The following is a 72,089-nucleotide window of genomic DNA, read 5'->3' as shown; positions in this document are numbered from 1 at the left end:
GCTCCTTCTCCTTTTACTTTTACCGTAATTTTCCATGCAACCAAACCCCTCCCCCCCCCCCAATATTTAGTTTAAAGCCCGACCAACAGCCCTAGTTATGTGATTCACCAGGACTCGAGTCCCAGCGTGATTCAGGTTGAGCACGTCACATCAGAACAACTCCCTTCTTCCCCAGTACTAGTGCCAGTCTCCCTTTAAGTCAAACCTGTTTCTCCCAAACTAATTTTTCACCCGTGTATTTACTTCTTTCAATTTGTCCCAATTTGTATGGGCTCAGGAAGTTATCCAGAGAATATTTGTAGGTTTTTTAAAAACATTTTAGCCCCTAGCTGCTCATATTCCCTCAGTAGAACCTATTTCTACTTATATCATTCATACCTGCGTAGATCACAATACTGGATATTTCCCTTCCCACTCCAAGTTTCGTTGCAGCCCCAGATGAGATATCCTGAACCTGGGCAATAGACAATAGACAATAGGTGCAGGAGTAGGCCATTCTGCCCTTCGAGTCTGCACCACCATTCAATATGATCATGGCTGATCATCCTTAATCAGTATCCTGTTCCTGCCTTATCTCCGTAACCCTTGATTCCACTCTCTTTGAGAGCTCTATCCAATTCTTTCTTAAATGAATCCAGAGACTGGGCCTCCACTGCCCTCTGGGACAGAGCATTCCACACAGCCACCACTCTCTGGGTGAAGAAGTTCCTCCTCATCTCTGTCCTAAATGGTCTACCCCGTGTTTTTAAGCTGTGTCCTCTGGTTCGGCACTCACCCATCAGCGGAAACATGTTTCCTGCCTCCAGAGTGTCTAATCCTTTAATAATCTTATATGTCTCAATCAGATCCCTCTCAGTCTTCTAAACTCAAGGGTATACAAGCCCAGTTGCTCCAGTCTTTCAGCGTAAGATAGTCCCGCCATTCCAGGAATTGACCTCATGGACCTACGTTGCACTCCCTCAATAGCCGAGTACAGAGAGGAGGAGAAACTTCTTCACCCAGAGTGTGGTGGCTGTGTGGAATGCTCTGCCCCAGAGGGCAGTGGAGGCCCAGTCTCTGGATTCATTTAAGAAAGAGTTGGATAGAGCTCTCAAAGACAGGCAAGCAACACAGCCTTCGTGACTCTCGGTCCTGAGCACAGAGAGCAATGTCTATTCCCCTGACTATATTATTCCTGATAACAACTACATTTGTCTTTTCTTTCCGCTGTTGCATGGCTCCCTGTACCATGGTGCTACGGTCAGTTTGCTCATGGTCCCTACAGCCCACACTCTCATCCGGACAGGGAGCAAGGATCTTGAACCCATCAGACAAACTCAAGGGCTGAGGCTCCTTCAGCATTACCTCCTCGATCCCTCCACTCACTGGTAGTCACACTCTCCTATGCCTGACCACTGACTGAATCTGAGGTAGTTAATCTCAAATGGTGTGACTGCCTCCTGAAACAGAGTACAGGTTACTCTGATATGGCACAATGTTTGAAGCCGGAGTTACTGAAGCAACCAACACTCGCTACAGATGAGGTCACCAGGAACACTATGATGTCCATTAGCTTCCACATCAGGCAGTTACAATACATCACTGGCCTTGGCATGTCTATTTTAATTACTTTGTCCTTGAATTGACTTTTTAAAAATCCTCACTGGTCTTTTAGTTTACAGCCTGAAAATATTTCTCCTATTTATCTTCAATCTGAAAGTAGCCAATCATAGACAGTCAGATTAGCAGCTACATCGACCAATGAACCTAAGGTTTACCTGCGATATCACTCTTTTGTGCCAGGTCCCTGGTCCTGGGCTTCAACTTATCCCGTTAAAAAACCTTACAAACAGAAGAAAAGCACGCAAAAATCAACTCTTCCCCACTGCACTGAATTCCCAAGCTGCTCCAAAGTCCCCAAAATATATACTCACTTGGGCCATGTCTCACTCCAATCTCTCCTTCCTGACTCTGCGAAGATTACTGATTCGCAACGATTCTCACTGATTCACAAATGTTCCACAGAGTCCCCAGCCACCAATCCAGCTCCAAAACCCAGTCTTCAAGGAGCTGCAACTGCAGTCACCTCCTATACACACATTGGGCCTGGTCACTGGAACTGTTCCTGGTATTTCTCATCTGGAGCAGGAGGGGCACGCCACAGCTTTCAGCTCTTCTACCATGACTTCCCCCTTTAAATAAAATCCCTTGGAAAATGCTTAGCATGAAATAATTAATATCAATTTCTCTAGGGCCCTTCTTCCTGTTCCTTAATACTACAGAATACATTATTTTCTATGTCTAATTCACCCTTAGAAATTATAAACCACAAAAGACCTTACAATCGATAAGTGATAAAAGTTGTAAATATTTTACCTACTACCTACCAATCAGGTCTCTCCTTTGGAGCCTAGACTCCTGCCGTAGGGTAAGACCACTCTGGTTTTTCTGTGGTATCTTTGTTTCTTCCCAACAAACAGGATACCCTTCCCAGACTCATTTTCAAAATCACCATAATTTCATCAGGCTGTAGGGCTGCTCTTCCATTGGAAAGAGACAACTGTTAGAGGTTTAACCTGAGAGTCACCATGAGAAAGGAGAGGTTGTGAAGGTGATTCCTTCATAGTAATCTCCTCCGATGCTGCCTGACCTGCTGTGCTTTTCCAGCACCACTCTAATCTTGACTCTAATCTCCAGCATCTGCAGTCCTCCCTTTCGGCCACTCATTTCAAACCAGCCAACTGAGCTAACTAGCCCCCATAATAAGAAATATAACAGCTTTATCCAAATGGGGATAGACAGAGAATGCATGGAACTGCAGGATAATTAACTTAGCATCTGTCACAGGGAAAATGTTAGAAGTTATTGTCAAAGATGGCAAAGGAGAGCACAAAGAAAATGTCATGGTGCTCTGTCAGAGGCAACATGCTTTGGTGAAAGCAAAGTCATCTTTAACCAATTTATTGGAGAAGAAATAACCAGTACGTATCCTGCAGTTATTTCACAAAGTAAAAGGTCAAAGCATGGGGGGGCAATTATTGGTAACTGATAGAAGATTGGCTGGTTATTAAGAAACAGGGAGGAGATAGAAATGATTCATTTTCTGGTTGGCAATAATGAGTGGTGTGCCACAGGGATGCAGTGATAGGTTCTCAATTTTTTACAACTGATAAAGAGACTTGGATGAAGGGAGCAATAGCAGTTTGCAGATGCCACGAAGATCAGTGGGAAACTAAGTAGCAAAGCAGAATGAAGCATAAAGAAAGATTACAGATGCACAAAGGGACATGGAGAGTTTAATTCATCAGGCAAATGAAGCATAATGTGGGAAAATGAGCAACTGTCCATTATGGCAGGAGGAACAAAACAGAGGTATATGACATAAATGATGAGAGATTGCAGAGCTCTGAGGGGCAGGAGGATTTGGGTGCCCTACTAAGTAATTTGAAAAACATTAATCTGTGAGTACAGCAAATAACTGGAAAGTTCAAAAGGTGTTGTTATTACAAGGGGAACTAAATACAGAAGTGGGAAGTTAATGCTTCAGCTATAAAGGGCATATTACCAAGACCACATCTGGAATAGCACACAATATTGGTATCCATATTGAAGGAAGAATGTAAATGCATCAGAAGCAGTTCAGAGAATATTTCAACTATAACTGGAATGGGCAGATTGTCTTAGGAGGAAAGGTTGAGCAGGGGACTGGAGTTTAGAACACTAAGAGATGACTTGATTTAAACATATTAGATCCGGAGTGGTCTTGACAGGACTGAAGGTTCCTTCTGTGGGAGAATCTGGAAAGGGGGGGGGAGCGATTTAGGATGGAGACAAGTCTTTGGAACTTGGCAGAGGTGGTTAGATTCTTGTTAAAATAGGTACAGATAAGGTGCCAATGTGGAATAATCTACTTGGCCATGACCTTAATGAATGGTGAAGCATGCTCGACGGATAGACTGGCCTACTCCTGCTCTTGATTTGCACTATTGGATAAAATCACATGAAAATCTGATCCAGCTTAATATTGTACCTGATGACTTGTGGAATAATGTTGCAATTGTGCAGATGTGACACATTATACAGGGAATTGTGCTTTGAACCTGCACTGAAGAGTGAGTCACAGATGTGTTGAGTAACAAGGCAACAGAATAATACTCATCTTTGAGAACAGCAAAATGAAATAATATTTTAAATCATCAAGGCATTGACACACTCTCCTTGAAGAAACTGACCTTAAGACAATTAGGAGGGAATAAAACACATCGGTATCTATCAGAAGCAGTTAAGTTGCAAGAGAGGTATTGAATCTACTTTGTGAAACTATCCACAAGGTGGATGCAGGTGAATAGAAAGCTGGAGAATCTTTAAATTCTACATGAGCTTTTGAATTGTGAGAAGTGATCTGCAGATGGGGAAAAAGTACAAAGCCAAAATTATCATATTTTACCAGAAAGGTTTGGAAATTTATTCTTGGAGGCAGCTCAAGTGTTTGTGCTCCTGATTCTTATCATGCTCATAGATGGAGTGTAATCAAGAAATTAGGAAATCTAGCTCAGAGCTTAGAAATAGCTGGGTTACATGGAGATCAGTTGTGAGAAGTCAGTAAAGTGATTCCCCTCTTAAGGTTGGGAGATTGATAGAAATGACCTTATAATTTATGGTTCTATGAAAATCTCAAGAATTGAATATTATAGGAAGATCTCTCTCTCACATTCATGATATTATTTTGAACAGCAGCACTGTTCTTCCGAATGAACTGCTCAATATTTACATAGAACAGTACAGTGCAGTACAGGCTCTTCAGCCCTCGATGTCGTGCCAACCTTTTATCCGACTCTAAGATCAAACTAGCCTACATATCCTTCATTTTACTATCACCCATGTGCCTATCCAAGAGTCGCTTATGTGTCCCCAATGTACCTGACTCTACTACCACTGCTGGCAGTGCATTCCACGCACCCACCACTCTCTGTATAAAGAGCCTACCTCTGACATCTCCCCTAAACCTTCCTCCAATCACATTAAAATTATGCCCCATCATGATACCCATTTCTGCCCTGGGAAAAAGTCTCTGATTATCCACTCTATCTATGCCTTGCATCATCTTGTATACTTCTATCAAGTCACCTCCCATCATTCTTCGCTCCAATGAGAAAAGCCCTAGCTCCCTCAACTTTTCTTCAGAAGACCTGCCCTCCAGAGCAGGCAGCATTCTGGCAAATCTCCTCTGCATCCTCTCCAAAGCCTCCACTTCCTTCATATAGTGAGGCGGCCAGAACTGAACACAATATTCTAAATGTAGTCGAACCAGGGCTTTATAGAGCTGCAGCATGGCCTCATGGCTCTTAAACTCAACCCCCCTGCTAATGAAAGCCAACATACCATACGCCTTCTTAACAACCCTATCAACTTGGGTGGCAACTTTGAGATCCATATGGACGTGGAGCCCAATATCCCTCTGTTCTTCCACACTGCCAAGAATCCTGCCTTTAACCTTGTAATTTGCATTCAAATTCAACCTTCCAAAATGAATGACAAAAACATGCCTGAACAGATTATCTGGTAACAGTATCATTTCCATTTGTGAGATATTGCTGTACACAGTTTTGCAACTGTATTTAATTCATACGGTTTGCCTGTGGGAGGTGGGTGCCTCTGGCTATCCAATGTAAAGAGGTATGTTTAAAGAATAAGAGTCACAGATACCTTTATACATTCACTGAAGTGGTCTCAAGTCATAAAATTCTAAATGATTATACAACTACAAATGTAAACACATACTGTTATGAGTAGTCTGCCATACAAAGTATTCATCTAGCCAAATGTAACCTCTATTCTGAAGACACTACAAGGTAAAACAAAGCCAGTGCAGAATGCAATAGTCCTTCCACATTTATCCTTCATGTTGTCACTTTCTCCCAGCTCTCCCCTGTTGATAACACCATTTCCTCTTCATGGTGCCTAAACAGGCTCCAAAAAGGTAAACTCCACTTATTGAAACTTGAAGGTTGCAAGTTCTCACAATCTGGCTGTGAAATGGAAATGAGCTAAATCCAGACCTCTAGCTTATCTTGCAACGTTCACACACCAGTGTGTTACCTTCATTCTATTCACAAACTCACAATGCATCTCCCTATCAAGTGAGGGTAAGCAGAGTCACATTTCATTCAAGTACAAAGAGTTACATTCACTTGCAGTTCAGCAGAATGCTTGATTAATCTATGAATATGCTTCAATTCTGATAATAACAAAATTAATCATGAAATATTAACCTCCCAACTCATCTTAACCAGAGAACCTTGAGAACATAGAGCTCATTACATCAAGGATATGAAAAGCTGCTTTGAGTTGTAAATTCACAGGTTCAATCATATTATCATAAAATAGAGATAACACAGCCCATCAAGTTTACACCAACAAAACCTATTCTAAATCTACACGAGTCCTATGTTCCAGCATTTGGCCCATAGCCTTCAATGTTATGACATTTCAAACACTCGTCCAAGCACTTGTTAAAGGCTGTAAGATTTCTCACCTTAACTGTCCGACCAGGCAGCGCATTCCAGGTTCCCACCTCCCCTGGGTGAAAACTCTCTCCTCAGAAACCCTCTAAATTTCCGACCTTTCATCTTAAAATTTTGCACCCTTGTTATTGACTAAAAGAAAACAAAAACAGCAGATGCTGGAAATCAAAATTTTCTGGCAAAACTCAGCAGGTCTGGCAGCATCTGTGGAGAAACTCAGCACAGATCTCCACAGATGATGCCAGACCTGCTGCGTTTGACCAGCAATTTCTGATATTGTTCTTGACCGTTCAACTTAGGGAGACAGCTGCTTTCTACCCAACCTGTCCATGCCCCTCAATCTTCTACCCTTCAAATCAGTCCTCTTCCAGCCTTCTCTGCTCTAAAGAAAACAACCTGAACTTATCCAGCCTCTCTTCAAAGCAAAGCTGCTGCATTGTTGTGGTTCTGTTTGCCGAGCTGGAAGTTTTTGTTGCAAACGAGAGAAGAAGAAAAGGATAGCCAACTCCCATTCCTAGACGTGATGGTACAGAGAACACCGAACGGAGAATTCACTACAAGGGTATACAGGAAAGCCACACACACAGACCAAGTCCTAAACTATGAAAGTAACCACCACAACACACACAAGCGAAGCTGCATCAGGACACTATTCAAAAGGGCCACAACACACTGCAGTACACCAGAACTGCAAAAAGAAGAAGAGAAACACCTATACAAGGTATTCGCCAAAAACGGATACCCGCGCAACTTCATCAACAGATGCCTAAGAGAAAGACCACGGAACGAGGACATACCACAACCAAAAGGACTAGCCACACTACCATACATCAGGAGCATCTCAGAACTGACAGCCAGACTACTGCGACCCCTAGGACTCATAACGGCACACAAACCAACAGCCACGCTCAAACAACTCACCACAACGAAGGACCCGATACCCAACATGAGCAAAACTAATGTAGTGTACAAAATACCATGCAAGGACTGCACAAAACACTATATAGGACAAACAGGAAGACAGCTAACAATCCGCATACATGAACATCAACTAGCCACGAAACGACACGACCAGCTATCCTTAGTAGCCACACACGCAGACAATAAGCAACATGAATTCGACTGGGACAACACTACTATCATAGGGCAAGCCAGACAGAGAAAAGCTTGTGAATTCTTAGAGGCATGGCATTCATCCACAAACTCCATCAACAAACACATCGACCTGGACCCAATATACCAACCACTACAGCGGAGAGCTGAAACTGACAACCGGAAGCGGCAGGGACAGACCACTATAAACACCGGAGGAAACATCAAAGAAGCGCTTCGCAGGAGGCTCCCAAGCACTGATGATGTCGCCTAGCCAGGGGACGAAACGTTTGCGACAAAAACTTCCAGCTCGGCGAACAGAACCACAACAACAAGCACCCGAGCTACAAATCTTCGCACAAACTTTTAAGCTGCTGCATCCCAGGCAACATCCTGGTGAATTTCTTCTGCACCTCATCCAGTGCAATCACATCGTATCAATATTGCAGTGACTAAACACACACCCAGTACGCCAGCTATACCCTAATCAACATTATGTATAGCTCCAACATTACTCCATGCTGTTATAATCTATGCCTTGACTGATAAAGGTAAATTTCCTAACTGTATTCCTAACTACCATATTAACTGTCCTGCTGCCTTCAGGGATCTGTGGACAGCACCCCAAGATCCCTCTGATCCTCAGAGCTTCCTAGTGTCCTGCCATTCTTCTCCTGTTACTTCCACAGTTATTAGAATTCAATCCCATCTGCTATTGTTCTCTCCACCTGACTAATCCATCAACAACCCTGCCACTGTTTGTCTCATCCACAAACTCATTAATCATCGACCCGATACAATGAGGGACCTAGCACTGATCCTTGTGGTATGCCGCTGGACACCAGCCTCCAGTCACATAAATAGCTTTCTACCACCTACTCAATTTTGGATCCAACAAGCCAAAGTACTCTGAAACCCATGTGCTTTTACCTTCTTTATCGATCTACCATGTAGAACATTGTCAAAGACTTTGCTGATACCCAAATAAATAACAAACTTCACTGCCCTCACCTACATATCTGGGCATCTCCTTGAAAAAATTCATCAAAGTTGTTAGGAAACTTTCCTTCATTGGTCAGAGCATTAAGTATAGAAGTTGGGAGGTCATGTTGCGACAGTACAGGACATTGGTTAGGCCACTTTTGGAATATTGCATGCAATTCTGGTCTCTCTCTTATTGGAAGGATGTTGTGAAACGTTTAAGGATTCAGAAAAGATTTACAAGGATGTTTCCAGGGTTGGAGGATTTGAGCTATAGGGAGGCTGAATAGGACGGGGCTGTTTTCTCTGGAGTGTCAGAAGCTGAGGGGTGACCTTAAAGAGGTTTATAAATTCATGAGGGGCATGGATAGGGTGAATAGACAAGGTCTTTTCCTTGGGATGGGTGAATCCAGAACTAGCCGACATAGGTTCAGGGTGAGAGGAGAAAAATTTAAAAGGGACCTAAGGGTTAACTTTTTCACACAGATGGTGGTGCGTGTATGGAATGAGATGCCAGAGGAAGTGGTGGACGCTGGTACAATTACAGCATTTAAAAGACATCTGGATGGGTACATGAAGAGTAAGGTTTAGAGGAATATGGCCCAAGTGCTGGCAAATTGAACTAGATTAGGTGAGGCTATCTACTCGGCATGGATGAATTGGACTGAAATGTCTGTTTCCGTGCTGTACATCTCGATGACCTGCATCTGATAAAGCTATGCTATTAGTAAGCAAACCTTGCCGCAACAAGTGGGAGTTAATTCTCACCATCTGAATTTAATAGCTTCCCCACCACTGACATGAAATTCCCTTTCCTGTTTTATCTCTACCAACCTTCTTAGAAAGTGAAACCACATTAGCTGTCCCCAGTACCTCCTTTGTGGCCAGACAGAAATCAACAAATTTGACTCATAATCCATAATGTCCTCCATAGACTCCTGATTAGATTAGATTACATTACAGTGTGGAAACAGGCCCTTCGGCCCAACAAGTCCACACCGACCCGCCGAAGCGAAACCCACCCATACCCCTACATTTACCCCTTACCTAACACTAGGGGCAATTTAGCATGGCCAATTCACCTAACCTGCACATCTTTGGACTGTGGGAGGAAACCGGAGCATCCGGAGGAAACCCACGCAGACACGGGGAGAACGTGCAAACTCCACACAGTTAGTCGCCTGAGGCGGGAATTGAACCCGGGTCTCCGGCGCTGTGAGGCAGCAGTGCTAACCACTGTGCCACCGTGCCGCCCACAAATGCCGACTCCCCGGCGGGCAGCAACCTGGGATACAACTCACCTGGACCTGGAAATTTGTCCACTTTTAAATCAAAACCTCCAATACATCCTTACTCCCAATGCCAAACATCTCAATTACCTCATCCTCCCTTTCTCAAATTGTGTGCCTACACCTTATTATAGAAGGACTGCTCCCCAGCTGAATGTACAAAGTGATACATTCAGTCATCCATTCACTAACACAGTGAATGAGGGCTATCATTTGGATATTTCACCATGTGCAAAATGATCTGTTCAGTCTTTGCTCCTATTTTGTGCTTGAGCTTTAGAAGTTCCAAGGATTTGAATCCCAATGTGGGATATAGGTAAATTAATGTTTCTTCTGCAGATCTGCAATTCTGCAATTATAATTTCTGATACAAAGTAAATGAACTCACATCACTGTGTAATTGTTTTAGCCAAGAGTTGAGTCAACAAGAATGGAAACTATGTGGAGGAAATATATAATTGTTTTTGTATTAGCTAAAATTGTACGTCAGCATGAAACGTGATTGCAAAACAATGGTAGATATTATGGGCAAATAGATAAGGTGTTGTGAGGGGATGAAGTTAGGCCAGATACACCTGTACAAACATCTGTTTCCCATTTTGTACGGAGACACAGGAACAAACCCTCATTAAAGAGGTCATAAAGATTAGAGTGGTCTCGGGAGAAGCCCAGATGGAAAGAGTAGATAATGATGAAGAAAGAATATGCCTAACAATGACCTGTAGTGGGATGAGGTCAAACGGCCTTATGAGGCCAGAATAAGCATTTTGTCACAGACAAGGCAGGATAAGCAGGAGTGGTGGGACCAGTCTTAGGGAAATGGAGGATGTTAAATTAGATTAGATTCCCTACAGTATGGAAACCGGGCCTTCAGCCCAACCAGTCCACACTGACCCTCCGAAGAGCAACCCACCCAGACCCATTCCCCTACATTTACCCCTGATTCATCCACCTAACACCTATGGCCAGTTCACCTAACCTGCACATCTTTGGACTGTGGGAGGAAACCCACGCAGCCATGGAGAGAATGTGCAAACTCCAGACAGTTGTCCAAGGTGGGAATTGAACCTGGGTCCCTGGTGCTGTGAGGCAGCAGTGCTAACCACTGAGCCACCATACCATACTGTCCCTACAGTGGTTATATTGCACTTTTTCACAGTACTTCTAAATTACTATTTCTGTACAAAAGTCAATTGACTTTGCATAAAGTTTGTTTTGGAAAAAATCCCTCATTTATTTTCCTTTGTGAAGTTGGAACAAGAACAACCGCAATTTAGATTCTGGAAAATTGCTCGCTCTTTTTAAATATAACATTTGAAAACTTCAATGCAGTAATAGTACAGTAAAACTAAAACATGTATATGCACATTTGTTAGGAATGTTCCTTACAGCCAAACAAAATGATATTAAATAATTGAAACATGATTTGCAATAATTGAGAAAAAGTACTTTTTTTTAAGGTCCTTCAGTTGTCACATGAAATGGCAGCTCTGTTCAAGTTGCACAGTTATTAAAATAAATGAGCGCTCAGCATCCTGATTGCCCAAGCTCAAGGCTGTTATTTGCAATGAAGGAAGAACTATATTAGTAGTACTGGCATAAGCAAATCATAATTACAACTTGAGAAGGCAGGGTATTGGATGCAGAAGATAAAGTAAGGAAGTGATTTAAATTTAATTGAAGTGCAATTTATTTTGCCAAGCTTTGGTGTTGCAGTAAGTTTAAAAAAAACACAAAATGCTATGAAGGAATTAACTTGCAGTCATCTGAGTAGTTCTGATGAAATCCCACCATGTGCCAAATTGTCATAATATTTGACATCAGGTGGAACTGAGCATTCATTCATCAGGTAGAATTATGACAGCAGTATGTGAGCATTTAAGCCAAGTAAAAATGTAGATGTTATTTGATCAGACCAGAAAAAAATCAGGAACCATTACAAGATTAAGTTTATTCTTCAGCTTTTTAAAAGCTTTAAAAACTGTAAAACCATCACAGAAAGGTAGATGAACATTGTACAAGGCTAGAATTAAACAATTGTCCCAACAAGTTACAAATGAATTGCAGTTTCATAAAGTGACTGCAAGATGAATCATTTAATTAAGTTGCTTGTGTCTATTACAATTATTGGGGCAGTTAGTGACCAAAAAGTCTAAACTTTATCTAACAGGATTCAAAATTTCACTGATGTTAACGACAAATGGTTGTCTCTTGTTAAATTTAGTATCTTTATTACCAGAATACACCTTTCAAACCAGTGTTTGAGAATCCTATTCTATGATTTGGTTTAATAATAAATTAGTGGCCATAATTGTTGAAATTTACTTAAAAATTTCTTTCATCACTCTATCGGTCTCAAAAAATTCCCTGCCATCAAGGACAATGAGATGGCCAGTCTATTTGGCAAAACTTGGACCCAGGTTGAATATTTGAGTTGTAAAATTGTCTGCATCAGGAAATCTGTTAAGCTTTTTAAAATTATTAGCTACTATTGGAGAAGGCCTCTAGAAAAAAGTTGTTTTCTTCACTGAAGAAAGCACTAGTATAAAGTTGTGGTCTGCATGCCATGGTCACTTTACAGCCTGAGGAAATTAGCTCCTCCCCTACCCCTGTGACTTCTGACAGAACAGTCACACAATGCTGCCACGAGTTATTGCAAAATCTCTCAAGTAAAAATGAGTGCATCTGGTCAAAATCAAAATGTTTCTGCTGATTTACATAAGTTGTTAAAATAGTTTTGATTTCCTCTACAAGAGCTTATGTTGCTTATTTGAACTGCCAGTTCTTTGTTCAGGTAGCTCCTCTAATCAAATCTGAAAATGTCCAGTAATGAACAATACTTACACAAAGCAGCTGTAAATGCATATCTAAGATTCACTGGTTAGTTCTACAGAAAATGCCCAAAGAATGAACTGTGTGGTATATAAAAGTAAAGAATAGCTGTAAACTGTCATGGCACTCCTAACCACTCAAACATTTCTTGATCAGGGTCTCAACAGAGATGCTTGTAACACACAAACCCAACGAGGGAGTGTTGTTTCTGTGGCAGCTTTCACTGGTGAATATGTTTCACACTTGTAATAAAACTGGAATTAAAGACACTTTATAAAAATGTTACTGTGACACAGCATGATATCCCTTCAGAATGATTTTTTTTCTTGACCACCTCCATTACAGTTCTACAAGAGAAAGTCTCAAATGACTTAACTGCATCTCTACTGTCACAAAACTAACAGCAGATGCTACTGTACAAATTTTCAATTGTTTAGGAACAGCTACTATTCTATCTAATAGGCTGTCATGATTGTAATTGTAATGTAATTCTATCCTTTAACTTTGAGAGAAATTAGTACAGCTGAAAACTGTTCACCAAAAATAAACATTTTCAATTAAAGTAGCTGAAGTTCTATTCTGAGATATTCACATGAGCTTTGGTCAGTAAAAACTGCTGCAAATGAAGTTGTATGGAGTCCAGAGCTAGAAAGCATTGAAGTCTAACAATGGTTGATCCTATTCTATCTCTGGATCTGACGAACAAAGGCCTGGACGAGCTGGATTAACGGTTCCTGATTGTCAGGACTCAACTTGGATACGGAGCAGGTGGATTTGCTCGCAGGAGACATCAGCAGGGCCGCAGCAGGGGAACATGGTGTACCACGACGTGAATAGCGGGAAATACTGGACAAAACTGTACTCAGTTCTGAACTTAATTCTTGCTTCATCCTCTGCTTGTCACGTGAGTGAACAGATGGATCCTTCAGATAACGGACTGCTTGTGAAATCAGCACATAGAAACAGTTTTCCATTGTGAACATCAGAAGGGACTTTAATGACTTTGCCTCTTCAGTTGAAGTCAGTGGTCCCACATTCAAAGATACGGGCTCCTTCTTCTTATCGATCTCTCCCTGCATGTTCAAGATAACGTTCACAGTTGCTAGTAGAGTACCAAATGACGGAGCAACATCAGAATCAAATGCCGGAGTCGTAAAGCTCAGGACAAAAAGCATATCATATTCAGCCAGATCCAGGGACTGGTCTAGCAGTATCTGGGAGAGATCTGGGGTAAAGTGTCGAACAGCTGCTAATGTCTTACTCAGAATCCCAAGCAGACTAGACTGGACTTTCAGCAGTGCACGCTGCTCCATTTCCTCTTTTTCTGTGTTTTGTTGTTTCGTTGGAGTCTGAATGGATTTTGGTTGACGAGGGAGAATTGCAGATGGAATAGTGTCACCATTCTTCACCTGCAAATAATGCTGAAGCACCTTTGGACTATGAAGCAGAAAAGTGCATGTCTGACATAGGTAACATAGGTTCACCTGTACATCTCGAAGGAGGATGTAAACAGGGGGAAAAACAATGAAATAAGAAAAAAATATGTAGGAACCAAATTATATAAATATCAAGAATTTGTTGAACTCGGTGTGTTTTGTCCTCTGCCTTGCCTGGCACTGGACATCACACCCACATGCAAGTGTAAAAATAAATGACACTACTGATTCAGATCTTGTCTTGGACTGAAATTACTGAAGTGAGTGGGCTTTGTTTCTCACACCCAATGACACTTTGGATACGATGAGAAAGGGTTTGAGTGTTCACTATGGGAGTAAAACCGTCAATTGCTTCCACCACTTACTGAGACTCCAGTCTGTTCACATTTGAAATTAGGGATTTAAAAAAAAAAATCTCTACTGCTCCTCTCAACCAGATAGAACTGGGGCACAAATCCCGTGCTGCATTCGTTGATTTAATCTATTTATATAACCTGTGGCTCACATTGTAATAGGATCACAAAAAGGGATTATTTGTGGCCAACGAAAGAACTTTTTAAACAAGGACAACGTCCTACCTTCAGGCTAAAGATCAGTACGCAAGCGCAGTACCACGCTGCCACGACAACCTGGGATACCATCCCACCAACACCATCCCTTGATCATGCGTAGTATAAGACACTAACCAGAGCATGCGCAATAGCGGACACGAACTGGGCATGCGCATTGTTATCCGGGTGAGTCGGATGAATGTCATGGAGTAATTTCATTAGCAGCGAAAGATAAGAGATGGTGTGTGAGTGAGGCTTACTGTTAAAGAACGATTCCTTCGTAAACACCCAGTGTTGGTCTGAAAACGCAAATGCGAGACTCGGGTTGGTGCGTTGAGGCTGCTTTACCCTCCGCCGGCTGTCTTTTTCCTGGCGGTTACAGCCGCCATCTTGGTAAGGTCAAAAATCACACGAGCCCAGGTTCCAGCCAAACGGGTTTATTTGAAAACGTGGCCATATTTGTAATGGGCAGCGTGGTACAGGGAAAGGTGCTGCAGTTCCTTTGTAGGTGGTACACATCTCTTTGTACATGGTGGATACCTCATGATTCCCCTTGACTCCATGACACTCAAGTACTGTTTGAAGTACTGTTGGGATGTAGTCACAAGGGGAATAACACTCCCTCCACATTTTGAATGGTAAGAGATGATCAGGGATGTGCAGGAATGCTGAATCATAGAATCCTTTACCACGTGGAAGCAGGCCATACCGCCCCATCAACCCTCCAAAGAGCCATCCCATCCAAACCCACGGCCTTACCCTGTCCCTGCATTCCCCACAGCTAATCCACCCTAGCCCGCACACGTGGGAGGAAACTGGAGCACCCGGAGCAAATCCGCACAGACATGGAGAGAACTTGCAAACTCCACCACACAGGCGGTCTCCCAAGGCTCTCCTTAGCACATCTGTCTCACAGTGCCATCACTGAGCCATTAGACTTGAAGTTAAAATCAGATCAAATATGATCTTATTAAATGGCTGAGCAGGATCAAAGGGCTGGGTGCTCCACTCTTGTTTCTTAGTTGTATGATCATAATTCTGCTCTTGATCCATGTTTGGACTAAGGCTGTGATGAGATGAGAAGCCAGGATGCAAATGTTAAATGTCAGTATTGTTGCTTAAAATAAACAATTACATGCCAGAACATGCAGATTATCTGAATCATTTTAAACTAATTTGAATAAAGGGACTGAAGCTATGATCCTTGAATGCCACAACAAAAAGATGTGAACAGTACTACCGAGGCTACAAAGAGATGTAGATTGGCAAAATGAATGGGCAAAGATGTAACAAATGGAAAATAATTTAGTAAATGTAAAATTGACCATTTTAACAAAGGAGTGAAAAAGAAACATTATCTAAGTGGTGAGGTATTCCAGAGTTTGGTGAGGAATCTAGATGTCCATATCTGGAATACTGTGTAAAATATTTGTCAGGGAGGTAAAAACAATGACTGTAGATGCTGGAAACCAGGTTCTGGATTAGTGGTGCTGGAAGAGCACAGCAGTTCAGGCAGCATCCAAGGAGCAGCGAAATCGACGTTTCGGACAAAAGCCCTTCATCAGGAATAAAGGCAGTGAGCCTGAAGCGTGGAGAGATAAGCCAGAGGAGGGTGGGGGTGGGGAGAAAGTAGCATAGAGTACAATGGGTGAGTGGGGGAGGGGATGAAGGTGATAGGTCAGGGAGGAGAGGGTGGAGTGGATAGGTGGAAAAGGAGATAGGCAGGTAGGACAGGTCTGGACAAGTCATGGAGACAGTGCTGAGCTGGAAGTTTGGAATTAGGGTACAGTGCTGAGCTGGTATGCTACTTTCTCCCCACCCCCACCCTCCTCTAGCTTATCTCTCCACGCTTCAGGCTCACTGCCTTTATTCCTGATGAAGGGCTTTTGCCCGAAACGTCGATTTCGCTGCTCCTTGGATGCTGCCTGAACTGCTGTGCTCTTCCAGCACCACTAATCCTAAAATATTTGTCATCTCATTTCAAGAAGCTGTTCAGAACAGACTAGTATTTGAATTGGGTGAGTTGTCTTATGAGGAAAAAATGGACAGACTTGGCTTGTATCTGCTGAACTTTAGAAGAGTAAAAAGTGACTTGATTGAAAAGTTAAAAATCACACAACACTGGGTTATAGTCCAACAAGTTTATTTGGAAGCATGAGCTTTCAGAGCGTTGCTCCTTCATCAGGTGCTTGTCATCAGAGGTTGCCTATTTAAAAGAGATGAGGTTTCTTGTCTGAGAGGGTCATGAGCCTTTGGAACTCTTACCACTGTTGTGTGATTTTTAACTTTGTACACCCCAGTCCGACACCGGCATCTCCAAATCGTGGAATAAAATCCTGAGTGATCTTTACAGGGTACACATGGACAGGTGTTTTCTGTTGTCAGTGAATGTAGAACTAGGGCTGAGTGTTTAAAACTCAGAGGTTGCCCATTTAAAACAGATGAAGTTTCTTCTCTGAAAGGGTATGACCCTTTGGAACTCTTCTGAAAAGGCTTTGAATATTTTTAATGCAGAGGCAGATAGATGGTTGTTGTGAAAGGGGTAGAGGTGAAAGATTGTCAAGGGTAGGTGGGAATGTGGTTTTCTGATTAGGCCCTAATTACCCAAGACCTTATCAGATTGTAGAGCATGCTTGAGTGGCCCAGTGGTGAAATAACTGCACAGAAGCCAGCATCCAGTCACCAAGTCACCCTTTATTTACTTGTGCATAGTACAGTGACTGTGACCAGCCAGCTCAGAGTCAGTCCCCTGAACTGAGGAGATTCTAAATCCTGTTTTATTTTGGAGATTGTAATCTCCTGGTTATATATATACTTTTTTCCTTTTCCTCCCACACTACTGCATAACAGCGGAGGCTTATTTTTCCCAGCACCCAAGTCGTGTGCGTGCAGATGTAGGACACAGTGAAGAAACAAGGAACGCAGGAAACCTTTTTTTAAATATCCCCCACACTACCACCAAACAGTGGTAGTGCTTATTTATTCCCCAGCACCCATGTCGTGTGTGTGCAGGTGTAGGGGACAGTGAAGAACAGCAAGTGCAGAAACCTTTATTCATATTCCACCACCAGGAAGAAACGAAATACCCCAGTGCCCAGCGACAGGCAGAGCCCTTCTCATCAAAGGCCAATGCCCAAGTGATCAAAAAGGTGAAGGGGGCATTAGAGATTAAATCAAAATAGAATCAGAAGGGGAAATAAAACACTCCACACCCTGCGGTGCCCACCTCTCCCTGAAAACTGAGGGTACTGGTAGACATTGCATACTCCTTCTCCAGGGACAGCCAGGTCTGATCGTAACCATGGAAGAGGGGCAGGCAATTGGCTATAACGATCTCTCCACAGCCCTCTGCCTGGACCTGTTTATGGCCAGTTTGGTGAGGCCAAGGAGCAGACCCATGAGGAGATCCTCTGACCTGCCCTCCCCCCTTCGCACCAGGGGCCCAAAGATCAGGAGTGTGGGGCTGAAGTGTAAGTGAAAACATAAAATACGGTCTTTAAGGAAACCAAAAAGGGAATGCAGACGCCCACACCCCAAACATACATGGTCCACAGACTCCATAGCACCACAGAACAGGCAGTTGGCTGGGAGTCCGTGAACCTCTGCAGTTGCAGGGAACCCTGCATGCAGCACCCTCCACCCCAGATCCCCGAGAGAAAGGGGGAGGACTCCCACATAGAGAACCCTCCACTGGGGATCCCCACCACCCACTGGCAAAGGGGCATGCCAGGGCATGTTTGGGCTGTAGATTAGGAAAAAGAGGTGTGCAGCAGCAGCCGATACCAGGCCCCGCCATTTTTACATCCCTGAGGGGGTCAAACTAAAACCCTGGAGGCGGCTAAGGCTGTGGGGCTCAGGTCCCTGTGGGAGGTATGGGACCTTGGGGCCAATGTGAAATTCTGTCCAGGCAGGAGTACGCATAGGCGGGATTCCACCGCACACCTGAGCATCCTCCAACTGGTGCACGATGTTGGGTCCAAGCACCGCTGCTTTAAAGGTGTCGAATGGCAGTGGCCATAAACCAGATCTGAAAATGTGTTGCTGGAAAAGCGCAGCAGGTCAGGCAGCATCCAGGGAATAGGAGAATCGACGTTTCGGGCATAAGCCGTTCTTCAGGAAAGGCTTATGCCCGAAACGTTGATTCTCCTGTTCCCTGGATGCTGCCTGACCTGCTGCGCTTTTCCAGCAACACATTTTCAGCTCTGATCTCCAGCATCTGCAGACCTCACTTTCTCCTCCGCCATAAACCAGATGTCAACCACTGCCCTGCTCACTATATCCTCCGGTAGCGTCCTGTCTAGGCCCCCGCCACCCAGCATGTCCCTGACCCCGATCACCCTCGCCGCTACAGCCCTCCCCTCCGACAGCCACTCGAACTCATGAGTACAGAGGTGCAGATTGCTGAGCAATGGCTCCCTGACAACAGCCGCTACTTCTGCAATGCGACGCGATGCACCCGTCTTCCAGACAGGGATCAGGTCCTGGTAAAAGACAGGCAGCGTTCTGAGAGCGACCTCCGAGCAGTCATGGTCAATGAACAAAAGATGTGTGACGTAGTTGAGGTTGCGCACCTGGTGTAAAAAAAAATACGTCGCCAGTGTGCACCACGTAGGAGGAAGCTGCAAGGTATCACTGAAGGCGGAAGGTCGCTATCTCCGTGCGGACACACACCAGCGACTGACCGCCCTCCTCAATAGGGAGACTCAGGACCTGCGCAGCCACCCAGTGCATCGTTTTGTCCCAGAAGAAGTCAACCAACGTTCTCTGGATATCTGCAACAAAACCAGGAGGAGGGACCAAAATGACCAGCCGGTACCACAGCATGGCGGCCACCAGCTGGTTTATGGTCAGCATTCGACTCCTGTGAGACAGCACTTGAAGCAGTCCTGTCCTGCGGCCGAGGCGACCCAAGATTTTGGCCTCCAGCTCCTGCCAGTTCGCCGGTCAGGATTCCTCAGACAGGCTGATGTAGACCCCCAGACAGAGGAAATGGGTGGTACTCCAGCTGAACCCCTGTAACTCCTCTGGCAGAGAGTCCGCCCCTCTCCCCACGGACCGACCAGTAGAATTGAATTGAATTTATTGTCACGTGTACCGAGGCATAGTGAAAAACTTTGTCTTGTGAGCAATACAGGCAGATCCTGGCAGAAGACACTGCCGAGTACACCGCCAGGTACTCGCGCATCCTCCCCAGGTCAGCCGGGTCAGTGAAGGTGGGGAGCACATCATCGGCGTAAGCCAAGAGGATCACCCCTGTGCCCGCACCGTGCAGAACCAGCCCCGATAACCTCCTCCACACACAGGGAATACAGCTGGCCGGACAGTTGACGTACGCCTCTCCCAAAGCGAAGGGACACAGTCAAGGACCCGCTAACTTTAACCAGATACTCTGCGGCAGTGTACAAAGGTCGGATTCAGGCAACAAACTGAGTCCCAAGAGATACTCGTGGTCGAGGGACAGGAAGGCACTCAGTAGACCAGCCTGTCGACAGAAATGGATCAGGTCCCAGACCAGATGGGTGTTGTCGTGTATCCTCCGGCCTGGGACCGTGTAGGACTGGTCCAGGTGAATCATGTGGGTCAGCACGGAAGCCAGGTGAGAAGACAACACTCTAGGGAAAACTTTGTAGTCCGTACCAAGGAGGGAAACCGGATGATTGTTCTTCAAAGAACGAAAGTCCCCCTTCTGGTGTAGGGGGAGGAATGAAACAAAAAGAAAAAAAAAACAGGACATGCTGTCATCCTGGGGGAGGTGGGGAAACAGTATGGGCTGTCCCAGAGGTGGCTGGAAGGGGAGTCAGGGCGGACCGAGAGCCGGAAGGGATGTAGGGGTGGGCTGCCTTTGAGTGGCCGGAAGCTGGGAGGGATGGGTGGTTTGCTGGGTTGCCAGGGGCATCTGTCATAAATGCATTGTTTTACTGTTCGGTTTATCAGACTGTCTGGATGTGATTGCATTTACTGTTTCAGTTTTGATATAATAAGGTGGGATGTGAGGTTTGTCCTCATTTTCCCTGTGAACTGGCTATACAGTAGGGTTTGGGGGTCTGACTTTGCTGCCCCTTTCCCCTGTAAACTGCTGTTCATTGTTAACTGTTTGTTTATAACTTCTACAGGTTAATAAAATTTTACAAAATACAAACAGGGCACCTCAGTTCAGGGACTGACTCTGAGCTGGCTGGGCACACAGCCAGTGTGTTGTTGCTGCTGCTGTAGGTCTTCACGAAAGAGGAGAGTTTTCTTTTCTTTCCCCCTTGTCTAAGGTAGACTTTTGATTTATGGTTTTCCTTATTGTTTTTTGCATTTGTCTTTCTGGGTTTCTTTCTTTTTGTTTCCTTGAATTTGAAGCTGTGCTCAGCTGCACAAGCAGCCGGCACCACTGCTGCTGCTGCTGCAGTCTGGGCCTCGCCGACACCTCAACACAGTTGCTGGTGCCTGGGGCCTGCCTCCACCGCTGCTGCCTGGGCCCCACCCAGACTTAAGGGCAGTTGCTGCTGCCTGGGATCCGCCTCTACCTGAGACTGTAGCTGCTGCTGCCTAGGCCCCAGTAATACTTGAGACTGTTGCTGCTGCCGGGGTCCCACTAACATCTGGGACTGCTGCTACTGTCAGGACCTTCCACTGCAGGGATCACTGCCATTTGCCTGAGACCTGCGTGGGAGAGATCTTCAGTAGCCGCCCAGCAACACTACAGGGCGAGCCCCATGACAGCTGGTCCAGCCACACCTGTGCCAGGGGAGCTGCTGCCCTAGGCTCGGCTGCTCCAGCCCCGGCTACGAACCCAACCCCCTTCAGGCAACTGACCAAACACCTGGGGGTGAAGGCCTATCCCCATCCCAACATGACTATCGAGGCCTGCAGTACCGCTGTGACGAGTGTGGTCGGCCCAATGGCCATCATCGCTGCAGCCCACATGTATGGGAAGGCCGTTTTCTTCCTTAAGACCAAGCAGGCAGTCTACCTGCGGAAGGGGCTCACTGTGGGCAGGCTATTCCTAACCACTGACCCTTTGGAGGTCACAGCCCAGAGGGTCATGATTTGCAATGTCTCACCCTTTAATGCCAGTGAGCTCCTTCTTCCCCCATTTCCAAATGCTGGTGGAGATCCGGTCAGGTGTGCAACCGCACCTACTTGGTGTTAGGGACCCCACCCTAAAACACATATACCCCTTCTGGTGCCAGGTGTTCCTTTGCCTGGCCTGGGAGGAGGTCACTGAGGACTCCTTCACCCTCCTCAATGAGGGCATAGCCTATCACATCTTCTGGATGGCACGTGGTGCCACTTGTGCTGCGAGATGGGGCACATAGGAAAGAACTGCCCCATCCAGAAGGCTGCCCAGCCCACACCAGCAGTCACGGTGGCACCACTATACCCACAACCCCTCCCACCAAAACACCAACGACCCCATCAGCGGGGTCTAAGCTGGGGATAAGAGTGCCTCAGCCTCTGGCAGGGACGGGGTGAATGTCCTGCCGGACAGAAAGTGCGGGAGAAGACTAAACACATTGAGCCCACCCCCGTGGAAGTAACCCCATCCCCTCCCCTGGTATCAGACCGTCACCATGCCCCACTCTGGCGCAGAAATGCCTTTGAGGCTGCGCCTGCATCATCCCGGTGCAGGAACCCTGACCCTCTAGCCCCCCGATTCCGTGCCTGAACCCCCTCTGTTGCAGTGACCCCATGGCCTGTGCCTGACCCTTGCCTTGAGACACCTGACCCCAGCATCCCCAAGTCCAACCCCACCCTACTCCTCCATGTGCCGTTCTGACCTTAGGAAATCTGCTGCTGCTGTAGCCCTGGGAAAGAAACTGGGCCCCTGCCCAAAATCACCTGAAATCCCAGTTGCAGGACAGGAAATGACACGGATGGCACTCCCTGACCTTGTCACATCCCCTGCCTTCCTCCAGCCAATAGTATTCCTGGAGGAGCCTTTGGCCTATGACCACCAAGGTGGGTGGGGAGGGGACCTTTTCCCTGAGGAGCCTGGCATCCCAGTGTCAGGAGAGCAGCAGGGCCCCAAGCGTCTGCTGCCTAATGACCCAACCGCAGGGCATTCCAGGAATGGGTGCACTGAGGATGTTACTGCCAGTGACCCTGGGGATGGGGTCGCTGGGGGTTTTGAGACACTGATGTACCAGCCCTGATTCTTACGGTGGGGGATGGGCCAGCAATGGACAGAAAATGCCTGGAGGAGGGTTCGGGCTTGGTGGTGGGCACAGGGGACGATGGGCAGTCAGTCTCCAGCGAGGTTCTCGAGTCCCAGGTACACCCCCCCCCCCCCCCCCCCCGAATGTCTGGCGGAATCTCCATCCCAACTACATTGCCTTCACCTTCGTGAGGCCTGGGGTCGGAGTGTCCAGAATCGACCGCCTGCATGTTTCGTGGGCATACTCCTCCTGCTTTCCGGCAACCTCCATGCTGCAGGTGTCGTGCACGGACCATCACCTGGTGTGGGCGGAGTTCCTTCCGTTCAGCGCCCGGCTCGGGCCCGCGCACTGGCACTTTAACAACCTGCTGCTGGAGGACAAGCTGTTCCGGAACTCATTTTGTCAGTTCTGGAGAAGGAGGTGGGGAAGCTTCCAGTCCTTTTGCAATAAATGCCAAAACTCTATTTGCCTTTCTTATATGCTGCACCTTTATTCATGCACAAAGACATCCAGATCCCTCTGCACTGACACACTTTGAATCTGCTTCTCATTTCAATTTGCTGTTTTATGTTTCTGGCCAAAATGGACAACCTCGCAATTATCCACATTCAACTCAAACTGCCAGATTCAGGCCCATTCTCCAAACCTAGCGATATCCATCTGTAAACTCTATCTCCTCATCACAACCGACTTTCCCACCTATTGTCGTAGTGTCTTTGAATTGTCCTACGTTACATTCTTTCCCAGCTTGCAGATCATTTATATAGATTGTAAATAGTTGAGGTTCAAGAACTGAGCATTACGGCACCCCACTACTAACAGCTCACCATCCAGAGGAGGACCCGTTTATCTCGAACCTCTGCTTTCTGTCGATCGGCCAATCTATCCAAGCTAATGCTCTATCTTAACAACCCTGAGATCTGACCTTCTGGATCAGTCTTTGATGTGGCCTCTTGTCAAATGCCTTCTGGAAGTTCAGATATATCACATCGCTGTTATTCACTTTGCTGGTTACAACTCGAATAACTCTAGCAAATTTGTCAAGCATGATGTGCCCTTCATGAAACCGTGCTGACACCCATGAATTGAGCTTTGTTTTTCCAAGTGTTCAGTCAACTCCTACTTTATGATTGACTCCAGCGACTTCCCCACGACTGAGGTCAAACTAATTGGTTTGTCACTTCCCACTTTTTGGCTTTCTCCTTTTCTGAATAAGTGTATCGCATTAGCATGTTTCCAAGCCACTGGTACTTTTCCAGAATCGAGGGAATTTTGGAATGTCATAACTAATGCATCCATTATCTCCTTTAATACCCTGGAGTGCAGGCCATCAGGCCCCAGGACTTACCTGTCTTTAATCCCATCAGTTTACTTAATACCTTCTCCCTTGTTATAGTAATTTCACAAGTTCCTCTGTAGTGACTGCAGTTTTTGGGAAGAAGTTATTATCTTCCACTGTGAAAACAGAGACAGAATATTGTTAAGAGTGCCACTGTGCTGAGTTTCCCCATTGTTACTTGCCATTTTTGGGTCGACATTTGATTTCACTATTTTCTTTGCTTTTATATATACTTGCTGAAGATTTTGGTATTAATGCTTAGGCTTTCTGCTAGTTTCCTTTTGTACTTCATCTTTTGCTTTTGTTTATTGTATTCCTTTGCTGATGTTATGGATACAGGAGCTGTGGAAAAATAAATAGTTTAAGAAGCCAGCATGAAGGATTAAAATTTATTATTACAATCAACAGAGGTGTTTTATTTAGAAGCAGAAAGCATTAACCATTACAAAGCAGTCAACCTTTTGGTCTTAATCAGCGAGTCTAGGCCTTTTAGCCAGAATCCCTGGGAAAGGACAGGTAGCTCTGTGACCTGAACTCGCCCTGACCTGTGTAGCTGTAAAACTGTAGTTTCATTCATTCACTATCAGTCTGGATCATTATTGTAACTGTGCTTGCTATTTGTGGAAGCCATTTTCTTGGCTATGTCAGCCCTCCCGGTAAAGGAACCATTTTGCAGAGCAATTGTACTGAGCAGGAGCCTAGTTTATTCTCTCACCATGATGTAATGCTAAATTGTAGTTTATCTGTTCAAAGGTGCCTCAGCCTGCCTGTTCGCTGTTTTCCCACTATGATGTATTGCTAGATACATGTAGCTTAACAGCTGAAGTGATGTCTAGGCTGTCAATTAGTCTCTCTCTCTCTACGATATATTGCCAAGGAATGTTGCTCATTTAAATAGGGACATCTGTTCTTAATTTGGTATGGAGCTCTGTAAATAGCATGCTAAGGTGATAACAGTTAATTATGTCCACTTGTGAATGTATAGCGTTCCTTAGTTCTGACCCTGAGGGCTGACCTCTGATTCAGTGCCATCTTGTAATCACCCTGAAGCTTTGTACTTAACAGTCAGTGCTTGCCTTTTTCCTATATAATCCTGTAACCTTGGCTGCACTTCTGAGTCCTACCAAGCCACTGTTATGATGGAGGGTCGCCCCATGCTGCATCGTGTAATAAACTGGTTAATGCTCAAGGTCTGCCTCTCGATTTTCTTCAACGTTATGAAAATGAATAAGTCACATGAAGATTTTCCACGATTGTTATAAAAAGACTGTATTTCGAATAACTTCTTGGAGTTATTGCTTATAACAATTTATGTGTATAGATAGTCTCTCCCCTTGGATACAAGTAAAACAGAAGATCGGTTTTGGACAAAAGGAATTACTTCTCTGAGCCTTGTTTCGGGTCAATATAAAACTTTGACAGAGCCCAGCATATCAGTGTACAAGATGTGACTAAAGTATTCGTCAGTATCGTCAGCTAGAAAGGTTGAGAGAGTGATCCATCTCAGTCTCCTGCTGACATTCTCAGCATCCCAGGTACCAGACTTCATTTCTTTTCCTTTTTATTATCTGCACACTACTGCTGTGACACTACCATGTTGTGTGTGTGTCGGTGCAGGGACTCAGTGAAGACACCATGTGCAAGACTTTATTTAAGAGTTCCACCACCAGGAAAACACTCGTGGCCAGGCAAGAAAACCCGATTGCTTACGTGAAAAATAAAGTGAATGGGGGAGGGAAAGGATTAAATCAAAATAGAATTGGAGGGAGAAATAAAGCACTCCATGATGCCTTCCTCTCCCTAAAGGCATTGAGAGCATTGGTGGACACCGAGTGCTCCCTCTTCAAGGACGCCTGAGGAAGACTGGCAGGCGGTTCAGCTGAGATGACCCCATCCAAGGTGTGCTGCCTGCACCTGGTTATAGCCAGCCTGGCCAAGCCAGGAGCAGACCCACAAGGAGATCCTCCAAATTGCCTGCACCCCATCACACACTCACTGAGAGTCATCCCAAATGACGCTGAGCGGCAGGGTTGCTGATAATCAAAGAGGAAAGTGAGGGCTAAACTCGGGCCAATGTTTCTCAATTACTGGCTACGTCACAGACATCTGGAGTCTGCAAGATTTGTTTACTGTACCTCCCCAACCTTTCCATTTGAAATCCTAGATCATTTCTACTTCCACCATTCTCATAGGGAGCACATTCCTGGCCACTACTCGGAGCAGAACAAAGTTCTTTTGGGATCCTGACTGGAAGCTTGTATCCAGTAGGGTCCCACACTTGCCCAAGTTGTGACGCTTTACAATTTGTGGTTTGAATAAATTATTTAGACTTGAATGTAGGTAGGTTTGATCAGTAAGTTTGCAGATGATACAAAAATCAGTGGGTGGTAAATAGTGGATAGCCTTAAATTATAGGAGGATACAGCCCAGGCTGGTCAGTGGCAAATGGAATTCAATCAGGATAAATGTGAGCTGATGCACTTGAGCAGGACTAAGGAAGTAAAGGATGAGCAGTAGGACCCTGGGAAGCACCAGGATCAGAGGGACCTTGGTGTGCACATACACTGGCCTCTTATGGTATCAGGACAGGTGAATGAAGTAGTACAGATGGCATTGGTATGCTTGCCCTTACTGGCTGAAGCATTGAGATTAAGTTAAAAATCAGGAATTTGCCAGGGTTGGAGGATTTGAGCTATAGGGAGAGACTGAACAGGTTGGGGCTGTTTTCCCTAGAGCGTCGGAGGCTGAGGGGTGACTTTATAGAGGTTGACAAAATTATGAGGGGCATGGATAGGGTTAATAGGCAAAGTCTTTTCCCTGGAGTCGGGGAGTCCAGAACTCAAGGGCATAAGTATGGGGAAAGATATAAAAGAGACCTAAGGGGCAACCTTTTCACACAGAGAGTGGTATGTGTATGGAATGAGCTGCCAAAGGAAGTGGTGGAGGCTGGTACAATTGCAACATTTAAGAGGCATTTGGATGGGTATATGAATAGGAAGGGTTTGGAGGGATATGGGCCGGGTGCTGGTAGGTGGGACTAGATTGGGTTGGGACATCTGGTCGGCATGGACGGGTTGGACCGAAGGGTCTGTTTCCGTGCTGTACATCTCTATGACTCTATGAACACCGGGTTATAGTCCAAAGGTTTATTTGTAAGTACCAGCTACCTAACGAAGGGACAGCACTCTGAAAGCTCGTACTTCCAAATAAACCTGTTGGACTATCATCTGGTGTTGTGTGAGTCTTAACTTTGTCCACTCCAGATTAACATCAGCAGCTCCTCATCATTGAGATTAGGAGAAGGGAGGTTATTTTGGAACTGTAATTAGGCCGCAGCTGAAGTATTGTGTGGCATTATGGAATCCACAATGTAGGAGGGGTGTGATAGAACCGCACAGGGTGCAGAGGAGATTTTCCAGGAAGTTGCTTGGACTGGAGAGTTTCAGTTATGAATAGAGGTTGGAAAAACTTGGAGGTATTTTCCTTGGAACAGAGGAGATTGAGAGGGCACATGACTGAGATGTAGACAATTATGAGAGGTATTGGCAAATTAGGCAGGAAGAAACATTTCCCCTTGATGAAGGGATCAATGATGAGGGGGCAATGATGTCAACTAGAGGGCAGAAGTTTTGAAAGAGATGTTAGGAAAGGTTTTTCGCACAGAGGATGGTGTGAATCTGGAATTCACTGTGTGTAAGGGTGGTAGAGGCAGAAATCTTCATAAAATTATAGAGGTTTATAAAAACATGAGGGGCATGGATAGGACAAATAGACAAGGTCTTTTCCTTGGGGTGGGGGAGTCCAGAACTAGAGGACATAGATTTAGGGCGAGAAGGGAAAAATATAAAAGGGACCTAAGGGGCAACTTTTTCACACAGCTGGTGGTGTGTCTATGGAATGAGCTGCCAGAGGACGTGGTGGAGGCTGGTACAATTGCAACATTTAAGAGGCATCTGGATGGGTATATGAATAGGAAGGGTTTAGAGGGATATGGGCCAGGTGCTGGCAAATGGGACTAGATTAGGTTGAGATATCTGGTTGGCATGGACGAGTTGGACTGAAGAGTCTGCTTCCGTGCTGTACATCTCTATGACTCTTTTTAAAAAGTATTTGGACGTGCACTTGTCATGGCAAGGAATATGCAAAGGGCCATGTGCTGGAAGATGAGATTAGAGTAGTTAGGTCATTGTTTTGATTGGCATGGATGCATTAGGAAGAAGGGTCTTTGTCTCTGCTGTGGATCTCTATGACTCTGATCTTGCACATCCTGCCTTAGATCTGAAATCCTTGCCACTCAAACATTCAGCTTTACTTTTACTGCCTGACCTAACTCTGTACATGAATCTCTGATCTGCCCTTAATCTTGTTTGCTTCAAGGAGAGCTAACTCCAGCTTCTTGCACTAAACCATGGAGCTAAAATTCATTGTTAATACAACTGCAGGGGTGGGGAGTTTCTCATCACATATATATTTATAATAGATATCCATACATTTGATTTGTTGTTATTGTGACATGTACCTAAGTGTGGTGAAAAGTTTTATTTTAAGGGCAGTACAGGCAGATCATAACATGCAAGGACACACAGATCATAGGGTAATGAAACAGAATAAGGCATATAAAGGTACAGCAGCACAGGAGGTGCACAGAAGCAAGGTCAACATCAGATTTGAAATTTGAGACACCTATTCTGCAGCCTAATAACAGCAGGGAAGAAGCTGTTTTTGAGCCTTTTGGTGCCTGTGTTTAAGCTTTTGGATCTTGGACCTGACAGAAGCGGTTGGAAGAGAGTGTAGCCCGGGTGGGAGGGGTCTTTGATGATGTTGGCTGCCTTTCTGCAGCAACAAGAAGTGTAGATGGAGTCAATGGATGGAAGGTTGGCTTGCGTGATCATGTATGTGAGCAATACTGACACGGAATTTTGCATAATCTCGTCGTACTGTTCAAGTCCCCAAATGCCTGTTTAAACTGCTGTTGTGGTGAACCAAATGTTCACAGGAGAAACAACTTGTCATTTTTTAGTAAGCACTCGACAGCCATCCAGATTCAACTTGGATTCAACTATTTCAAACCAAAACTTCCACCACTACTCTGTTTCCCATTTCATTGCCACTTTTGTTTCATTTTCCCCTTGTTTTACTTTCAGATGGCATCTGTTCTTCATTCTGCCAGTTGCCTCTCATTTGGACACAATGTTGGTTCATTTACCCATCCTTTTAACATGCCCAAATTTGCACCACCAACTCTTCCATCATTTAATCATTTCTGCCCTTCACTCTATTTTAGGAAGATCAAGGCATCATCTACAATAGAAATTGTAATGAAGAACAAGACACTTAATTAATAATCTAACAGCACATGAGCACCCAGCACTAAGTAGCATAATCTGCTAGAGGCTGACATTTGATCACAGGGCTTGGCTTTCACTTTAAGGAAGGCCAAAACAGAAGGACTGAGCTGTAATTTGAACTAGTTAATTTCAGATTAATTATTAACAAGCAAAACAATTCAGGAAACAATCAGAGAATCTCCAAGAAGTCTTTAGTATCTAATGTAGTTCCCATTGAACATGGATCAGTTTCTGTTTCTTTATTTGTAACATTCACATTTTCTTCTGTCTTTCACCATCCTTTATTTTTATTCATTAATCCCTGCCGTCTTCCACCTTCTCTCAAAGCTTCTTGTTGGTTCATTCCTCATCTCCCGTTCTTCCATCTCTGTATTTGTTTGATAACTGGTTCAATCTCTCACTTTTCCCTGTTCTTACAAACGGTCATCGAGCCAAAACACTAACACTATATCTCTCTCCAGCGATGCTATTGAAGCTGCATTTTGTGGTTGTAAAGTTCTGAGTTCTGTGCAAATAACAAAAGGGAGTGTCTGTGATAATACTGTAAGACAGATGAATTCACGGACACAAAGAATGAGGGAGAAACACCTAGGTTTATAAATCAGCTTTCAGTTTTAATAGAGAGTTACTTTGATGTTCTCATCATTAGGGTTCTAGGCACTTTCAGCATTGTTCTGGTATGAATTCCCAGTCAGGAAATGATGGTCTGCTGCAGGACTTCAGCTAACTTAATGAACACGAGTTAAAAGGAAGTCCATTCTCGGAGTGTTCCTGGTGGGATAATCTTCCAGCTGGACGATCTTTAATGAGAGTTGGAAATGTATTAATAAAAAAAAGCGATCTGAACTGGATTGATGCACACAAAGAGACATGTGTACTGAAAGTGACAGAGCCTGAAGAGAGAGAGAAAGTTAGGATGCCATCAACTTCGCTGAGTTTTTGTTCCATTACTTGACCTCATCCTTACTAGAAGCATCTGTCCGCGACAGTATAGGTAACAGTGACCACCGCACTGTCCTAGTGGAGACAAAGTCCCACCTTCACATTGAGAATGATCTGCACCGTGTTGTGTGGCACTATCACCGTGCTAAATAGGACAGACTTCAAACCAATCTAACAGCTCAAATCTGGGCATCCATGAGATACTGTAGGCCATCAATGGCAGCAGAACTATACTCCAGCACAATCTGCGACATCATGGCCTGGCATATCCCCCCACTCAACCACTACCATCAAGCCAGGGGATCAACCCTGGTTCAATGGAGAGTCCAGGATCAGCATCAGCATACCTAAAAATGAGTTGTCAACCTGGTGAAGCTACCAAACAGGATGACTTGCATGCCAAACGGCATAAACAGCAAGTGATCGATGGAGCTAAACCATCTCACAACCAATGGATCAGATCTAAGCTCTGCAGTCCATCCACATCCAGTCGTGAATGGTGGTGGACAATTAAACAACTCACTGGAGGAGGAGGCTGCATAAATATCCCCATCCTCAATGATAGAGGAGCCCAGCACATCAGTGCAAAAAATAAGGCTGATGCATTCACAGCAATCTTCAGTCAGAAGTGCCAAGTAGATGATCCATCTCTGGCTCCTCCAGTCTTCAGCCAATTCAATTCACTCTACGTGATATCAAGGAATGGCTGGAGGCACTGGCCAAAGGCAATGGGTCCTGATAACATTTCAGCAATAGTACTGAAGATGTGTGCTGCAGAACTTGCCGCTCCCCTCGCCAAGCTCTTCCAGTACAGTTACAACATTGGCATCTACCCAACAATGTGGAAAATTGCCCAGGTATGTCCTGTACACAAAAAGCAGGACAAATCCAACCTGGCTAATTACTGCCCAGTCTGTCTACTCTCCATCATCAGTAAAGTGATGGAAGGGGTCATCAACAGTCCTATCAAGCAGCACCTGCTCAGCATCACCCTGCTCAGTGACGCCCAGTTTGAGTTTTGCCAGGGTCACTCAGCTCCTGATCTCATTACACTTGGTTCAGACAAGGACAAAAGAGCTGAATTCCAGAGGTGAGGTGAGAGTGACAGCCCTTGACATCAAGGCTGCATTTGACCAAGTATGGCATCAAGGAGCCCTGGCAAAACTGGAATCAATGGGTTATCGGGGCAAACACGCTGCTGGTTAGAGTCATACCTGGCAAAAAGGAAGATGGTTGTGGTTTTGGAGGGTCAGTCATCTCAGCTCCAGGATATCTCTGCAGGAGACCCTCAGGATAGTGTGCTAGGCCCAACGATCTTCAGCTGCTTCATCAATGACCTTCCCTCTGTCATAACGTCAGAAGTGGGGATGTTCGCCGATGATTGCACAGTGTTCAGCACCATTCACGACTCCTCAGATACTGAAGCAGTCCATGCTCAAATGCAAAAAGATCTGGATAATATCCAGGCTTGGGCTGACAAGTGGCACGTAACACTCATGCCACACAAATGCCAGACAATGGCCATCACCAATAAGAGACATTGTAAACACCGCCCCTTGACATTCAATGGTACTACCATCACTGAGTCCCCCACTGTCAACATCCTTGGGGTTACCATTGACCAGAAACTCAACTGGACTCACCTCATAAACACAGTGGCTACAAGAGCAGGTCAGAGACTAGGAATATTGCGGTGAGTAACTGACACCCAAAGTCTATGCACCATCTACAAGGTAGATGTCAGGAGTGTTGTGGAATACTCCCCACCTGCCTGGATGGGTGCAGCTCCAATAACACTCAAGAAGCTTGACACCATCCAGGACAAAACAACCCACTTTATTGGCACCATATCTATAAAAATTCAATCCCTCCACCACTGGCGCTCAGTAGCAGCAGTGTGTACCATCTACAAGATGCATTGCAGAAATTCACCAAAGATTCTCAGACAGCCCCTTCAAAACCCACAAACACTTCCATCTAGAAGGAGAAGGGCAGCAGGTGCTTGGGAACACCACCACCTGCAAGTTCCCCTCCAAGCCATTCACTACCCTGGCTTGGAAATATACTTCTGTTCCTTCACAGTCATTGGGTCAAAATCCTGGAATTCCCTCCCTACCGGCATTGTGGGTCAACCCACAGCAAGTGGACTGCAGCGATTCAAAAAGGCAGTTCACCACCACCTTCTGAAGGGCAAATAGGGATGGGCTATCAATGCTGGCCAGCCAGTGATGCCCAAGTCCCACAAATGAATATATGAAAAAACATTTTTTTGAAGCAAATTTCCAGGATTCTGACTGTTTAACAGGAATGGGAAAAAAGGAACATTGCGTATTCTTTGCAACCGATTCTGAACTTTTTGAGGTATGGGATGAAAAAAAAACACAGGAGTGAAGGTTAAGACAGTCAGCAGGCTTTGGACGTTACTGGGAAGATCCCAAAAGATTTTTAACCACACAAATAGTGATGTTGGTCAGGTAGTATCGCAGTTAACTACTGTAGGACAATTTGATTTGATGTACCATTGTCATTAAAAGGCATCTGGATGGGTATCTGTGGGCGGCACAGTGGTTAGCACTGCTGCCTCATAGCGCCAGAGACCCGGGTTCAATTCCTGCCTCAGGGGACTGACTGTGTGGAGTTTGCACATTCTCCCCGTGTCTGCGTGGGTTTCCTCCAGGTGCTCCGGTTTCCTCCCACAATCCAAACCGTAGTGTTAGGGGTAAATGTAGGGGAATGGGTCTGGGTGGGTTGCGCTTCGGCGGGTCGGTGTGGACTTGTTGGGCCGAAGGGCCTGTTTCCCCACTGTAAGTAATCTAATCTAATATGAATCGGAAGGGTTTAGAGGGCCAAGTTCTGGCAAATAGGACTAGATTAGGTTAGGATATCTGGTCAGCATGGACGGTTTGGACCGAAGGGTCTGTTTCCGTGCTGTACATCTCTATGACTCTATGACTATATGTACCGAGATACATCAAAAAGTATTGGTTTGTGTGCTAACCAGACAAATTGTGCCCTACATAAGTACATCAGGGTAATAGAACAGAACACAGAAAATAGTGTTACAACTACAGAGAAGGTGCAGAGAAAGATGAACTCTGATATATGAGAGTTCCTTTCAAAAGTCTAATAACAGTGGGGAAGAAGCTGTTGGTACAAATTTTGAAATGTTTTTTATCTTCTACCTGATGGAAAACAGTGGAACAGATAAGGGTGGGAGGGGAGGTTTCTTTGATTATGTTCCCGAAGCAGTGGGAAGTATAGACAGAGTCAACAGATGGCAGGCTCTATGGACTGGGCTACCTTCAAAACACTCTGTAATTTCTTGCGGTCTTGGGGGCAGACCAGTTGCCGTACCTAGGTGTGGTACTTTCTATGGATGCTTTCTGCGGTGCATCCATAAAAATTGGTAAGCCTCAATGTGGACATGCTAAATCTCCTTAGCCTTCCGAGGAAGAAAAGCCATTTTCTTGACGGTAGTGTCAACCTGATTGGATCAGGTGATATTTACTCCTAGGAACATATAGCTCTCGACCAGCTCCACCTTGGCACCATTGATACAGACAGAGGTGTGTCCTCCACTCCATTTCCTGAAGTTTTGCTGACATTGAGGGGCAGATTGTTCTCATTACACCATGCCATTAAGCTTTCCTGTACTCTATCTCATTGTTGTTTTAAGATCCAACAATGTCACAACTCACTGGGGCCTCACGGTGGTAATCAACCCAGGGGTCATCACAAAAGTTAGAAAGAAATAAAGTAAAAAGGCACTAACCACAGGTAAACAGTTACAGACACAGCACTCTTAATTAAAATTCTAACTGCCTTGTAGACATCCCCTTGCGCATAAACGTACACACAAGTAGACAAGGAAAAATACAGGAAAGTATAGAGAATCCAGCAAAGATATTGAGTGCTTAGCAGCATGGTCTAAAGACAACAATCTCTCCATCAACTTGAAGGAGCTGGCTATTGACTTCATGAAGCAGAGTGGAGGGCACTCCCCTGGCTGCATCAGTGGTGTGAGAGGTGGAGATGGTTGAGGGCTTCAAGTTCCTGGGAGTGATGATCACCAATGATCTATCCTGGTGCATTTGTTAGGCGGAATGTGTCTGGGTGGGTTACTCTTCGGAGGGTCGGTGTGGACTAGTTGGGCCGAAGGGCCTGTTTCCACACTGTAGGGAATCTAATCTAATCTAAAACAATGAAACCCTGGAACATTGAGCAGCCAGTCGTGTCCCTCTCTGAGCCAAGTCTCTGTAATGGCCACAACATCTTAGTCCCATGTACTGGTCCAGGCTCTAAGCTCCTCTGCCTTAGCTATAATACTCCTTGCATTGAAATAAACACACTTCAGCCCATTAGCATTATCACGTTCATTTACTTGTCTCTGCCTGTCCTTTGTTTCTGACATATTGGTCCAAACATCTACCTTTCGCTCAATCCCTCCATTTGCTGACCTGCTGCTGTGGTTCCCAGCCCCCTGCCACTCTAGTTTAAACTCTCCCAAGTAGCACTAGTGAACTTCCCTGCCAGGATATTGTTTCCCCTCTGGCTTAAGTGCAACCCGCCCCTCTTGTACAGGTCCCAAAGATTCAAGAACCTTGAAATCATGTCCCCTGCAACAGCTCCTTCGCCATGCATTCAGCTGTCCTAACTTTCTATTCCTTGCCTCACTAGCACACGTCATTGGTGGTAACCCAGAGATTACTACCCTCAAAGATCTGCTTTTCAGCCTCTTTCAAACTCCCTGTACTAACTCCATAGGACCTCATGCCTCTTTCTATCTATGTCGTTGGTACCAATGTGCACAATGACCCCTGGCTGCTTGCCCTCCCCTCAAGAATTTCATGCAACCACTCAGCGATGTCCTGGCACCAGGGAGGCAACGCACCATCCTGGAGTCTCGTACCCAGCCACAGAAACGCCTGCCTGTACCCCTAACTAGTGAGTGTCCTTTCACTATTGCTCGCTTGGACTTTGTCAGACCCTGCTCTACAGCAGAGCCAGTTGTGGTGCCACAGGCCTGGTGGTTGCTGCTATACTCCCCTGAGAATCTATCCCCTCCATTAATTCTGATCTCTCTCTTTCTGCACGCTGTCCTGCTACCCTGATGCACTTTGTATGGTATGGCCTGCATAGAATGCAAAACAACACTTTTCACTGAATCTTGGTCTGTGTGATAACGATAAATCAATAAAAAAGATTATGGGCTACATGGATGGAGGGAAAATTGGAAATCCTGTTCAGTTGTATTCATTGACAGGATCTGTTGATGTGCGTCTTTCGGAAATGAGAAAGTTGCATCTCAGCCTTGCTTTCAATGGATGCTTCCACTGTTCCACGAGGGAGAGAGACGATCAGGGTGATGTTACAGGGATGCAGTGAGGTCATTGACTGCTTAGGAATCAGCTTCAGGGACTGAGTGAGTAATACAGGGACAGTTCCAGGATCTATGATGGCCCACATATGCAGGAAGTGTGCACAGCTGCAGTTCCCAATTGACTGCATGGAGTAGCTGGAGCTACGCAAAGACTCACTACACAGCACCCGTGATGCTGAGGACATCATGAATAGCATGTTTCACGAGCTGGTCACACCACAAGTAAGGGTTACATAGGCAGAAATGTGTTGGATGACCACCAGGAAGACAAGTCAGCATGGTGTGATGATGCTGCTCCTTTAATAATGTTATGCTGTTCTTGGCTTTTTTTCCAGAGAGGTCATAAAAGCAGCAATTCGTAAAAGTCTAGGTTTTGTGGGTTTTAGGGCCATTTTGATTATAGCTAACAGATACTGCTTCAGAAAAAGGCTTTTGAGTTTTAAAAAACAACACTTGTACAATGAAAGGGGAGTGGCCAATTCTCCCAGCTCAGCTTTTTTTCTGGTTTGGTTTGGTTAGATTCCCTACAGTATGGAAACAGGCCCTTGGTCCCAACAGGTCCACACTGACCCTCCGAAGAGCAACCCAGCCATACCCATTCCCCTACACCTAACATTACGGGCAATTTAGCATGGCCAATTCACCTAAACGGCACATCTTTGGACTGTGGGAGGAAACCGGAGCATCCGGAGAAAACCCACGCAGACACGGGGAGAATGTGCAAACTCCACACAGACAGTTGCCCGTGGTGGGAATTGAACTCGGGTTCCTGGCGCTGTGAGGCAGCAGTGCTAACCACTGAGTCACCGTGCCGCCCCGTTTGGGCTTTAGCAGTCTGGCTGTTCACTGAAAGCAGTCAGTCAATTTTGAGGCCGCAAATCCAAGAAACAACTCCATGGAAGAAGGTGTCCCATGCTGAATATTTCTGCCATTTCTCTCTTTCAGAGAAGACCTTGTGTTTGATTTTACCTTTTATGCCAAAGCGTGTTAATGGGGATTTTTGCAGGAATTTGGAACAGCATCAATAAGTTGGAATAGTCTGCTGGGTTTTCGGATAGGTTAAGTTATTCCATTTTCTGTTCTCTTTTGTTTGTGTTTCATTCAACAATCTTGCAAATTAATTCTGTTTTGTTTCAAATTAAGTGGTTGGGCCAGGTGCATCCCTCCTGGAATATCCACCCTACAACTGCTTAAAACACAAGCAAAGTTAGGGTCTGGGCTACTTTCTTGAAATGTTTTGAGGGGGTCTAGCCTGCTCCATAACAATGGGCAGGCAGTGCAGGAGTCCCCTGTGGCCTTCCCCTCTTGAATTGATAACTGTTACAACACAGTGGTGAACCCTTCTGTTAATTAAACCAAACACCCAGAAAGTTCACCTCACCTGGTAATCTGTTAAAATATAGGTGAAAGAGAACTCCCAAATTCCACTATTTAAAGAAAATATCAATTTATTCTTTAACTCTAAAAGTGAACATTAAACAACAACTATTCACAACTCTAAGCCCCCTTTCTCTGAACTGCTTATTATCTGCCTCCAACAATATGCTGTCCCAATAAGACACTTATTAAAATTATATCAACTTAGTTTTAAAACCACACAGCCGCTATCATCTTTGATGTCTGTCTTCCAGCTGATGATCTCCCTTGGTCATCTTTTTTCTTTTTACTGTGAGTATGTTTCATATGAAAAGGTACCTTTGATAATGTTCCCTATTTTCTTGGGTCTCTCTTGAAGACAGTTGCTGTCTCTCCAATTTTCAAAATGTCTGCATTTTTATACTTGCAACATCGGATTGTCTCATTGGTTTGATGTTGGCAAAACAATAAATTCAAACTTGATTGGGTTTTAGTATCCTGGGGCATATTTTAAACTCATTCGAATTGTTGTCAAAACAGCAACCAACTCAGGTGTCCATTTCACAACCTAATGTGACATATTTTCAATTTTCCAGTACACTCTGAGACTGCCATCTCGTCATATACACAGGTGCTTGTAATCTCTCAGTTCAGAGCACCATCACTCTCTCTTAAAGGTACAGTACACACCTTCAACTTCATAACAATAACAATGTTTGATACTGTTGGCAGGAATGGCCTCTCAGGGAAAAGCAGCAACAGCTAAGTTTGTGGCACCACAGATGGCTCTGCCACACAGCAGGAGAGGAAAAATCAGTGTCTTAGTGAGTGTTTTAAGTAGTAAGGGACTCAATTGTAAGGGAAGCTGATAGGTGGTCCTGTGGCCACAAGCAAGACTCTCGAATGGTGTGTTGCCTCCCTGGTACCAGGGTCAAGGATGTCTCACAGCAGCTGCAGGGTATTCTGAAGGGGGAGGATGAACAGCCAGCAGTCATCGTACATGTTGATACCAACAATATAGGTGAAAAAAGAAATGAGATCCTGCAACAGCAATTTCGCCAGTTAGGAAGTACTTAAAGAGGTAGACTACAAGGGTTGTAATCTCCAGTGCCACACAGTACTGAGTACAGGGATAGGACGATAGATCAGATGAACACGTGACTAAAAGGATTGTGGGGCTTTAAATTTTTGGATCATTGGGACAATTACTAGAGTATATGGGACCTGTTCAAGATGCATGGGTTGTACCTGAATCGGAAATTGGGTCTATATCCATGCTTGTGTTCTTGGGGAAAGTTTAAATGTAAAATTGGGAATAAGGTTCAATCAGACATAGAAGGAATACCGTGACAGTCCAGAAAGTGGAGGAAAAGTGGGCATAATAAGGCATATAAGATGACTGGAAGCCGAATTTTATGTACCTTAGTGCAAGGAACCTGACTGGTAAGGCGGATGAACTCAGAGTGGGGTCAGCATTTGGGAATATGGTATTGTTGCAACCACTGAGACATGGTTGAAGGAAGAGCTCAATATTTCAGGTCATGTTTCAGGCATGATGGTGCAAGAAGGGGAATGTAAGATAGGATGGGGGCATTATTCATGAAGATGACCATCGCTGCAATAATGGGGGATGTCCTCTTCTAATGAGGCCATCTGGGTAGAGTCTAAACGAAAGGAGATCACTTTGGTGGGATTATCGACCTCCCAACAGTCAAAGGGAGATCGAGGAGCAGATATGCAGGCAGATCGCAGAGACGTTTGAGAAGATAGGGTTATGGTAGTAGAGGATTTCAAATTTGCTAACATTAACTGTAATTGTCTTAGTGTAAATGATTCATGGGATAGAAAGGGTTTAGAGGGCGTTGGACTCTAGCTCAATCTACCAGCTTACTTTCCCTTATGTGTGAGCCGAGTCCTGCGTGTTCTTTTAATGAAGCAATAGGAGAAGATATTCGGTCTCAAATTCTTACTTTATTTTAAGCAGTGAGTGGATAAAGTATACAGAGCTCTGGGTCTAGATCTTCCCATCCCTGACAAACAGCAAAGTGTGTCAGTTCAAGAAGTCCGACCCCTATCCTGCCCCTGACCCAGTCTTTTATACAGTACAACACATCATGTAATCACAGAACATTGTGCAAGCATTGAGGTGTGGTTGTGTTCTGATTGGCTGTTGACCTGACTCCATTCTCCGCCTTTTCGCGTTCCCGGATATCTGACTCCATGTGACTTCCTTCTGCAGGTGGTGGCGCGAAATAGTTCTTGTTTTTTTTAACACCACAGATTACAACATGTCCTGCATCTGCACTCAGGGCGGCAACACCCCCGCTGTCTGCCTCGCTCTCCCAACCGCCACCATGGCCGCCAGTACACACTGCTCTTTGTTAAAAGTCATTCCTATTGTGTGGTTACATCAGCATATCTTTACAAGTCAGATGTACTCAGTACTTTCCCACTGTCTGTTTGTCCCCACAAGGGTTACACAACCCACTGTGTTAGTTAATGGTTAAGCATAGCATTGTATTATAAGTAACTGAAACAAATATATCATTTAAATGCTTCTGAATGCTTCGTACTAAGGCATATATTTACAAGGGATATGGGCCAAATGCTGGCAAATAGGACTAGATTAATTTAGGATATCTGATTGGCATGGACAGGTTGGACCAAAGGGTTTGTTTCCATGCTGTGCAATTCTTCTGACTCTATGATTCGACGGGGTGGAATTTTTAAAGCGCCTTCTCTGGGTTAGATAGAACAGTGCCAGACCTAATCCTAGGGATGAAGCCGGTCAAGTGGTTGAAGTGTCAGCGGGTGAGTATTTTGGGATAGTAAACATAACTCTGTAAGTTTCAAAGTCATTTTGGAAAGGGATAAGGGTAGTGCAGAAGTTAAATATCTAAAACAGGGGAAGGCCAATTTTCAACAGCATTAGACAGGATCTGATAAACATTAACTGGGAGCAACTATTTGCAGGTAAGTCTACATTTGGAAAAAGTCAGAAGTCACATGACACCAGGTTATAGTCTAACAGGTTTAATCGAAATCACAAACTTTCAGAGTGCTGCTCCTTCACACGACTTCAAATAAACCTATTGGACTATAACCTAGCATTGTGTGATGTCTGACTTTGTTCACCCCAGTCCATCACCAGCATTCCCACATCATGGCTACATTTGGGAAGTGGGAGATTTTTAAAAGTAGTAGGGTGAGAGTTCAGGGTCAGTATATTTCTCTAAAGGTGAGGGCAATGGGCAGCAAGACCAGGGAACCCTGGATGTGAACAGATATTGAGACTTTGATAAAGAAAGAAGAAAGCATATGTTAAGTGCAGAGCATTAAAAACAGGGGAGGCCCTCAGGAGTATAGAGATTGTAGAGGATGCTTAAAAAAAGGAGTTAGGAGAGCAAAGAGGAGCCAGACAATATCTTTGGCAGATAAGATTAAGGAAAACCCCGAGGCATTTTATAAGTATGTTAATTGGAAGAGGATTACCAGGCCAAGAGTGGGGCCTATTAAGAGATCAAAGAGACAATCTGTGTTTGGAGCCAGATGACGTGAGTGAGGTGTTAACTGCATATTTCTCACCTGTATTCACAAAGGAGAAAGACATCGTAGCTGGAGATTTCAGTTAGGACGGTGATGTTCTACAGCATTCTAAGATTAATAAGGAAGCGTCATCAGATGTTTTAGTGGGCATTAGTGCATAATATGATGAGATATACCCCAGGCAGTGATGGGAGGCAAGAGAGGAGATTGCTGGGATTCTGGCTGAGATATTTAATACTTCGCTGGCCACAAGTGAAGTGCCAGATGACAGGAAGAGAGTTAACGTGGTTCCTTTCTTCAAGAAAGGCAGCCGGGATAGGCTTGAATATTGCACGCCAATTAGTCTGACATCAGTGATCGGGAAATTCTTGGAAAACATTTTGAGACAGGATCAATCAACAGCAGGGATTGTCAGCACAGATTTGTTGGAGTAAGATCCTGCCTGACTAAGTTTGAGTTTTAAGGTTGATGAAATATATTGATGAGGGGAGCGCAGTTGATGTGTTTACATGGACATCAGTAAGGCCTTTAACACGATCTCACATGAAAAGGTAAGAGCCCATGGGATCCATGGTAAATTGGAAAACTGGAAAGGGTGATGCTGGAGAGTTGTTTTTATTTTGATTGGAAGCCTGGGACCAGTGTTAGGACCCTCAATGTTTGCTATGTACGTTATCAACTCGGATGAGAACGTAGAAGATATAAATTAGTAAGTTTGCAGATGACACAAAAATTAGTGATATTGCTGATAGCAAAGAGGTGGTCTCAGGCTATAGTCTGATATTGATCTGCTGGTAAATTGGGCAGAGCAGTGGCAGATGGAATTTAATTCTGACATGCTTGAGGTTATATATTTTGGAAATTCTGATACGGAAAGGATCCCCAAGTCCCTGAGGCGTACAGGGATGCTTGTCTTCATTAGCTGGGACATAGAATATAAGAGCAGGGAAGTCCTGTTGTAACTTTACAGAACATTAGTTTGGTCACAGATTGAATACAGTGTGCAGTTCTGGGTCACCACACTGTTGGAAGGGTGTGATTGCACTGGAAATGATGCAGAGGAGATTCACCAGATGTTGCCTGGGATGAAAAGTCTCAGTTATGAGGAGAGATTGGGTAGTCTGGGTTTGTTCTCCTTGGAGCACAGGAGGCTGCAGGGAGATCGGATTGAGGTATACAAAATTATGAGAGGCACACAAAGAAATGTGAGAATCTTTTCCTCATGGCAGACATGCCTAAGACCAGAGGGCATAGGATTAAGGTGGGGTGTATGCATTGTAGACGGGATCTGAGGAAATTGGTTTTTCACTCAGGGGTGGTAGAAATATGGAATGCACGACTTGAGAGGACGGTGGAGGCAGGTACTCTGACAACATTCGAGAAGCATCTGGATGAGCACTCAAAATGCCAGGGCATAGTCGGCTATGCACCAATTGCAGGTAAATGGGATTAGTATAGTTTTGAGTTTGGGGGTTAGCATTGACATTGTAGGCTGAATGGTCTGTTTCTGTGCTGTATGACTATTTTCCCAGCCACCAGGTACGATTCTAGCTGAGGGATAGTGTTGTTCCCCTGATTCCCATTGACTCCAGTTTTGCTCCTGTTCTTGATTCCGCATTCGGTCAAACTTGGCCTTGATGTCAGGGGCTGTCCCTCTCAACTCACATCTGGGATTCAGCTCTTTGGTCTATGCTTGAAACAAGAATGTATTGAGGTCAGGAGCTGAGTGGCCCTGGCAGAACCCAAACTGGGTGTCGTTAATCAGGTTATTGTTGAGTCGGTGCTGCTTGATGGTACCAGTGACAACACCTTCCATCAGTTTACCATTGATCGAGAGTAGATTGATGGGGTGGTAATCGTCCAAGTTGGAATTGTCCTGCATTTTGTGTACAGGACGTGCCTGGACAATCTTCCATTGTACAGGAACAGCTTGGCTAGGCGTATGGCATTTCCTCCAGCCAAAGTCTTCAATATTAATGCTAGAATGTTGAGGGCCCACAGCCTTTGCAGTATCCAGTGTGTCCAACAAGTGGAGGGGACTGGATTGGCTGAAGACGAGCAGTTGTGCTGCTGGGAGCTCTACAGGAGGCCGAGATGGATCATCAACCTAACAATTCCGACCGAAGATCGTTGTGAATGCTTCAGCCATGTCTATTGTCCAAATACGCTGGGCTCTCCCATTGAGGACAGGGATATCTGGGGAACCTCCTCCTCCAGTGAGTTGGTTAATTGTCTACCACCATTCACAAGCGATTGTGACAGGACTGCAGGGCTCAGATCTGATCTGTTGGTTGTGTGATTTGCTTAGTTCTGTCTGGCACTTGATTCTTCTGCGGGTTTGGCATGCAAGCAGTCCTGCATTGTCACTTTACCAGGACGGCAGATCATTTTTAGTTATGCCTGGTGCTGCTCCTGGTTTGCCCACCCACACTCTCACAGGGGAGGTACCCATCAGAATATCAATGGAACTCAACGGGTCAAATAACCTCTTTCCTCACTTTCTAAGATTCTACACAGCCTGTATCATAATTCAATGAGTTCTGATTACTCACTGAGTTGGATGAGTCTATATAAATGTAATTCAGGTACAAATAGCCAACATTCCCACAAAGTATCTTTTCCACTGTACAGACATCTGAGGTCTGTGCTTCCAGAGACAGCTGCGTAGCTTAGATACAACACTGGACACAACTGTTCCCGGCCCTGCCCTCAAATTTACTCTATCAACATCCCCACCCCTCACTAGGGGTCTGACTGTGGAAGACACTTCACCTAATCATCCCCAGCTACCAGCCACAACAAGAACCCTGCCTAGAGGGAGTGAGAAGAAACACCGGTGCGGGGGGACCTTCAGGAGTAGGTTGGCCCAACGCTGACTGAGAGAGGGAGGGAAGCAGCAAGTTAGATTGTTTCAATTTTAGTCACAACAAAGCTTCATGAGCTCCACATGTTGGAGGTGAGGAAAGAAGAGATGGGGAGAGGGCCAGCACTTGAAGAGGAGCAATTTGTGTGGGAGAAATTAAAAAGGAACAATGAATTCTGTGTGTAAAACAAAGATTTGACAACCAGCGTATTAACACACGTTTATTAATGTGTTTGTTTACATCAATGGAAACAGAGCCCAACGAACATAGTTTCGGCCTGGATGAGATGAACAGCAAAATCCAATCACATGTATTTACTGGTGAACTCGCTGGTGAGTCAGCAGGTTACACAAATGAGCAAATCTCTTCTCACACACGGTACAGGGAAATGGCTTTTCCCCTGTGTGAATGCGATGGTGTGTCAGCATGTTGGATGACTGAGAGAATCCTTTCCCACATTCCGGACAGGTGAATGGCTTCTCCCCAGTGTGAACGCGCTGGTGATTCATCAGGGTGGATGTGGTACTGAACCCTTTCCCACATTCCGGACAGGCAAATGGTCTCTCCCCAGTGTGAACACGCCGGTGCGCTAGCATGTTGGACAACTGACTGAATGCTTTCCCGCATACTGAGCAGGTGAAAGGCCTCTCACCAGTGTGGACCCGCTGGTGGTTCAGCAGGGTGCACAAGGTCGTGAATCCCTTCCCACACTTGGAGCAAGTGAACGGTCGCTCTCCGTTGTGAACTCGCTGGTGTCTCAGCAGGGTGCATGACCGAGTGAAACCCTTCCCACACTTGGAGCAGGTGAATGGCCTCTCCCCACTGTGAATTCGCTGGTGATTGAGCAGATGGGATGACTCAGTGAATCCCTTCCCACACTTGGAGCAGGTGAAGGGCCTCTCCCCAGTGTGAACACGCTGGTGTCTCAGCAGGGTCGATAGCTGAGTAAAGCCTTGTCTACACTCAGGGCAGGTGAATGGCTTCTCCCCCGTGTGAATTCGCTGGTGTATCAGCATGTTTGATAACTGAGTAAATCCCTTCCCACACTCAGTGCAGGTGAACGGCCTCTCCCCAGTGTGAACGCGCTGGTGTCTCAGCAGGTCAGAAGATTGCGTGAATCCCTTCCCACACTCAGGGCAGCTGAACGGCCTGTCTCCCGTGTGACTGCGTCGATGTGTTTCCAGGTCGGATGGGTAATTGAATTCCTTCCCACAGTCTTCACATTTCCACAATTTTGCCCTCTGAAACATATACGATTTCTCTTCACCATGAACCGTTCTTTTTCCTTCCATGGTCAACGGGCAACGATATTAAGTTCCTGATGAGTCGACCGTCTCTGACAGGTCTTGATTTGATTTTTGATTTGAGCTTCTTCTCTGTAAATCCTCTTTTCAATTCTCTGCAAAAATGATTTAAAATATGAGAAAGTGGGATGAAAAGTGCCATTCGTTATAAAAACCCACCAGTATCAACCTTCAGTGAAGGGAACCTCCATCAGGACTACACAAGAGACGGGTCTCCACAGAGGAAAACGCATGGTGGCGCAGTGGTTAGCACTGCTGTGTCACAGCACCAGGGCTCCAAGTTCGATTCCAGCCTTGGGCGACTGTGTTGAGTTCTACCCCTGTTTGCGTGGGTTTCCTCCGGGTGCTCCGGTCTCCTCCCACAGTCCAAAGATGTACAGCCTAGGTGGATTGGCCATAGTAAAAGATGAGATTACAGGAATAGGGTGGGACAATCATTGTGGACTCGATGGGTTGAATAGCCTCTTTCTGCACTGTCGGAATTGTACGATTCTAGTGGAGGAGTGGGAAAAGGTAATGGACTTCCAGTGAAACTCAACTTGCTATTTGACAGAACCCACACTGGCCAGGAAGGCAAGAGCAGCTGGTGCACAGGAAAACCATCACCTACATGCCAAAGTCTAGATTAGAGTGGTGCTGGAAAAGCACAGGTCAGGCAGCATCCGAGGAGTAGGAAAATCGACCTTTCGGACAAAAGCTTCATCAGTCCTGATGAAGGGCTTTTGCCCGAAAGTTCAATTTTCCTACTCCTCGGATGCTGCCTGACCTGCTGTGCTTTTCCAGCACCACTCTAATCTAGACTCTGATTTCCAGCATCTGCAGTCCTCACTTTTGCCTACATGCCAAACACCAGTGAGTTCCAGTGGAGAGAAACTGATTACATGCTCCATGCATCTGAAATGAGAGTTAATCCATGATCCAGTTTTCATGCACACTTTTTCCTGTTTTAGATGGACACGATTGAGTCCGGGATATCATTAATAACAAAATGTAGGCCCAGCAGTCACTACTTTCTCAACTGGATGGATACCTGGTGAACATTTCCTCGTTCCACTCTGACTCAAGCCTTTAGACCTTATCCCCTCATCCTGGATCCCCCACCCAGTGCCTCTGTATCGAACTGATCAGGTTAAATGAACAACCGGAACACATTGATCAAATCATCCAATTGTCACTGAAATTCCAGGGAAAACACCATACCAGATGAGTGATGCATTTTAGCAGAAGAGGTGAAGAACATACAAAGTAGAAACAGAAGTAGACCATTCAAAAAGGTCATAGTTGACCTCTCTGTGTTCCTAACTTCACATACTCACCTTGCTCCAACAACGCTCGAATCTCATGCTCAACACAAATCTATTCACCACAGTCTTCAGAATACTCAAGGTCCCGCCTCCACTGCTTTCTGTGACAGAGTTCCAGGGTCACATAACCCTCAGAGGGGAAACAAAAAGTGATCCTCATTTCTGGACTGAGAGGGTATCTTCTAACATTAAAGCTGTGCCCCCTGGTGCTAGCCTCACTCCCATCATTTCCATCTCCACCTGGCCAAGGTCATTCAGGACCCTCCTCTTCTGAGCCCCAATGGAAACAAGCCCTGCCTGTTCAACCGATCTTCAGAAAACAAACCACTCATTGTTGTGGTTCTGTTCGCCGAACTGGGAATTTGTGTTGCAGCCTCCTTCACAGGAGGCTCCCAAGCACTGAAGATGTCACCTAGACAGGGGACGAAACTTCTGCAACACAAATTCCCAGCTCGGCGAACAGAATCACAACAACGAGCACCCGAGCTACAAATCTTCTCACAAACTTTGAACACCTACGGGCAAGAGATGCTAAGACAAGCCAGGAAATGGGAATCCTGTGCCAAACGCCTAAGCGCCACATATGGACAAACCACCCATCTCAGGTGGCAGGCTGGTTTTCCCCTGTTTGGGGGTGTATAGAACTAGGCAACTAAGTTTAAAACTATGGGGTATGCATTTTAAGAAAACGGAGGAGCAATTTAGTCTTTCAAAGGGTCATGAGTCTATGGAATTATTTTAAGTACACTTAGGGCAGAAGTAGCAAAACTCGTGATTAAAAAGGAAGATATACTGTGTAGGTCATCATCAATCAGCCATAATCCTATTCAAAGGCAGAGGAGACTGAAGGGGCTGAATAGCCTTATCATGCTTCTAGATGTTCTAGAGAAGGGTGGCATGGTGGTTCAGTTGTTAACACTGCTGCCTCACAGCGCCAGGGACCTAGGTTCCCCATGGGTGCTCTGGTTTCCTCCCATAATCCAAAGATGTGTAGCTAATGGCCATGCTAAATTGCACATAGTGTTCAGGGATGTGTAGGTTAGGTGCATTAGTCAGGGGTAAATATACAGTAGTACTGTAGGAGTATAGGTGTGGGAAGGTTACTGTTTGGAGGGCCGGTGTGGAATGCTGGGCCAAATGTTTCCACACTGTTGGGATTCTATTCCATAAAGCTAACAGGAAAATAGAAATTCATACATGATATTTGTTTGGAGAGTCTGAGTTTCTTCTCCATGAAGCAAACGGAGATTTGGTAAAGGTGAACACGTTGACTTGTTTATATTGGAGAGGACAAGAAAGAGGTATTTCCATTGGGTGATGGTCCAAAACCTGGGGGAGAAAGATTTAAGGCGTAGGCCAGAGATACAGACAAAATATTTTTGATAGAATGAATGGCAATACCCAGTACTCTCTGGCTACATGCATGGTGTATCAAAAGAGGATCAACAACGTAAAAAAGGACATTGGAAAGGCATTTGAGTGAAATAGACTTGCAAGGCTTTAACCAGACAACAGGGGTAAAAGAGAATTGGGATTGTTCTACAGAGAGTTGACACAGACACAGGCCTCTATTCATAACATAACCTTGGAATCCAAGTAACATGAATCTTTTTCACTCTACATCTTTCCAACTCAACCCATCTTAATCCTACTCACTCTGGATTCACTCAAAAATATTCTGGTAAACTCCAACTAAATCTGACAAAAGAATTTGTTCCACATCTCTCCCACTCATTTCAACTCACTCCAATTCACTCTCATAAATCGTAGAGTCATAAGGCATGGAAACAGACCCTTAAATCCAATTCATCTGCGCCAATCTGACCTAGTCCCATTTGCCAGCATTTCGCCTATACCCCTCTAAACCCTTCCTATTCATACACCTATCCAGAAGCCATTTAAATGGTATAATTATACAAGCCTTCAACACTTCTGGCAGCTCGTTCCAATCACACGTAACCCTCTGTGTGAAAATGCAGATCATTTTAAATCTTTCCTCTCTCACCTTAAATCTATGTCTTCTACTTACTCCCCTAGCCTAGGAAAAAGACCTTGGCTATTCACCCTAGCCATACCCCTCATGATTTTATAACTCTCTATAAGGTCACCCTTCAGTCTATGACGCTCCAGGAGAAAACAGCCCCAGCCTATTCAGCCTCTCCTTATAGCTCAAACCCTCTAAACTTGGAAACATCATTGTAAATCTTTTCTGCACCCTCTCAAGTTTAACAACATCCTTCCTGTAGAAGGGCGACCAGAACTGTATGCAGTATTCCAAAAGTGGCCTCATCAATGACCTGCACAGATGCAACATGACATCCCAACTTGTATACTCAATGTTCTGACCAATGAAGGCAAGTGTGCCAAATGTTTTCTTCACCACAGTATCTACCTGTGAGTCCACTTTCAAGGACCTATGCACCTACACCCCTAGGTCTCTTTGTTCAACAAAACTCTCCAGGGCTCTAACATTTACTGCTTAAGTCCTGCCCTGGTTTGCCCAACCAAAACGCAACACCTCACATTTATCTAAATTAAACTGCCGTCTGCCACTCCTTGGACCGTTGGCCCATCTGATCAAGGTATCATTGTATTTTGAGATGATCTTCTTCACTGTCCACGACACCATCTATTTTGGTGTCATCTGCAAATGTATTATTCTCAATTACTCCAAAGTGAACTACAACCACACTCATTCAATTCAACTCTCTCTTACCTCATTGCAATTCACTCTCCTTCACTTTACTGATTTTGTTTAACTCCTACCTACACTGACACTCTCCAAATAGCTTTCCTCGCTGCCACACATTGCAAATTATTTTAATTCACCCTTCAGCACTCCAGCTCTCTCTACTACATTCGAACGTACTCTGATTCACTGTGAATGGCTTTACATCACTCCCACTTACTCCACTCACTCTTCTTTAATCTACCTCACACCAATTCAAAATCAAAGTCACTCTTACTCACTGCAAATTGCACTACCTCACTCCAATGCAAACCAACCCACTCATCACTCCAACTTACTCTGAAACATTCCAAATCAGTCTATCTCACTACCTCTCATTTGAACTGACTTCAATTCACTCGATGATGCATCCAAATTGTTGCAAGAGGGAAGGGAGCAAATTGCAGAGTCATTGACAGAAATTTTCAAGACCTGTCTGAACACAAGATTAGTCCCAGGGACTGGAGAATTGCAAATGTGACACCATTGTTGAAGAAAGAGACAAAGGATAATCCAGAAAACAGACTTGTCAGCTTGATGCGAACAGTGGGAAACCTAATGGAGGCCATAAAATGGGATAAGATGGGATGCACTTAGAGAAAAATACAAAATAGTCAACATAGCTTTAGCAAGGTAATAAACTTAATTGAGTTCTTTGACGAGATGATACAGGCAGTGGGATCAGGGAAGTGCTGGGAATATTGTGTATTTGGATTTTCAGAAAGCATTGGCCATGGTGCCACATGGCAGGTTGGTTATCACATTTTGGATCACAGTCCTTGGCAGCATCGATTAGAAGTTGGCTAAAAGGAGAAAACACAAGATAAGTGGAAATGAATTGAAAGTGGTGTTCTCAAAGAATTGGTGTTGGGACCCCTTTTTCTGATTTACATAAATTTATTATTACAGTATTTACATTTGGCCAAATGGGCAGACATCGGTCAGGTGAATTTCAATGCAGAGATATTTTGCCAGAAGAAATACCATGACAGACACTCGTTCCCAACCTCTCCCCTTGCCCGAAGTGTTGTCACCCTGTATCTGGTGCTCCTGATGTGGTCTTCTCTACATCGGGGATTCCAAACATAAACTCAGCATATTTCGCCAAGCATCTCAGCTGGGCCCGCAGGCCTCCCCTTACCTGACCTCCCAGACACTGCCCATTTTAATTCCCCTTCCCACTCCCTTTCCGACATGACCATCCATGGCCTCTTCCATTGCCACAACAAATGAGACCACAAACTGGAGGAACAACGCCTCATCTTTCACCTGGGCAACCTACAGCCCAGAGAACTCAACATTACGCTCTCCAATTTCAAATAACCTCCCTTCCCAGTCCCTCCCCCTCTCTTACATTCCTCTGGTCGACACTTTATTTAAGCCACCATACTGGATTCATTCCTTCCATCGACCAATCAGGTCATACCGTCTACCTATCACTACCTGACTCCTCATTTCCTCCCCACCTTTATCTGCAGCTCCCCTTATATCCACCCCCAGTCCAGTAGAAGGGTTACACCCAAAACATATGACTTCTCCACCACTGATGCTACCTGGCTTGCAGTGTTCTTCCAGCCTCCTACCTGTCTACCTTGGATTCCAGCATTTGCAGTTCTTTTTTATCTCTAACCAATGGTCACTCTGCAGTCCTCTGGGACGTTGGCGAGCTGACTTCTCCAGAGCTGGATGCATCCTCCAGGGCTACCCTGGGTAGAATTATAAATCTCTCGGGGCTTTTCCATTGACACTGAAATCTCAGCCTGCAAACACAACAGACAAACCTTTTACCTTGCACGGTGGAAGGCCGATGATACGGAGGTGCAAGTGAAGGAGTGACTCTACTCGATCTTGCCGTGGTGCTTGGTTGGAACTGACGATTTGGAAACGGGCTTCCCATTCAATGTGCTGCAAAAGGAGGGGGGAGGGACAGAGAGCCCCTCCCACTCGGTCCGGGACAAGGTTCCGGATCCAGGGCCCGCACTGCGCATGCTCCAGTCACAGCCCGGTCCCGCCCCTCGCTCGATGGTAAAATACTGCAGATGCTGGAAATCTGAAGCAAACACAGAGAGTGCTGGGGAGACTCTGCTTGTGGAAAGAAACGCAGTTAACGCTTGGAATCCTTCATGACTCCTCGCACTTCAGTATCACTAATTGGTTGGAGGACCAGGAGCTCCCAGATGGTCATCCAGCGCCGCCCCTCCCGCTTCCTATTGATCGTACAACACCGCCCCCGTTTCTTATTGGTCCTTCAGGAACTCCAGCTTCCGATTGGACCTCTAGCACCGCCCCCCGCTTTCTATTGGTCTTTCCGCATCGATACACGCTTCCTATTGGTCATCTAGCACCATCCTCAGTTTCCTATTGTTTCCCCGGTAACACGCCGCTTCCTATTGGTCCTTCCGCACCGCTCCCCGCTTTCTATTGGTCATCCAGCACCGGCCTCAGATTTCTATTGGTTCCCGGGCACCAAGCCCCGCTTCCTATTGGTGCTACAACACAGCCCCCGCGCGGCCTATGTGTCCTCAAGCACCGCCCCCCCGCTTCCTATTGGTCTCGTCACCAAGGGGAGTCGCGGGTTGGAGCATGCGCATTGTGAGTGATCACGGCAGGTGGACGTTAATTAGTGATTATGCACGGGCAGTCCGGGAGGGTCGAAGCGATATACCAAGCTGGCGGGTAAGTTTCAGAAAATAACCAGTCAGGTCTCAATCGCCAAACAAGTATCTTTCGGTGCCACGTTTCAGCCAGACCGTGCAGCCATTTTCTCGGAGAGCAGGCTCGAGTTGATAAGGCGCCATCTTGGTTCAGTGCGGCGGGGTGGGCGGGGCCGAGGCTGGGTGGGCGGGGCCGAGGCTGGGTCCCCTGTGTCCCAGGAGAAAGTGAGGTCTGCAGATGCTGGAGATCAAAGTTGAAACTTTATTGCTGGAACAGCACAGCAGGTCAGGCAGCATCCAGGGAACAGGAGATTCGACGTTTCGGGCACAGGCCCTTCCCTGTGTCCCAAGCCGCTCTCTGCTCCAGAGGAATGTAGGCCATTCCAGGGTCCAGTACACACACACACACACACTCAGAGATAGTCCTGGGCTGACAGGGATGGAGTCCAGAAACTCCTTTTTGCAAGAGAACAGCATTTACACGCAGCACACTCCACTGCTCCATTTCAGGCTTGCCTCGCCTGACCATCAGAGTCTAGATTAGAGTGGCGCTGGAAAAGCACAGCAGGTCAGGCTGCATGACCTGCTGTGCTTTTCCAGCACCACTCTAATCTAGACTCTGATTTCCAGCATCTGCAGTCCTCACTTTTGCCTCCAAAAGAGAAAATGCTGGAAAATCTCAGCAGGTCTGGCAGCATCTCTAAGGAGAGAAAGTGAGGACTGCAGATGCTGGAGATCAGAGCTGAAAAATGTGTTGCTGGAAAAGCGCAGCAGGTCAGGCAGCATCCAAGGAGCAGGAGAATTGACGTTTCTGGCATAAGCCCTTCTTCAGGTCCTGAGGTCAGATTCCTGAAGAAGGGCTTATGCCCGAAACATTGATTCTCCTGCTCCTTGGATGCTGCCTGACCTGCTGCGCTTTTCCAGCAACACATTTTTCAGATCTGTAAGGAGAGAAAAGAGCTGACGTTTCGAGCTTTTGACAAAGGGTCAGTTAGACTTGAAACGTCAGCTCTTTTCTCTCCTTACAGATGCTGCCAGACCTGCTGAGATTTTCCAGCATTTTCTCTTTTGGTTTCAGATTCCAGCATCTGAAGTAATTTGCTTTTCTCTCACTTTTGCCTCGCCTGATCATCATGCCTCTGCAGTTGTCTCTTCTTTCAAACAATCAGTGTATTTTTGTTATGTTCCGCTGGCTTTTATCTTTCACTGTTCCTTCTGCTGACACAGAACCAAATGGGATTTTGTTTTGATTCACTCATTAGGTGTGAATGCTGCCACCTTCTTGAACCACTTGTTCTGTAGGAAGACCCATAGTTGTTCATAGAATCCCTACAGTACACAAACAGGCCCTTCAGCCCAACAAGTCCACACTGATTCTCTGAAGAGTAACCCACCCAGACCCATTCCCCTTACCCTATATTTATCCCTGACTAATGCACCTAAGTTACACATTCCTGAACAGTTATGGGCATTTTAGCTAACCTGCACATCTTTGGATTGAGGGAGGAAACCAGAGCACCCGGAGGAAACCCACGCGGATGCTGGGAGAATGTGCAAACTCCACACAGACGGTCACCAGAGCTGGGAATTGAACCCATGTCCCTGGCCCTGTGAGGCAACAGTGCTAACCAGTAAGCCACCGTGCTGCCCGTTAATCAGGGAATATCAGTCAAGATGGTGAGTAGAAAAAACAAACAGTTGAGATGGTGAGTGGCTTGGAGAAGAACTTGTGGGTAGTTGTGTTCCTGTTTGTCTGCTACCCTTGTCCTTTTAAAAGGATTTTGTGGAGGGTTTGGAAGTTCCTGAATTGCAGTACACCTTGTAGAAGATACTGCTACTGAACATCAGTGATGGAGAGAGTGGATGATTGTGTATGTGATGCCAACCAAGCAGGCTGCTTTGTCGTGGATGGTTTTCACCACTTTCAACACCCACACATTGTGCTTCCCAACTTTATCAGCCCACAAAATTCTTTTAACTATTTTTGTCCATTTCTCTTTCACTTCCAGGTTTGTATTGGGTCAATACTCTGTGTAATTTATTCCATATAATTCATTCTATACACATTGAAATGCCAACTTTTTTTCCATCTCCACCATTACCAGCAGCTATTGCCTATCCACAGTCCGCTGTGGGAAGTTGGTCTCTGATCTTCATGAATTGGTGCAGTTTGTGAAGTTCCACAATGTTGTAGGGTGATGAAGTAGAGGATTTTTGCAAAGATGATAAGTGAACAGTGATATATGTCCAAGTCAACAACACTGATTTGCATTTCTATTATGGAGTCATACATCTCAGAAACTAACTTGACCCAGCGTCTGCATGCCGACCAAGTTTCCTAAACTGAACTAGTCCCATTTGCCTGCATTTGGCCCATATCCCTCTAAACCGTTCCTAAATATGAACTTGTCCAAATGACTTTTAAATGTTGTAATTGTACTCCCCTCTACCACTTTCTCTGAAAGCTTATTCCATAAAGGCACCACCCTCTGTATGAAAAGGTTGCCCATCTGGCCTCTTTTAAATCTTTCCCTGCTCATCTGAAACCTGTAAATCCACTACTCTAAGGAAAAAACCGTGGCTATTCACCTTCTCTATACCTGTCATGATTTTAAAACCACTTCAGGGTCACCCCTCAGCCTCCTACTCTCTAGGGAAACAAAGTCTCACGTTATCCAGACTCCTTTTATAACTCCGAATTGAATATAATGTGCATAGCATCTCACAGGAACTCTGCAAAGCAGAGTGCAAGAACAAATTAAGGCAGGTGACTGAAAATTTGGTTGGCAAAGTTATGGTGAGTATTTGAAAGGAAATTGAGGTGGAAAGCTTTAAGGAGGAGGTTCTGGAGCTTAGGGTCCAATGAACTGAAAGAACAGCCATCTATGGTGGAGGTACATGATTGTTTTTGACTGGTATAGATCGGCCAGAGTTTTTTTTTATGCTTTGAATCTCAGGAAGGTTCAAGAGGCTGAATTGAGTGCAGAGATCTCGGAGCATTGTGGGGCTGGAGAGTATTAGAGAGTTTGGCATCATCACAACAATGGAGGAAAACCTTCAAATGTTGGTGCTTCGCAAATGTGAGCTTTTATGGTCAGTGAGCACAGATGTGATGGGTGAGGAAGATTTGGTGTAAGGAAGCACATAACAACAGAGTTATGGATGAGCTCGGGAATACTGGCGGCTGAATGTTCAAGACTGGGAGTGTGTTATGTTTGGCTAAGCTTAAAGGTAGCAAAGGAATGAATGAAAGTTCCATCAGAGATGAGCTGAGATGAGGATGGAGTCGGGTGATGTTACTGAGATGGAAATGATGAGGATGGTGACGATAAGGACTTCTGGTTGAAAACACATCATGGGGTGAAATATTTTACTAGGGTTGTGAAGAGTATGACATTCAGCCTGAGTTAGACTCACCTTCTCCTTGGAAACTATGGGGTGGATGTGGAATTTGTGACCAGGTCTAGGGACACTGCTATTATCTTCCCGACAGTTGAATGGAGGAAATTTCTGCTAATTCAGTCCTGGATCTCGGATGAGTCAGGATTGACTGAGACTTGGAGGAACTTGGATGGTGTTGTCGTTCATCTGTTGCCCTGCGATTTCTACGTGGTAGTGGTTGGGAGTTTAGGAGGTTCTGTTAAAAGTTTGGTCAAGGTGTAGTAAAGAAATCCCTCTCCGGTCTTTGTTTCTTGCACTTCTCTTCCCTTCTCCTTTCTCATCGAAATTAGAGCTTTTTACACTGAGTGGTAGGTTCCGTTACATAGAGGACATCAGTGATGCAGTTAAATTCTTATGACAATTCAGCAGCTTTCATGTTCAGTGCTCGCCCTACATGTTCCTAAATTAATTCAGCTCCAGTGTACAAGCTGCCTTTGTCTCTTTCTCATTCTCTTTCTTTCTTTCTCAATTTCTCTTTCTCGCTCTCCTCTCAATTTCTCTCTCTCTCTCTCTCTCTCTCGCTCGCTCACTCTCTCTCTGTCCCTCGCTCTCTGTCTCATTCTCTCTTTCTAGTTTTCTCTCTCTTTCTCTGTCTCAAGAACCCAGTCTGGCATGCCGCACTCTCTTTCACCCTCCCTCCCCCAGCGCACCCGCACTCTTTCTTCCTCCCTCCCCCTCTTCCCCCGTTACTTCAAATTCCCTGGATTATGAGAGAGGAGGATGTGCAGTTGGGTAACTTCATCTTCGGATATTAATCACAACCTTGAAGGACAGAATTTTGAACATGGAAATACAGTTATACTGGGGAGAAACTATTGCAATTTGGAGATTGAGAAAAGGGATTCAATTCACACCCGCTCTGAATGTGGGAAGGGATTCTCTCGATTATTCTAGCTGATGACACATCACTGAGTGCATACTGGAAAGACCTTGTAAAAACCCAAGCTGCGAGAAATGTGATGAGTGATGGGGCTTTATGTCCCCAGACATGTATTTATGTCAATGGCAGACTGTTCAGGTGCTGTCACTGTGGGACTTGGTTTCAACTCACTACAATTGGTGAATTCATAGAGTCATAGAGATGTACAGCATGGAAGCACACCCTTCAGTCCAACCCATCCATCCCGACCAGATATCCCAACCCAATCTAGTCCCACCTGCCAGCACCCGGCCCATATCCCTCCAAACCCTTCCTATTCATATATCCATCCAAATGCCTCTTAAATGTTGCAATTGTACCAGCCTCCACCACTTCCTCTGGCAGCTCATTCCATACACGTACTACCCTCTGTGTGAAAAAGTTGCCCCATAGGTCACTTTTATATCTTTCCCCTCTCACCCTAAACTTATGCCCTCTACTTCTGGACTCGCTGACCCCAGGGAAAAGACTTTGCCTATTTACCCTATCCATGCCCCTCATAATTTTGTAAACCTCTATAAGGTCACCCCTCAGCCTCCGACGCTCCAGGGAAAACAGCCCCAGCCTGTTCAGCCTCTCCCTATCGCTCAAATCTTCCAACCCTGGCAACATCCTTATAAATCTTTTCTGAACCCTTTCAAGTTTCACAACATCTTTCCAATAGGAAGGAGACCAGAATTGTATGCAATATTCCAACAGTGGCCAAACCAATGTCCTGTACAGCCGCAACATCACCTCCCAACTCCTGTACTCAATACTCTGACCAAACGCCTCCTTCACTATGCTATCTACCTGTGACTCCACTTTCAAGGAGCTATGAACCTGCACTCCAAGGTCTCTTTGTTCAGCAACATTCCCTAGGACCTTACCATTAAGTGTGTAAGTCCTGCTAAGATTTGCTTTCCCAAAATGCAGCACCTCACATTTATCTGAATTAAACTCCATCTGCCACTTCCCATTGGCTCATCTGGGCTCATCTGGTCAAGATCCTGTTGTAATCTGAGGTAATCTTCTTCACTGTCCACTACACCTCCAATTTTGGTGTCATCTGCAAACTTACTAACTGTACCTCTTATGCTCGCATTCAAATATTAGGGTGAGGCTCCACGTGTTCAATTCCTACATAGTACTTTGCCCTCCCTACCTTTGTGAACTCATCCAACCCTACATCTCTCTAAAATATCTGTCCTTCTAATTTGACACACAACCCTATTTTGTTCCATTGTTAAGTCTGTGCTGAAGTCTCTTGGTTGTGTCCTAAAGCACTCTGCTTTTACTTGTTTCACTCCCTCTGAGATATCCTTAAATATTTAACTTTTTGTAAGTAGGCTTTTATTCATCTGCTTTAATTTCTGTTTATGTGGCCCTGCAATTTTGTTTGTTAATATCATGTCAAATGTTTTACTGTGGGGAAGTACAATACGAAGGTGTGATGAAAAGCAGCCATACCATCAGAATCCAATCCCTGTAAACTTAGAGCAGCTGGATGTCTGACTGAATCCTTCTTGCACATGGAGCAGAGGAGTGATCTGTCCATGATGTGATTACACCATCCCTACCATTGTCCTGTTATTTCCACAGTGTCTCCATAATGTCTTTTCACTCTTCTGGGTAGATGATCATTGAATTAGACTTCATCTGCACAGACATGCATATGTTTTCCCCATGGTGAATGCATTTTCTTTTCATGCTCTGTGACTGGTGAAAGCTCTTTGCAGTCAGTTCACTGGAGTACACTCACACAAGCTGTGTAATGGGTTAGAGCTCTTCCCACACACTTGTACGCAGTCACTTGAGTCATATAATCAGAGAATCCCTACCCTGTGGAAACAGGCCATTTGGCCCATGAAGTCCATACCAACACTCTGAAGAGCATTCCACCCAGACTCCCCTCCCTATCCCTGTAACCCTACATTTCCCATGGCTAATCAACCTAGCCTACATATCCCTGGACACATCCCTGGCAATTTAGCATGGCCAATCAACTTAACCTGCACGCCTTTGGACTATGGAAGGAAATCTACTTAGACGAGATTCCCTACAGTATGGAAACAGGCCATTTGGCCCAATGAGTCCACACCTTATATTTACCCTGGACTAATGCAACTATCACTATGGGCAATTTAGCTTGGCCAATTCACCTGACCTGCACATCTTTGGATTGTGGGAGGAAACTGGAACACCCGGAGGAAACTCAAGCAGATATGGGGAGAGTGTGCAAACTCCACACACAAGATGCCCAAGGCTGGAATCAAACCCGGGTCCCTGGTGCTGTGAGACAGCAGTGCCAAGCACTGAGTCACCATCCTGCCCCTCAATGCTTTTCCAGTCTCACGGATCAGTTAAGTAATTTTCCACATCGGAGCAAACCCACCTTTTTCATTGCATAAACATGTTGAGAGTTCAACTGTCAATCCTAAAAATGTTGTTGGCATAATTTCTCATATGTCCAGGGTGATGCAGCAGTTATTATCCTGAACAAGTCCCCAGTCAATAGGCACCACCTTGGTTCAGTGGAGAGTGGACCACTTGTGAGCATCCTGGTGAAGTGACACGAGTGGGAGGAGCTTCAGGGTTCCCACCGGCCAAGCCATTGCTTTTATTTTCATTCTGCCCAGAGAAGCTGGAGTTAGGTTGGCATAATGGCCACTCACTGCCCTAAATGGAGCATGCAGGACAATCCTCGGAATGTGAGAAATAGGGGAATTAGGCTTTTTGAGCTACTGAGCCTGCTCTGCTATCTAACAAAATCATAGCTGCTCTGATTCTGACCCTTCAACTTCCCTTTCCTTCCTATCCCTTGGAACTCTGCTGAGTTTTTAACTTCAACTTTATCATGTTTTGGGAAAGCAAATCTTAGCAGGACTTATACACTTAATGGTAAGGTCCTAGGGAGTGTTATTGAACAAAGAGACCTTGTAGTGCAGGTTCATAGCTCCTTGAAAGTGGAGTCGCAGATAGATAGGATAGTGAAGAAGGCGTTTGATATGCTTTCCTTTATTGGTCAGAGTATTGAGTACAGGAGTTGGGAGGTCATGTTGCGGCTGTACAGGACATTGGTTAAGCCACTGTTGGAATATTGCATGTAATTCTGGTCTTCTTCATATCGGAAAGATGTTGTGAAACTTGAAAGGGTTCAGAAAATATTTACAAGGATGTTGCCAGGGCTGGAGGATTTGAGCTATAGGGAGAGGTTGAACAGGATGGGGCTGTTTTCCCTGGAGTGTTGGAGGCTGAGGGGTGACCTTATAGAGGTTTACAAAATAATGAGGGCATGGATAGGATAAATAGACAAAGTCTTTTCCCTGGGGTTGGGGAGTCCAGAAGTAGAGGGCATAAGTTTAGGGTGAGAGGGAAAAGATATAAAAGAGACCTAAGTGGCAACTTTTTCATGCAGAAGGTGGTACGTGTATGGAATAAGCTGCCAGAGGATTTGGTGGAGGCTGGTACAATTGCAACATTTAAGAGGCATTTGGATGAATAGGAAGGGTTTGGAGGGATATGGGCCGGGTGCTGGCAGGTGGGACGAGATTGGGTTGGGATATCTGGTCAACATGGACAGGTTGGACCTAAGGGTCTGTTTCCATGCTGTACATCTCTATGACTCTATGTCCTTTCTCAGGTATTTTAGAAAATTTGCAGGCTGAGAGCTTTTCTTTCTCTGACTCCACTGCTTCTGATATTTTTCCAGCTGCAGGTCAAGCTGAATGTTTGAAAACACTGAAATTGTAGGGAGTTGAGAGTTTTTGAGCATTCGTCAGCAGTTTAGATCTTTTTGTGGAATCCTCTAATTCCTAAGCACTGGGGCTGGTGTGGCTTATTTACTGTGGATCGGAATCGATGGCCACTTATTGCTCTGTTTCACCTCTGCCCTCCCCGATCATCTTTCTGCTGTTGTCTGACTTCCTCCTGCCTCTAATAATGGATTTATTTGAACTATGTTTGGTATTTTGTTGTTGTTTCCATTGATTGTACCATTGCTGCTGATTTCCCAGCTTCACCTTCCCATGGGTCAGGAATTATTTATCCAGCTCAGGAGAACACTTCTGCTTCTGAGCTAATATTGATCCTCAAATACTGCTCCAGTTTTATTCCCTGTAATTCATCTGTACAACCTGAAAGGTAAACTCTGTTTCTGTCTCCACAGATGCTGCCTGACCTGCTGAGTATTCCCAGCATTTACTACTTTTGTCAGATTTACAGCATCCACAGGATGTTTCTAGTAGGATATGAAATTGTCGAGTGAGGGACATCCTCGGAAAGCAGATTGCAGGTTGCTAAATGGGCAACTCCGTTTAATGAAAAAATATTATTTTAGGGGAAAATATTTCTCTTTTCCATAAACCTATTTTAAAAAATTTTTTTTTTGGAATTGGGTTTCAATAAAAAAGACCTGCAGCTTATGTTACCTGCCCCAGTTATCTGGATGATGTTTAACTTTTTTGACCTGTTGCAGTTCCTGTAGCAAAGCTGTTCAGTAAGGAGTTAACAGTGATGAGGGGATGCTGATTTCTGTCTTGGTGACAGTCATTTTGTTTGGACACTGAGCCACATCACGAGGTACTTGGGAAAGTGACCAAAAACTTGGTCAAAAAGGAGACTTTTAAGGGTTATCTTAAATAGGAAAGTAAGGGAGGGAGGGCTGAAAGGTTTCTGGAGGAATTTCACCAGAACCTGGGGCCCAGGAAAATGAAAGCATGCGCAGTTATCTGAAAGGTTTCTATGTTCAGCAAAGATGACCACAATGGGACTTATGGCTGTCAGAAAGTGATTTGAAAACCCAAAATCTAACCCAGCAGGTTTTTTTTCCAAGTACCAGAACCACAAACTAACAGATACATTCAACTTAATTTCACAATCTGCTCTGTCAATTAGAAGATGTAAGAATCAGTTATCAATGTTGGAATAACAGAGCCTTTAGAAATACATAATATAATGAAGCAGAGTCAGCATGGCTTTCTAAAGGGGAAATCATTCCTGACCGTCAATTAGAATTTAGAGGTGGTACTGAGCAGGGTATACAAAGGGGAACCTGTAGATGTAATATGTTTGAAGTTCCAAAAACCACTCTAAGGCATTGTACATGAGACTACTTAAGATAAGAATGCATGCTATTGTTGTTACGTATTAGCATGGATGGAGGATTGGCTAACTAGTAAAGACAGAGAGTTGGGATAAATGGGGCATTCTAATGATGTTAAATTGTTAGTAGAGCAGCTGGGTAGTAGGAATCAATACTGAGGTCACAATTATTGACAACATTTACTAATGGATAATGGAAGTGAATATCATCATCATAGAATCCCTACAGTGTGGAAACAGACCATTCAGCCCATCGGGTCCACACCGACCCTCTGAAGAGCATCACATGCAGTTATTTTCCCCCTCTACAATATTCTTGTAACCCTGCATTTCCCATTGGCAATGCAGACATTTCTGGACACTATGGGCAATGTAGCGTGGCCAATCCATCTAACCTGTACATCTATGGAATGTACTGTTGCAGTTATATAAAACCCTTGTTAGGCCACATTTGGAGTATTGTGTGCAGTTTTGGTCACCACAGTACCAGAAGGACTTACAAGCTTTGGAGAAAATGCAGACAAGTTTCACCAGGATGTTGAAGGCATTGACTGTGAGGGAAGGTTAAAAAGACTAGGAATGTTTTCACTGAAAAGATGGCGGCTGAGAGGGGATCTGGTAAAGATCTCCAAAATTAGGGTAGATAGAGGCTTTTTTTTCCCAGTGTTGAAGTTTCAATTACAAGGGGGCACAGGTTGAGGTGAGAGAGGGAAAACTTAAGGGAGATGTGCTCGGGAAATCTTTCACGCCAAGAGTGGTAGGAGCCTGAGACGCACTGCCAGAGGAGGTACTGAAAGCAGGCATGTTGGTGACATTTAAGGGGCATCTGGATGGTTACATGAATAGGGAGGGAATAGAGGAAGGCAAACCAAGTAAGGGCAGAAGGTTTTTTTTAGTTTAGTTAGGGCACTGGCTTGGAGGGGACGAAAGGCCTGATCTGTGCTGTACTTCTCTTTTGTTGCCAAATGATTCAAAATAGATTGTGAGGCAAGTTGATGATATTAAGGGTCAACAGAAGGATATAGTTAGGTTAAGTGTGTGGACAAAAGTCCTGGCAGTTGGAATGTAATGTGTAGGGAAAATATGAGGTTTATACATATTGGCAGGAGAAATAGGTGAGGTGAATATTATTTAAATAGGGAAAAACACTGCACACAGCAGTGAGGGACTTGGGTCTCTTTGTCCTTGAAACACAAAAATTTAGCACCAAGCTCAGTGAGTAGCAGAGAAGGAAAATGGTCTGTTGGCCTTTATCGCAAAGTGAATGAGGTATAAAAGTAAGGAATTCTTGCTAAAATGGTACAAGACAGTCGTCAGATCACATTTGAAATACTGTGAATGGTTTTCATCCCTTGTAATAGAAAGATATACTGGCAGCGGAGGCAGTCCAGAGCATGTTCACTAGTTTGACCCTGGATGTGGTTGGGGGGGTGGTGATTTTTGTTTTTTGAGGAGAGGTTGAGTAGGTTGGGAGTGTATTCTTTGAGGTGTAGAAGATAATCTCATTTTTGTCTGGGTTCTCTCTCACTTCCTTTATTCTGTTTTCAACCAGTTTCACAGGGTGTTTGAAGGGGACGATTTGCAGTGAGGAAACTTAAACCAAACATCGCTTCGAGATCTGACTGAGTCATCCAATTCATTGTAGCCTGAATAACATTGGATTTTGAACATGGAAAGAAAAAGCGCCATTCACAGAGGGGAGAAACTGTACACATGTTGTACATGCGGACAAGGTTTCAGCAGATCATTGGCCCTGGCAGAACATGAATACAGTCACAGCGGGGAGAGGCCGTTCATCTGTTCCCAGTGTGGGAAAGGATTCGCTCGATCATCCACTCTGCTGAGGCACCAGCAAATTCACACAGAGGAGAGACCTTTTAAATGCTTAGACTGTAGCAAGTGCTTTAAAAGCTCTAGGGATCTGGTGTCCCATCAACGTGTTCACACTGATGAGAGACCCTTCAGTTGCTCTCAATGTAGGGCTGGATTCAGGTGGTCATCCCAACTTGCTACACACCAGCGAGTTCACACTGGGGAGACCCCGTTCACCTGCATGGAGTGTGGGAAGGGGTTCTCTCGGTCATCTCACCTTATGACACATCAGCGGCTTCACACTGGGGAGAGGCCCTTCACCTGCTCTGTCTGTGGGAAGGGATTCACTGATTCATCGAACCTCACGTCACACCAGCGAGTTCACACCAACAACAGGCCGTTCAGCTGCTTTTTGTGTGGGAAGAGATTCACTCAGTCATGCAATCTGCTGACACACCAGCATGTTCATATTAATGAGAGACCTTTCAGATGTTTAGATTGTGGGAAGTGCTATAAAAGCTCCAAGGAACTGATGTCCCATCAACATATTCATAGTGAGGAAAGACTTTTTAAATGCCCAGACTGTGGGAAACATTACAGAAGTTCTGGGGACCTGATGTCCCATCAGCGTGTTCACACTGATGAGAGACCTTTCAGGTGCTCTCGTTGCGATACTGGGTTTAGGCGATCATCTGACCTCATTGATCACCAGCGGATTCACACTGGGGAGAGACCGTTCACCTGCACTGAGTGTGGGAAGGGATTCACTCAGAAATCCAACCTACTGAAACACCAGCAAGTTCACACAGAGGAGAGACCTTTTCAATGCCCAGACTGTGGGAAGTGCTATAAAAGCTCCGGGAGCTTGATGTCCCATCAACGTGTTCACACTGACGAGAGACCATTCAGGTGCTCTCACTGTGGGACTGGGTTCAAGTGGTCATCCCAACTCACTGTACACCAGCGAGTTCACACTGGAGAGAGGCCGTTTGCCTGCTCTGACTGTGGAAAGCGATTTGCTGTGAAATCCAATCTGCTGAGTCATCAACGGGTCCATGAATAACGACTGTGCTTGGATTTCACTGTGTACTTACCTCTCGGCCAAAAATCTGGTTTTACTTGCCATGGAGCTACCTCAATATTTATCCAATCAGTTTGATTCAGAATTCTTTTTTAAATTGATGTTTGAACCATGTCCATTTGAGTCTGTGTCTACTGAAATTAATCAACTCCAGCTCGGTAAACACAGTCTGTCAAAACTTTTGAAGGTCCTGGCCCTTTCCTTGCAAACTGTTCTCCTTTTCTGTTGCCCCCATCTTGTGGGGAGTTTGTGCCGCTTCTTTGTCATTCACTTTGAGATGATCTGACCAGCTGTCTCTTCCACGTACTTCCTTTCCCTGAAACTGTCCTCCTCCTCTGAACCCTGAGCTCTCAACTGTGTCCAGTTCCTCTACTACCTCCAATGCTTCTATGAGACCAACTTCCTAGTCCCTCCACCCTTCTCATTCAGTTGTTGAGCAAAACTCTCCCTACATCCCCAAATAAGTTGATATTGTGCAGTCTTGCTTGATCATGGAACTCAGTTTAAATCCACCATCATCACCATCCCGTGAAAAACCAAATCTTGACCGCACTATCCTTGAAAGCAACCACCCCATCTCTGCACCACCCTTTCCTTTCAGAAGGCTTAGAACTTGGTGTCCCCCAAGGCTGGCCCGGATGGGATGCATTCTAGATTGTTGAGAGAGATAAGGGGGCAAATAATGGAGCCGTTGACAGAAATTCCACAGGCGCCCTCTGAGCACAGGATTAGTCCCGGGGGACAGGAGGATTGCAAATGTGTTGCTGTGTCTTAAGAAAAGGAAACTACAGACCTGTCAGCTTGACTTCAATAGTCCACAAACTGATGGAGCCTGAATTAAGGGATAAATATACACTTGGAGAAAAATAAGTTAATACAAGAGTCAACATAGCTTTGTCAAGGGCAGGTCATATCTGATTGATTTAGTTGAGTTCTTTGACAGGTTGTAGATGATGAATATTTGGACTTTCAGAAAGCATTTGACACGGTGCCACTTGACAGGTTGCTTAGCGAATTAGAAATGTTTGGGATTGATGAGTTTTTTGGCAACGTGGATTAGAGGTTGGCTAAATGATTGGAAACAGATCTTAAGTATAGGAAAGAATTTCTCAGTCTAGAGATGAATTGAAAGTGGTGTACCACATGGATCAGTTTGGGAGCCTTGCTTTTTCTGATCTCTAAATGACTTGGAGATGAGTGTCGAGGGCAAAATCTCTAACCTTGCAGGGAGGAAAAACAATGAACTGTGAGGATGATACTGAGCGACTTCAGCAGGACCCTGACAAATTAGTCAAATGGGTAGATACTTAGCAGATGAATTTCAATGCAGGGTTAAAAATCACACCACACCAGGTTATAGTCCAACAGGTTTATTTGGAAGCACTAGCTTTCGGAGTGCTGCTCCTTCATCAGGTGGTTGTGGAGAATAAGATTGTAAGACACAGAATTTATAGCAAAAAATTACAGTGTGATGTAACTGAAATTATATATTGAAAAAGACCTGGATTGTTTGTGAAGTCTCTCATCGTTTAGAATGACCATGTTGGTTTCAGTTCTCTCATATGTAAATTGCAAAACTTTTTTAAAAAGTTACATTCTAAAGTGAACTTTAACAATAGTGTCATGTTTGCCCAGATAGGTCAATGCAAAGAAATGTGAGGTAATGCATTCTGGAAGGAGAAACATGGAGAGATAAGCAGGTTAAATGATACAACTTTGAGTGTCATCCAGGAGTGTCAGGGTTCAAGTGTACAATTCTCTGAAGGTGGTCAAACAAGTTGAAACAGCTTTTAAGAGGGTATATGGGATCTTTGGGTTAATTATTAGGAGAAAGAGTATAGAAAAAGGACGTGATGCTACAGGTCGACAAATCATTGGTCAGGCCACATTTGGAGTATTCGGTTCTAGGGCACTTTATTTAATGAACAATGTTAAAATCCTGGGAAGAATGCAAAGGAAATACACTAGAATGATACCAGGAATGAGGAATTTTAGATTCAAGGAAAGATTAGAGAAATTTGTCTTATTCTCCTTGGAGCAGAGAAGATTAAGACATGACCTTACTGACGTTTTCAAAATTATCAACAATTTTGACGGTTTAAAAAAGGACATTCTGCTTCCACTCTGTGATATGTCAGTAATGAGAGGTCACAATTCAAGATTGCCAGCAAGACAGCAGGAAGTGAGATGAGGAGAGATTTCTTTACTTGGAGTTGTTAGGATTTTGAATGTGCTGCCTGAGAGAGTGGTGGAGATGGATTCCACAGGAAGTTTCAAAAGACAGCTGGATATGTTTGAAAGGGATGAAGTTAGATGGCTACAGAGATAGGGCTGGAAAATGGAACTAGCTGGGTAGCTCTTTTGGGAGTTGGTACAGACACAGTGGGTTGAAATGGACACCTATATTGTAAAATTTATGATTGAAGGGATTTATCTTTGGCTCTCCTATTTCTTATCCATACAATGCTACTATGTGGCATAATCCAAAGCCTTGCATTAGATTTCACACGTCTATCTCTACCTACTCACTCCCTGTCCCACCTCTCCATTTTTCTACTATTGTTCAATTATTAGACTGTTGGTTCCAGAGCTGGATAAGCAGCAATTCCTCCTGCTAACCATTGGAAGAAAAAGCTGATGTCTTCAGTTACCACTCAAAATTCTGTTTCCTAATTATCTTCTCCTTTGCTGTACATGATGAGAATCATACAGTGCAGAAAAACTATTGAGTCTGTACTGAAGAAGGGCTTATGCCCGAAACGTCGATTCTCCTGCTCCTCAGATGCTGCCTGGCCTGCTGTGTTTTTCTAGCACCACATTTTTCAACTCTGGTCTCTAGCATCTGCAGTCCTCACTTTCTCCCTGTACTACCAAAGCTCAACTAATCTATTACTAGTCCTTCTTTTAGGCACTGGGCCCACAGACTTGGCATTTCAAGTGCTCATCCAAATACTTGAAAGGTCATGAGATTTACCTCACTTCAACTACCCTGTGAAGCAGTGTATTCCAGGTCCCTACGACACTCTTGGTGAAAACATTTTCCTCAAATCTCATCTAAATGTTCTGCCTTTCATCTTAAAATGATGCCCTCTTTATCAATGACCTTTAGATGAAAGGGACAGCTGCTTTCTGTTTGCTGTGTGTATTCCCTTCGTTCTTGTAAACCTTAATGAGGTTCCCCCTCAACCTTCACTGCTCCAAAGAAAACAACCTGAACTTATCCAGCCTCTCTTCATAACTGAACGCTACATCCTGAGTAATATTTTGGTGAATCTCCTCCGCACCCTTTTCAGTGCAATTCTTCCCATAGTGTGGTCACCAGACTGCACAAGGTATGCCAGCTGTGTCCTAACCAAAGTTCTGTGCAGCTCCAACATAACCTCCCTACTCTTATGCCTCAACTAGTAAACACAAGTGACCTTAACAACCCTATTCATCTGTGCTGCCATCTTCAGGAATTTATGGACAAGCACCCAAGATCCTTCTGTACCTCTGAGCTTCTTATTGTTCTGCCATTTGTTGAGTACTCCATTGTCATGTTACTTACAAGGTGCATCACCCCACATGTATCTGGATTAAATGCCATCTGCCATTAATCTATCCATCAGACCAATCCTGTAACCCAAAACCTTCTTCCTCACTGTCAAAGACTTTCTCAAAATCTTTGTGTCATCCTCCCGACATTATTATCCATATCGTTGACGTATATCACGAACAATAACAAACTCAATACTGATTCCTATGGCATACCATTGCACACTGGACTGTAGTCACACTAACAGCCTTCTGTCTTCCGCCATGCTGCCAATTTTTTTTATCAGTCTCCCACATGGAAACTTGTAAAAAGGGTTTGTTGAAATCCATGCAAACTACATCAATTTCATCAATACACTTGTGCATCTCTTCTAAACATTTGACCAGATTTGTTAGTCATGACCACCTTCTGACAAAGCCATGTTGGCTCTTTCTGATCCAACCTTGCTTCTTTAACTGAAGATAAATTCTCTCCTTCAGAATTTTATCCAACAGTTTCCCTACAAATGATGTGAGATTCACTGGTCTGTACTTCCCTGGGGTTTATCTTAACTTTTCAAGAAGGGTGGGAATCAGATTATCTGTCCTCCTGTTCTCTGGCATCCCTCTGCAGCCAGAGCCCCTGTGATTTCTTCCCTCGTCTTCCACAGCAGCCTGGAATACAATTCGTCTGAACCTGGGGATTTGTTCACTTTTAAATCTGCTAAAACCTTCACAACCGCTTCACTCCCCTATATCAATCTGCTCAAGAACTTCATCGCCAAACCTTTCAAATTCTGTGCCTGCATGTATCTGAGTGAAAACAGTTGTGAAGTATTCATTTAACACCACTGATGTCCTCTGCGGCTATACACAGATTTACCCTGTGGTCGCTAATGGGCCCTACTGTTTCCATGGATATTATCTTCCTCTTGAGATATTTGCAGAACAGCTTAGGATTCTTCCAAATCCTGCCTGCAAGTGTTCTCATTCCCTCTGTTTGTCTCCTCAATGCACTCACAGCCCAGTACTATGACCTCTGTTGATTTGCACCCTTTGTATTTTTTGTACTCTATTTTTCTTTTTATCCAGTCCTGAACGTTCATAGACATCCAAGGTTCTCTGGGCTTGTGCTACAACATTTTGCCCTAAAGGAAACACATTGTGCCTGTACTCACCTCCATTCCTTTTTGAACACCTCTCACTGTCATTGCAGATGTGTTCTTGGCCACATTCCCACACCATACCGAACACCGGAACTTTCTAGCTACATGACAGCATCTGTTGGCAGTCCATCATAGCTCATCTTTCAAGGGCTTTATATTACCTTGAGATTTGATTCCAGTTCATACTCAATCCATCCTGACCCAGAAATGTGAGGTTATTCAAAGTCTGCTCGTTGTGTACCAAAACCTATTCAACCTCACCTCTGCCGTCACTGACTAAATTGTCTCCTGACCGAACCATGTCCAAATTTGAAAATTTGCATCCTGGTTGACAAATCCCTCCTTGGCTTCATCCCTCCTGATCACCTAACCTCCAATCCCTCGCTCTCTGTGATAATTTCACATCTGGCCATGCCCCTCCCCATCTCTCATTTCCAGTTGGTCACTGTCTGAGATAGCTGATGTCTTGCCCATGTTCCTCCCTTCCTATCTTGAAGAAGCCATAATGTTGATTCTGCTTTCTCTCCACAGATATTGCCAAACCTTCTGTGTTTCTGCAGAAAAAGAAATTCTGTTTTTACCCCTTTGTAATATCCAGTCACACCCTCTCTGTGATATTTGAACATTTGGCTGTGTTACTCTCTACCTCAATTGTCTCTACTTACTTGCCCTGAGATACTAGTCTTCCTTTCATTGTGAACTCCTTAGATCCTCTGATTGTAAGGAGTCAATAGTGGCATTGCCACTCTGATATTCCATCCCTAAACCTGTCAATCTTTCATCAATCCACTTTCGCATTCTTCTAAATGCCAGAGTGAATTGGCCTATATTGCTCAAACTCTCTTTATAAGATAAACCCCTCATCCCTGGAATCAATCTAGTAAATTCCTCTGAAGTATCTCCAATACAGCTGCACAAGGCTGGGCTGAGCACAGTACGCTGAGAAACGTACATGGTGTGCTGGGCTTGGGATGATTGACTATGAAGAGTCATAAGCATTTGGGCTGCATTTGATTCCCCTTTGATTCCTATTGACTCTAGTTTTGGAACAGCTTGTTAATATCTTACCAGTCAAATACTGCGGTGATGTCAAGGATGGTCACTCTCCTCTCCCCTCTGGTGTTCAGTGCTTTTGTCCATGTTGACTAATACTATGATGATATCAAAAGCCAAGTGGCCGTGGTCGAACACAAACAACATCAATGAGCTGGTTATTGTGGAGTGAATACTACTTGATAGCAGTGTTGTTGCCCCCTTCCATGACCTTAATGATGACAGAGAGTAAATTATTGAAAGTAATTGGCAGAGTTGGATTTGTATTTTTTGTGGATATGACATGGCTGTATACCTATATTGCCTAGTGGATGCCAGTTTTGCACTGCACACCTTGGTTCCGGTGCACCAGTTATGCAGCAGTGCTGTTCAGTTATACTGTTGATGGAACATTGTCTGGGCCAATTGCCTATGCAGTATCGAGTTGTTTATGTATTCAATTTTTGGCAATGGTTTGGCTGAACGCTGGCACCTGTGATATTGAGTATTGTTTCTAATGCTTATAAAGCCCTGTAGTTGGCAACCTCATCATACACACTAAAAATTGGCCGCCTTCATAAAAAATATCGTTGTATACATACATAGTCACTAAAGCAGTTTGGTTCTGTACAGTAGCACATGGATAAAAAAAATTGGAACGTGACTATATCCAGCAAATGAACCTTTGCAACTGAGCATTTAGTTGGACAAGATTATATTGACATATATTTGAGACAGCAGATGGTCTGATAATCGAATTTAACTTCAGCATAATGACCTTAGGTTGTGGTCTTTCCCCACTGTGCCTTGAGGACAGACCGAACCTTTCACCTAACTGGTCCATATCCTGACCAGACACAGCAACATCAGGAGGTGGGGATGTCAACTTTTAGGGTTAAAAATCACACAACACCAGGTTATAGTCCAACAGATTTATTTAGAGACACTAGCTTTCGAAGCGCTGCTTCTTCATTGGGTGGTTGTGAAGCAGGATCTTAAGACACAGAATTTATAGCAAAAGAACAGTGTAATGCAGCTGAAATTATATGTTGAACAAGACAAATTAAGTTGTCGTGGTTCTGTTTGCCGAGCTGGGAATTTGTGTTGCAGACGTTTCGTCCCCTGTCTAGGTGACATCCTCAGTGCTTGGGAGCCTCCTGTGAAGCGCTTCTGTGATCTTTCCTCCGGCATTTGTAGTGGTTTGAATTATAGGACAAGCCAAACAGAGAACAGCCAGGGAATTCCTAGAGGCATGGCACTCATCCACAGATTCAATCAACAAGCACATCGACCTGGACCCAATATACCAACCACTGCAAAGGACAGCTGGAACTGACAACCGGAAGCGACAGATTCAAACCACTACAAATGCCAGAGGAAAGATCACAGAAGCGCTTCACAGGAGGCTCCCAAGCACTGAGGATGTCACCAAAACAGGGGACGAAACATCTGCAACACAAATTCCCAGCTCAGCGAACAGAACCACAACAACGAGCACCCGAGCTATAAATCTTCTCACAAACTTTGAACTAGATTAAGTCTTTCATCTTTTAGAATGGGTTTGTTAGTGCATTAAAGGGGTGAGGTGAAAGTCTGTGTCCCAATCCTGAGTCAGACTGGTTCTATATCTAAAGTGGAATTTACAAGATCTTACATGGATTGACTGCCTGTAGGTTAAGTATTTTTTGAGCAAAATAGAATGTATATGCAAATATAATGTTGCAAATATGAACTTTAATGTGTGTGCGCATGCACGTAGGACAAAGAGACAGTGAGTGTGCATTTGTGTGTGCACGTGTGAGTGCATGTGAGAGAGTATGTGCAAGTTTGGTAAAGTGTGTGTATGATGGGGTATAATCCTGTGAGAGGGTGCATGCGTGGATGTGAATGTGGGGCATGTATATGTGTGTGTATGAGAGAAGGTCTGTACGTGTGTGTGTGTACGTACACAATGCAGTGGGGTCACCTGTAGTGTGACATGCTTGTTGCCAAGGTCCAGTTGAGGCCATCCTCAGTGTACTGAACTTGGCTATCAGCTTCTGCTTGATCACTTTACGTAGTTGTCTGTCCTGAAGTCTGCCTTGGAGGATGCTCACCTGAAGGTTTTAGACCGAATGTCCCTGACCACTGAAGTGTTCCTCGACTCGGAGGTAACACCATTGTCTAGTGATTGTTGTACGTTGTCTGCTTGGTCTCGCCAATGTCCCATGCCTTGGGGCATCCTTGCCTGCATCATATGTGGTAGACAATGTTGGCTGAGTCACATGAGTACCTGCTTCGTACATGGTGGATGGTGTCCTCCCATGTAATGGTGGTATCTGCATCGACCATCTGGCATGTCTTGCAGTGGTTGCTGTGATGGGGCTGTCCAATGTTGTGGTCGATGTTGTCCTGAAGGCTGGGCAGTTTGCTGCAAAAAATGATCTGTTTAAAGTTTGGTGGTTGTTTAA

At 44.8% G+C, this 72,089-nt stretch overlaps 2 protein-coding genes across 3 annotated transcripts; one reads left to right on the top strand and one right to left on the bottom strand.

Annotated features, from left to right (window-relative positions):
* Positions 1–43,809: 43,809 nt before the first annotated feature.
* On the bottom strand, positions 43,810–51,135 carry LOC122543922 (uncharacterized). Its single transcript, XM_043682852.2, has 2 exons — positions 50,728–51,135; positions 43,810–45,002 (listed from the first exon to the last, which is right to left on the bottom strand). The coding sequence occupies exon 2, from the start codon at positions 44,893–44,895 to the stop codon at positions 43,918–43,920; it is 978 nt and encodes a 325-aa protein (XP_043538787.2). The 5' UTR covers positions 44,896–45,002; positions 50,728–51,135; the 3' UTR covers positions 43,810–43,917.
* Positions 51,136–51,512: 377 nt separating this feature from the next.
* LOC122543907 (uncharacterized) lies at positions 51,513–69,906 on the top strand. 2 transcript variants are annotated; one of them, XM_087983624.1, is made up of 3 exons: positions 51,513–51,615; positions 53,096–53,270; positions 62,588–69,906. In XM_087983624.1, exon 3 carries the CDS (start codon positions 62,705–62,707, stop codon positions 63,908–63,910), a length of 1,206 nt encoding a protein of 401 aa, XP_087839750.1. In that variant the 5' UTR covers positions 51,513–51,615; positions 53,096–53,270; positions 62,588–62,704; the 3' UTR covers positions 63,911–69,906. The 2 variants fall into 2 exon arrangements, with proteins under 2 accessions (XP_087839750.1, XP_043538730.2); XM_043682795.2 differs by lacking the exon at positions 53,096–53,270 and having other exon boundaries at positions 51,536–51,615.
* Positions 69,907–72,089: the final 2,183 nt, after the last annotated feature.

This window comes from Chiloscyllium plagiosum, unplaced genomic scaffold (assembly GCF_037043375.1).
Source record: "Chiloscyllium plagiosum isolate Xiang-an unplaced genomic scaffold, Cpla_swu_hap1 HiC_scaffold_46, whole genome shotgun sequence".
Taxonomy (NCBI): domain Eukaryota; kingdom Metazoa; phylum Chordata; class Chondrichthyes; order Orectolobiformes; family Hemiscylliidae; genus Chiloscyllium; species Chiloscyllium plagiosum.
The sequence above is the reverse complement of the archived record's forward strand: the minus strand, read 5'-3'. Positions and strand labels throughout refer to the sequence as shown.

Excerpts from the sequence above, each read along its gene's own strand:
- LOC122543922 (XM_043682852.2), bottom strand. The coding sequence starts at position 44,895 with ATGGAAGGAAAAAGAACGGTTCATGGTGAAGAGAAATCGTATATGTTT.
- LOC122543907 (XM_087983624.1), top strand. The coding sequence starts at position 62,705 with ATGGAAAGAAAAAGCGCCATTCACAGAGGGGAGAAACTGTACACATGT.